The sequence below is a fragment of the Cyanistes caeruleus genome, chromosome 2 (assembly GCF_971803275.1).
Source record: "Cyanistes caeruleus chromosome 2, bCyaCae1.hap1.1, whole genome shotgun sequence".
Taxonomy (NCBI): Eukaryota; Metazoa; Chordata; class Aves; order Passeriformes; family Paridae; genus Cyanistes; species Cyanistes caeruleus.
This window is the reverse complement of record NC_141702.1, coordinates 31888144-31960232: the sequence shown is the minus strand read 5'-3', so window position 1 is coordinate 31960232 and position 72089 is coordinate 31888144. Positions and strand designations below refer to the sequence as shown.

Here is a 72089-nt window from a genome sequence, read left to right as displayed (position 1 = left end):
CCTATTGAACAGAGCAATCTAAAGAAGGAATCCTTTTAATCCCTTGATCCTTGCTTTTCTTATATATATGTATATTAACCATCGTACTGCACCCAGCAATACAAATACAATTGATATGGTAGAAGAAAATCCATGCAACCTAAAACGTGAAGCTGGATCTTTGTTACTCAAATTGTTTCCTACTTTTATTCATTTGGAATAAGACTAATAGATCTAAAAATGAATAGTATCTATAAATATTTCCTCCATTCATAAGCTTATATATGTGTTTTAAAATAGCTATTAAACATACAGACTGAATGTGCTAATTGAGACAGTGATACAGTGAAAATCTTCACAAAAACTTTGGGAGAAGAGATCTGGAAAAAGTAAAGTAATTCCTTGTTCCTCAGTGTAGTGGCATCACTCATGAGCAAAGAAGAGGAAAACTTTCTTCCAGAGATGAGATGAGTCAAAAAGGGGTTCTCAGCCTTTGTCCTGTGCTCTTCGTGTGCAAGTGGATGTGAGCGTGGAAAGAAGGTCTGTGGCATATGCAAGAGCCATCATGACAAAATTATCCCATCATAACTCAATAGCATTGGGTAAGTTTTCAATTAAACTAAGAGAAAATGGGGTACAACATAGCTGCTGCTGAATTCAGTTAGGGAGAACATCTTGTTAAATGTAATCTTAATGATGCCGTTGTAATTTTATCCTTTGTAACTTTATTTCATGAATGAAACCCTATGTTTCTTAATTATGTTTTAATCAGTAATTCTGTCAAGAAATAAACCTGGCTAGTTCTCTGACATATAGCAAAGCATTCCTTATGCTGGCTGGTTACAAATCTGAAAACTGTGGCATTGAGCACCTTTAAAAATTGCTGAGTTACACAGTACATTATGTTTCTCTTATCTAAAGAGCAGTAGGATAAATCCCTCTAGAGGTTCTTTCGCAATTTGTCACAAGATTTAGGAGAGGAAAAAAATTTTTCTTGTGACCAGTGATGTCTAGTGAAATTCTCTGTCCAGCAGTAAAAAGCTGGAAATATGATTGGTGGGCTCCTTAATGGCTTTTAAGTGAGACCAGACTTGACAGTAATCTGTAACTTCGGGGCAGTGGTGCATTTGGGGTTAACTGTGTACCCAAATCTCTCTGTCTCTCACCTCTGAGAATGCTCTAAATCATCATGCTGGTCGCTGTATGTCTTCTTTCTCTTCTACACTTTACTTATTATGACAGCAAAAACTTTTGACATGTCCAGTCCTCTCTTGTACAACATCACAGAGATTACCCTAGCTGAGGACCAAATTTCAAATTGAGATTTTAAGGGCCAAAATAGTATGAGCTCAAGGGGCCATCGACTGAGATGTTGATCTGGTGTGCCAGTTTTCCAGTGAGTAGTGATGTCACACTGTTAAGTCAGAATCACACTTAGATCCTCCTGCCTGTACAACCTGCATGGCCACATGTCTGCTGTCACCTTGGGTGCATTCTTGGAAAGAGCAGAACTTATGAACCTGGAGCCACAGAAAGAAGTCAAGAGGAACTCACATTTTCATTGATAGAAGAGCAGTGCTAGTAACAATTTGTGCAGATCGTGAGGGTTAAAAGAAATAAAAGAGAAGATACAGTCTATCTTTTGGTGAACAGGAAAGAATAAGTGACAGCTGAAAAATCATTCAGGTTGTCATCTGAAAATAATTACTTGGACGGCAACATATTGCAGCCAGACTGTATACACACACAAACCAAAAAGGAAATATTTGTTAGTGAATAAAACATCTTATTTTGGTGATACCAACTGAAAGCACTCAATTTTTTCTAGCTGCTACACTTCCCTCAAAAACTGCTATAGAAGATCTTTGGAAGAAAAAAAATCTGTAGTGAAGAATACGTGTTTTAGAAGAGCATTATACAGAGGGGAAAGAGTAACATTCGCCTGAATGTACCTCTGCCCATGAGTCAAATCCTGAGTAGGTGCAAGCAACAGGTGGCTTATACAATTTTGTTGGGTTTTTTTAATTGTCAATACCTACCATTTACTTTTTATTTTTATCGTTATTTGATTAGTCCTAGCAAGTCCTTTCTTTCTATCTTTATACAGTCCTTAAACTAAATATTTCCTTCAAATTTGTTCTAAACCATACCTTTTAATAAATAATTCTGTTTCAGCTGAACTCCTGCTTTTCTTATATTTTTTTCCCACCTAATAGTAAGACTATTTTAACTTTTGTGTCATGTTTGCTTTCACCATTTGATTTTGGGATTGTCACCTAGAGAAACAGCTGTTCCTGCTGAGTCAGTGGGAGGCTTGATTTGTGTCACTGGAAAGATACCTTTGTGCTTAAACCATGGGAAGTACTGAAAACTGATGGCTAGTGGAGAGGAATGGAATTCTAATGACTGAAATGAATTTGTGCTAATGAACACAGCTTGAAATTATAAGAATATATGTGGTTTGGGTTTTTGGGGTTTTTTGAGGTCAGAAGATTGTACTGTGACTGCTCTACTGAAGCATTCCCGTAATCCATTAATCATCCGCATTACAGCCCTTGGCTTGACCAGTCTCATATCAAGTGGCTTGTAGTTCAAGGGGAAAAGGTGGTTCCACACTTCAGCCTGCCAAAAAGACCAAGGAAGCAAGCTGGGCCTTGAAGTTTGTCTGCCAGCAAGCTGGCTGCATTTACCAGTGGATAACTTAAATTGATCTATTTAGGTGTAGGGGAGGGGCGAGAATCTGTGGGAAGGTTGATTGCATGAATGTGGCCTTTAAATGTGGTAATGCAGTAAATGGGAGAGGATAGATCAGTCACAAAGCCTTGAAAGCACTCTGAGCAGCTTATGTTTGTTGATACAGAATACAAGGAGAAGAATGGTACAGTCAAAACAATGAGCTAAGAAAACTAACTTTGCTGCTGACAGGCTAGAAGCAAGGCAAGATGGTATTTGTCAAAGCCAGGGAAATGAATATTGTGGGAAGAAAGTAATGAGAGTGTGAGTGATGTGGTTGTAAGTTTTTTCCCGTGGAGAAGTGTTATGCAGTGGGAATTGAAAAGTAGACATGGATAAGGAGGTCACATCTAAGATTATTCACAATCATAAGTCTTTGTGGTATTTTCCAGTGGTAAGGCTAAAGGTAATGGGAAGAAAGACAGGATTTGGCTTTGAACATTTTGCACTTAATCTTAAAGTCTTAAGTCAGAGCACTAAGAGGAAATGTCAGTGCAGCAGACTATTAGTTTAGCTTAAGTTAAGTGAGACATGTCTATGGATGGGTAATAAATATGTTGGTCACTGACCTAAAAATGATAGATGATTTTTTTATTTACCAGTATGGCTTATTTATGGGCAAAAGGCATAGAGGGAATAAGGCTGCAAAGTTTCTGCTGAGTGCTGGGTCATGGAGAAGATGAATAAGCACCTTCAGAGCTCTGCTACGGGAGCAATTGCAGAGGGAGAAGGTTAACTGTGTGAAGATTAAGTTACAGACATCAAGTGAGAATATTCTGCTGCTAAGAAGAAGACAGTAATAGGGTGGGTTAAACACCAGGTTTGCCATTTGATCAAGAAAATGATTAGAGGTTGTCTCAAAAGGATTTTGAAAGGAGTACAAAAGGCACAAATTAATTTGTATGGAAGAGGAGTCTCATCTAGGTATTGTAGACAGCACTGAAAGATAATGGTGCACTAGTGATGAAAATGTTGGAGTAAAGAGTGAGTTTCCCTAAAATGAAAGAGATCAAAGCATCAGAGGCAACAGCACATTTTTTAATCTGTCCTATCTCTGTTGCACATATTCTTGTTTGGCAAAGGTCTCTTTCTTTATGCACCTATGTCTCTTAAATGGAGATCTTAGATACTGCTCTAATATACCTGATAGTGAGGATACCAAAAATCTTTTTCATACCTCAAGAAACTGTCTAAGGTAGACAGTACCTGTCTAAGGTATAGCCATATGTGCTGTCATCTGCACAGAGTAGCTTCAAAATTAAACATTTTTAAAATAAATGTTTAATGTCTCAATTATTATACTGTATCATTTCATCAGTGACATCTTCTAGGTGTGGCCTCAGTGATGGGTGATGGATGTAGCACCACAGCGTCAAAAGGCATGGAACTTCAAACAACAGCAGAGCTGTGCCGCAATACTGCTGTGGTTTGGGTCTCTGCAATGACAGCCTTGTGCCCTGTTCTGCATGGACAGAACTTTTTGCAATCGCTGCCACTCTCCTACACTGACAGAGATGGGTCAGCAGTATCTGCAAGGCTTCTTTGCTCCATGAGGCTGCAAGCAAAGGCTGCAAACTGGCCATGCTTCCCTTTGCTCCCTGATAGCTTGCTCACCTCTCCCCTGCAGAGAGCCAGAGGGATTGCAGAGGAGCAGGGCACAAAAAGGGACCATCTCCTGCTGGGGCAGAGAGGCCTCTGGGAATGGGAAAAGCAGACTCAGCCCTTGCGCTCCTGAACATCAGTGTAGGGTCAAAGGTCACTTGGAACAGCAGTTCTTCCTCCGTCCCCAGGGGCATCAGATTGGCAGGGAAGCTGTCTGAAATCCTATTGATCGCTTGTTCAGAAAGTTCAATAGTGTCAGGAATGTTGCAAGACCTTTTCTTCTTTTTGAATAGAAGTCATGAAAGAATGAAATGCTTTTCTGCTCTGTGAGGATTCCTAGTGCAGTGATTCTCAGTGATGGTTTTTTTGTTGGCTTTTTTTTTTTTTTGAGTGGAGACGCTACCATTTCTCTTGTTTGTGTTTACTGAGTTTAAATGTATTGTCAACAAGTTTGCCCTTCTTAAATATTGTTTTGTGAAACCCGTAGAAATTATCACTGCAGCTACAGAGATCTACAGTTTTGTGGCTCATCAGCATTGCCTATGCAAAGAGGTAGTGTTCCTCCTGCAGCCTCTGCCTACCAAGGAGGTGAACATATTGTTACACTTTCTCTTTGGGGATGACTTGCATTGCCTGCCAGCTGCGCCTGCTGGGGGTGGCATCACAGATCTGCAGCATGATCATCTGAGCCACAGCATCTGGGGACTCAAGAAGGATGAAAAGGGCATCACATGGTGCCTATTCCTGTCCAGTCCCTGTGGAGGACTGCAGCCTGGGATGCTGCTTTGTTTGACTGTTAATGGGAGTGAGAGCAGGAATCCTCACACACCTTCTTCACCACTATTTCTAAACAAAATCTGGGCCTGTCTGACATCCAAATGTTTTGCAAGTGCATAAGGAGGAGCAGTCAAGTGAATTGGAAACTGGATGTCAACTCTATATGATCCATGACCCAACCACAAAGAACAATTGGCATCCTAAATCAATGTTACCCATTTAATAACCATTTTCCTGCATAGAATCATGTCTATAGAGATATAAATGGCCAAATACTGTTTCTGATTTAAAGGAGCAAGAGCATGTCTGTTTCCACTATAACAAACCAAGTTTATAGCATAGGTGGTAATATTTAAAATATCCCTAACAAAGACAGTAGAGCTATAAACCAAATTTCAGGGGATTAAAATACTGTTTTTGAGGAACCTGCCTTTTAGCCCAAATATTTTACAAATGCAGATTTTGAATTACTGGGTTATCCAATCCTATGTATGCTTATGGTCCTCAGGTCCTGTGTTTCAGGATCTAGACACAGGACTTTTAAGAGTTCTTTATTTACTTGATTTTTTTTTTTGAAAGTGATTTTCACTTAAGCAGTGGCTGATTGTGAAAAGGCTACGTCTTGTGTCAGAGCACTTGGTGAGGCATCTCTCCTGGGCATCTTTTTGAAGCACTGTAGGAAGTACTGCCCTCAGGAGAAGTTGACTTCCCTAAAGTCAAGATGCCAGGACAGACAATGTGAGTGCCTATTTCAGCAGAAAGTCATCTGGGTCAGCTTAAATCACCAAGGTAGGTTATTCTTAAACCATTTCTGTAGGAGGACACCTGCTCAGGTCCCAAGGGTACATGTTTAGGTTCACTTTTAATTTAAATTATTTGGAAGGAGAGCTAATCAAAATATGAAAATATTTGATGGTGATTAAATTTAGAATTCAGGGATAATTAGCTGGAGGGGATAAAAAAAGCTATCTGCAGATGCTGAATTCAGCATGTGTCAGTAGAGCTCCAAAAGCACATCTTTCCTGTAGTCTTCAGCGCTGCTTTTCTGGGGTTGTCATGCAGTGTTTTGGGAAGACACTTCCTGAGCACAAAGTACGGCAAGTAAAGATAAGACAGAACATCAAGGCCCTCCTTAGAGATATCTCTTATTCCTCTGACCTTGTGCAGCCAGCTTTACAGAGCTATTCAACTTTTCAGAAATCCATTCCCAGCTAGAAAAGAGCAGTTCCTACTGGGAGTTTTGCTGTGCTCCAAGAAACTTTTGTCAAGTTACTGAATAGTGGGGAAGTTCCTAATTGCTTTTAACCATCTCTGTCCTCCCCCCTGCTTTGTTACCTTTTCTCTGCTTTTGACTCCCGAGATATTCTGAAGTATCTCTCAGCTCTCAGAGGAAGCATTGAAGCTGATACAAAGATATCCACAGACAGCACTATTTGCCGTGTACATGCTTTATTGATCTTAACCCTAAGATCCATATTCTCAAGCTCTGCCTCCTGGTATGTTATCTCTTAGCTATTGATATGACTACAAATAAGGAGGATTCCTGACACAGTTTATATTCTTGCCTCCACTATAAATGGTTGCATTTTTATTTAGATGGGACGCAGTTCTGGACCATAGTGTAGTTAGCAAGCAGTGCTGCAGCGGCTGAGCTGTTCTTCTCACGGACTCTGCAACAATCTCTGTGATAGGTGTATATGTTGTGGAGCCAGCCAGACACACTTTGAAATTGCTGAGCCTTTGCAGTGCTTTGGTCTTCCCTCTGCAAGCTGCTTCTTTGTCTCTCTGGTAGAAGGGATTGGCAGCATTAGCCTCATCAGAACAAAACAAATTGAAAGATCAAATTCAAAAGACTTTTTATATAGGACACATCCGCACACAGACTGAGGTGGCAGACTTAAGAAGCACACAGACTTAAGAAAGTGATATATCAATAAATTATCAAAATAAGCATGATTGCCCTGCCTGAACCCAAACAAAAAGGGGTTAATACTCTTTTAAGGTGAAGGCAAAGTCTTCTTGCTTATATGGGCAGAGGGATAGAGGGGCAGTAAGGACCCTGTCTACAGAATTAGTAACGCAGATATTGGAAGGCTGGCTGCAGTTTGAAAGCACAATGCAGAACTGAAAGAAATTCAGACAAGAGCAGCATAAAGGGTTTAATATCTGCAAAAGCAGCCTTTTTAATGAGAATCTCCTTTTTAATGAGAATCTAGGGGTGCTGATACATTTTCAATCACCAGCTCAAGGCTCATTAGTGGAGTAGGCAGATGTTAATTTTGACATCCTAAGGCTGAGTTGAGCCTGGTTTCTTCCACTGTGGAAGTCAGATGGAGCCTGAGCAGTGGTAGCAAGACAGCTCCAGGGTTTGGGCATGCTGCTGCTCCTGGCAGATGGGAAGAATGGGGCTGGTGACTGCTGCTCAGGAAGTAGGCTTTTACTCATACAAACAGTATTTTCTTTGCCACAAACTATCTTTGCTCAGGAGAAGCATAAATCTGGTGGTTTTACATGGCCCTAGACCTGCAAATGCTAATGTCTGTGATGCTACTGTTTTTTTGGTGACCTCATCTGTATTACCCTAAGAAACATCCTAGTCTCTCTAAGGGACATCCCCACAAATTCCAAGGGGACCACAGTGATGCTTAGGTCTCCCAAAACAGAGCTGGAATATGGTCAGGGCATATCAAGCAGAGCAGGCCTTCAGCAAACCCTGAGGAGTGAGCTAGTCCTGTGGTATATGCTTATATTTTCACTCCCTTTAGACAAAGTTTTGTTTCTTATAATAAATTTCTCCTTTGAAGCATTCTAGGGAGCCCAGATAAATCTAATCTTCCGGAAACTTATTCTTTTGCTTCATTATCTAAGAAACCATCTGATCATTCTTCTCAATTAAAATAAGTATTTTTACTTCAGCTCCTTGGAGATGCAAATGTCTCTTGCTAGAACAAAGTCCTTGACTAGCTAATTAATAACTTCTATGAGCTGGGAATGTGCTCTCTATTCCTCCTCTCTTTTTGACTCTGACATGGTGAAATTATCATAAACTTACTTTATATTCTCTAACATTAAGTATATGTCAAAAATGTCCAATACAAACCATGATAAATGGGTCCTGACTGAATGCAGACACAATTGTGATTAATCATTTTGGGGTGTTGTGATCCCAACAAGCTTCTTACTAAGCATGAGTGCCCATCTCCCACTGCAGTTACTTCCAAGAAGGATGGAGAATGGTGAATAAGCTTATATCACTATGTAAGACATAACCAGTTTCAGCAATCAACATTATAGCATCTTGCTGAGCTTCGTTAGCTGAGACAGTTCCAGGCAAGCACAGAAGCAGCTAGTCCTCTCTTTTTGGTATAAACTTTATGTCATGTCTTATTCTCGTCTCATATGGAGATGTTTTTCAAAATTAGCAGGCATGCAATTCAGTAAGTGTGTTACTGGAACGACTGCGGTGAGTAGTGCTAATTGTTAATAGAGTTGCTTGGGGGTTTTTTGTGCTGGTAGTTTCGTGACATTGTTAAAAGCTTTGTACCATCATCTATATGCTGTTCTATTGTCATACCAAAGTTCAGGTTATTAAAGGAGTATTAAGATTCTGGGTTTTTTCCTCCAGATTTTTTCTCCTAATGTCAATGGAAAAAATAGATCTTTTCTGAACAAACTGCCCCTTAGCACATCACTCTTCACACATGCTGTTTTTGGATAAGAGCCTACCATCACCTCAGTTTTCTCTGGATCTTTCCTGGGCTGAAGTTTCTGAGATTGTTTTTTTATAGTCTTCCCAACTACTTCAGTGCAAGTAGCACAACAAGAGATTATTTGCCTTTGTTCTTCACGAAGTACTGAAGCAATTTCTGCAGGAGCCAGCAGAACTGTGTAGCAAGGTACCTGAGTCCCCATGTGCTAGCAGGGACCACTCCAACTACGGGCAAAGCAAGCGGTGCCTGATTAGTTAAACAGCCACAGCCCTTCTTCCCCTTTCATCTGTCCTGAAGCTTTGCAAATCCAGCTGCTTGCTGGACCAGGGAAAGGCTGGTGGAGGTTTCATGGGACCTCCTTCCTGCAGCAGTGGGAAATCTGGCTCCTCTCTCTCTCTGCTTCCAGCAGACCTGTGTCCCAGCTTCAGAGGGACCAAGTTCTGCGTGCTGAAAATGTAGAGAAGTCACACAGAAAAATCACGCACACACACACAGATTAACTTTAAACCCAGTTGTGCATCTCAACATGCAAACAACATATAAAAGTATGATATAGCTGTCTAATTATTAAACAAGGTGCATATTTTTAAAGGCTGAATCTTGGGAAGACACAAAAGACCCATTGACATTTTTTTGTCTTTTTTTTTTTTTAAAGAGCAGCTAAATTCTGTTGACCTTTTTATGTGATTGAATTAAAAAGTTCTTAAGGCCTAGAATAAGTTTTTTAAAGTCAATCAAAATTTTGGCATTTCAGAATATCTGGCATTTCAGTATCCTAATTTTCATCACCATAAAGATCAATACTGCCATCCTTCTCTGTTTATGGTATTTTATTTCCTTCAGAAGTTGACTTGAGTGTCAAAGAGGATCTCTAGATCTCTACCAAGCAAGATTTCAATAAGAAATGGTGAGAAATATTCGTTGTGACAGATTATTAAATATCTCCCATTTTTGTGTGACATCCTGACTTCATTTCCCTCAAACCTTTCACAGCAATAGGTACAGGATCTCATGGGCCTAATAGCAAACATAAATTCTGTAGCAGACACATAACTGAGTTATTGAGTTTTTAGATGACATGATTCTGTGAGATGGTTTTCTGACATAAAATGCCATCTGCTTTTACTTAATTTTCCTTGTTTCCTTCTCTAAGTAAACAACGAGAGAACATGTTTGTTCTGAAAGGTAGTTCCTTTGAGGCCCGTTATTTTCCTGCATCTCTCTAAAAAGACAAGATATGAATTTGTTAGTGAGTTGCCAGACATTTCAATATACAGCGCATCCAAGGAGCCAAATAAATGCACTTCATTTGATACATCTTGACATAGCTGAAAGTTTGAATTTTAAAGTCAGATTTACCAGAAAGCTTCTGGGGCCACAGTCAGGAGCAGCTAACAGCTTTATTCTCAAATTGTCTTCTCTGTTTTCTCCAAGGAAGATGTGTTCATGTTTTGCAACCCTACAGTTTGTATTGTGTCCCCTTATTAATGTTATAGGAGGTAAGACACATCAAAAAAATGAGAATAAAAGAAAGCTTTCAAACTTTTTCATCTTCCCACCAGAACAGCTTTTCAACAATACTGGCTGGCAGCCAAAAGATACTTACACCAAATGAGTGTCAGAGCTTTAATAGCTCATAACATTTTAATGTCTTTTAATATATTACATTATTATAAGGGTACTATAATATACCAACATTGTTCTCAATTAACACTTAAGAAATATATTCCTTGTAATACTCTCTCCTTGCATTTACACTTTCTGTACTTAGTGGTATTTTCCAGACTCTCCCTTACACTGAGGGGAAGATTTGATTTTCAAATGGCCTTGGCAATGTTTGCTTTTGGTTGAAAGGGAGCTGTAGTGTCTGCTGAGACATCATTAGCTGTGGGGCATTATTACCACACAAATACAAAGGAGCTTGATTAGACAAGAGTTGCCTGATCTATAGTGTAGTTCAAACAGGTAGTTTCAATTAAAAGGACCTTAGTTCTGTGTAAGGTTTGGAAAGTTAGTAAATTAAGACTGGTTATTCATCTTGACTTACCTCTTGATTTTTGAAGTCTATTTAATATAGCAGCAGTAGTAGTAATAATAATAGTAGTAGCAATAATAGTAGTATAGTAATTTAAATTTCAAGTTATTCCCAAGGACTGCAGGGTTTGCCTTTTAAAAAGCTGAAATGAAGTCCATTTTTTTTCAGAATTCAGAGCACAATGACCGCAAATTTCTATATTCCATAAAGCTGTTAAGGTCCTTTGATAACAATCTTACAGCTAATATGCATGAGATACAGGCTTCAAATTATAGGAGAATGTTCCTGGGGAAAAAAGATAGCTTAAGATACTCTGCACTTACTTCGATAAACCAATTTTAGAGAAGGATTAAAGTCAGTGGGACATCATGGGGCAACAGACTTCCTTCTTTAGCTTCCAAGAGTTTGCCCCATACTGAGTGACCCTTTGGCTTGCAGCCCTCTCACAGTGATAGGGAGCTGAAACCAGAGACTGCTCTGGGCATGGTGGGTGAGAAACCATTTCAAGAAGCCTCATGGCTGCAGAAATAGTCTGGGGTTTGGGAAGTTGAGGCTCAGGCCTGTTTCAGGGTTGTGAGCACATGCCCCCCACCCCTGCCGTATACAGACACCCAGGGCTGGTGGTGACTGGACCGTGGGGGTCTCCAGAGCTTTGGTGGAGTCACTCTGTTACTTATGAACAACCAGCACCTCTTTGTTGGGTCAAAGGACACTCTGCAGTTTAGGGACTCAGGTGGCATGTGGGAACTCAACATCCAAGCCCACAACGCTAAATGTTTAATACCCACTGTCATATTTTGACACTAATTCAAGCCCTTGTTGCCAAGCTCAGCAGAATGGACATGGGAAAGGCAGTGTCCTCTCACATCTACAGATGGTCTGATCAGTTCAAGGGCAAACAGATTTGATGGGCTTGGAAAGTTTATGCTGTCAGTGTGTGCACTCTGGATCTTCTGCAGTTAAATGAAAAGTTCAGAATTCATCAGCTGTAAACAGATTTTTCTCAATACTAAATCTATGGTGCTATACTTGAAGAAGTGCATTTATCATAGACAAAACTGAGTTTCTGAAAAACATTTATTTAAAAAGACTAACTACAGCTTTCAGTAGGCTTGACAAGATTTCATATTTCACTTTTCATCTTTACCAAGTGCATTAATAGCTTTTAAGGTTAAATGACATGAGTGCTAGATAATTCAGCAGTGCATTAGAGATGGAGAAAACAGAATTTTGTGGCTTTGTGTACATGCCTGGTGATCAAAAGAAAAAGCACAGTGGCTAGGGCTGTTTGAAAATATGGGGGTTTACCCCCTAGTCCAAACAAATTCATGAAGAAATTTTTGATTAGAGAACTGAAATTAAATTAAATTTCCATTGCTTAACTGATATTTCTCACAATATCCTGAATATTGAATGAATCAGTATTCCTGAACCTATCTTTAAAGCCTCTAAAAATTCAGAGGTTGTTTCAACTGGTATGCATTTGTCACTTCCACTTTCACCAATTCACCATTTTTGCTGAAGAGACACCAGAAGCCTACCATGTGGTCAAATGTTCAGAACTGCAAAAGTGAACCATTTTTGAATAACTCAAGTCCTGAAATTATCACTTATTCTCTCCAGTTTATGGACATTTACAAGCAGAGCAACTGACCTTGAATAACTAGATCCAAACCCCTGGAAAAGCCCAAGACACTTACAACACGTAAAAACAGTAAAGCAAGTGACAAAAATGACAGCATTTCCTAAAATCTTTTCCAAACGCAATCACTGTTCAAAATGGGTTAATGTCTTTTTTAAGTGAATTTACCTAGTTCTAAACATCCACTCGTGTCTCTCTGTCTTAACTGTGCGGTACAATTTGATTGGTTGTCTAACACAGCTAAAAGAAATAAAAATAGCTTCAAGTAAGATAATTTTTCGCAGCTGAGTCCCACATGAGCTCTGGCTAATCTTTCTTTCACTCAAGTTAAGATAGCAACTTTCATGCGCGTTACATTTTTCATTCAGACGCAAGAGACTTGTTTAATGAGTTGCCTGAGGTGCGACATCTTTACTTTGAAGCAAATTAAGCCACTTTCTACAGCAAGATGAGGGGTTGGTTTTGTGTGTGTGTGTGTGTGTGTGTGTGTGTGTGTATGTGTGTGTGTTTACTTTATTGCCATCACCACACTTACTACAGGCTACTATTCCAGGCTCTGCAGCAACGTAAGGATTGGTGCAGGCCAGCAAGGGTGACTCACTCACTGTGGAGGCTGAGAACATGGGAATGTGCCTGTCTTTCCATACCATCCAGTTTGGGGAATTAGCAGAAATTCTAGGCTGAACATTGTGTCTTTATGCAGAGGATGACTGGCATCTAGGATTAGAGTGGCAGGACTGATCTTCCAAGCTGTGTTCAAGCAGGTTGTTTCTGGGAGGGTGAGCAAGATATATGGACTTCCAGGGAAGGGAGTAGCTGCTTTCTGGTGTGGTTTGCACCAGGTGTGAGTTATAGTAAATTATTTTAGCAGTTTGGCTGAACCAGAACAGAATGTCCTGCATGTTCTTTAAGTGCTAACTAACGCCTATTCGGTTTCATGTTCTGCTTTTGTGCACTGTCTATGGGAAGAAGGAAAATTGCATGTGATTTTGACATTGAGCCCTGACTAAAGGATGTGCATAAAGATTACTGTGTTTTCATGAAGGTGCTCAAAGCAGATAAATGAGTGTGTTCTCCACTGTGACAGATCTGGTCTCAAACAAGGATAAAAGGAATTTGGTGGACATTCCCCTCAGGGAAGAGATTCAGCTTTACAGTGACATAATCATCAATCTCAGCTCACCAGTCACACCTGGCGAGTTGTTCAGGGAGACAACACAAAGGCATTTGCTGAACAGGACTAAAAGTTGTTTACGCTGTGAGAGTCTGAAGTGTCCAGTAATGTTTTATTTGCATATTCCAAACACCACCTCACCAGCAGCCAGGTACAGTGTGTTGTGTCCTTCCTTTGTTCACAACATTTCTGAGCCACAGCTTTGGTTCCTAAACCATACTTTAGGAAAAGCTTTGCAGATGTTTTCCCTTCCTTAATCTTGCTGAAATAGGTTAGTAATATTTCATATATGAGCAACCCCATAATACACAGGCTGAGCCATCAGAAAGTATTATTAAATTAACCTCATTCCTCTCTGTGGAGCGCTTCACTCCGAACAGTTGAGTGCGTTTTATTTCTATTATATTAGTATCTGCTCTAAAGAGTTATGTTAGAGTGATTTCATTTTTTCAACAAACCTACTCACCATCTGCATTTGGCAAAACTCGTTGACATCAGTCTTTGTTGCTTAGCAATAAACACTTGTGCTGACTCCAGTCACAAAGAGTGTTCATTACTTTGTCATTCAGACGTTTTACACAGCCTCCATGGCCTCAGAAATCATTTGTTTACCCTGGCCTTGGGAGAGAGGTGGAAGAGCTGAAAACCAAATGTGTAGAATGAGAGGAAAGGCACACAGATCTTGAAAGGTGTTGGACACAATAGTAAAGAAGCTGTAATAGATCCACAAGCTTGATAATTAAGAGAAAAATACCAAAAAGAAATCAATGCAATACTATTACTATAAAACATTAAAACAATTACAGAGCTTGCCAAACATCAACAGTCTTGAACACTATTAAAGTGGTTTTTAATAGCATCAATGATCACATTCCATCAATATGTGCTATTCAAGATGTACTAACCAGCAAGAATATATGATATAAAATGTTCTTTGTACTTATATTCTGTGTCTGTATGTGTAGAATACCTGGATCAGGTATTCAAACTTGAACAAAATATCTAAAAAATTTGCATTTCTATAGAATTCCATGGTAATTGTTGTTATTCGTAAGTCCAGAATTAGTTGAATTTGACAATAACTTTTATAGTTAGTATTAGCTCAGAATTGATCTGTGCTGAAACCTTTGAGGAAAGTTTTATTTATAGAAAGTTAGTAGAAGAAATGCTTAAACTGCACAATTATAATTGCTTTACTCATTTAGCAGTGCCTATGTCCCACTTCTGTTTAGATATCTAATTTTAAGACATTAACCTTTGGCACTAAGACTAGGAAAATTGAACTAGGAGGGTCCAAAAAGGCATAATTGGAATTGAAATTTAAATGGGTCACTTGTCATAGAGTGTGTTACATTTAATAGATGAACAAGCTAACAAATGAATATGACAATGAGTCATCCAAAGTCAGAAAACAGCACGCTGTTGGAATATCAGATGATTTATAAAATTCATAGGTTTTTCTTTTATTTGTGGATAAATTGTTCAAAATAAATTGATAATTTAACATGGATAGCAGCAGAAATGCAGAAAAATGCAGAGCATGTGGTAACAACTCTGTCGTGGACAGGGCGTCCCACTGCAAAACATACAAGATACTTGACATATTTTTCAGGAAATGGCAAAGAAAACTTCTCAGAAGAGAACTTCATTCCATAATTTGGGACTCAAAATCTGTGTTTACTTTGCAAGTAATGAGTTAAATTCTGGTATGCCAGTACAAATTTTTGCTTTCAGTCTTGACCAAAATAATAATAAAAGTATCCAAGAACTATGAACTGGGGACTTCGAGTTAGGATGCTGCTGAAGGACATTGACCTTAACAGATACCCCAGTTGTATCTAAGAAAGATTGTGCCTAAAATGCTGATCAAGCATCTTTAAAGACCACAGCTGCCATGCAACCTTCAAGACCAGAATGAGAAATTAGAATGTGAGCTTTGTTACAGAAGTCACACCCTTTCAAAATGTGTAGGAAGCTCAAAGGAAAAGTGCCCCTTCCACGCCAGCCTTAAGTCAGGACATTTGCTCCCCAGCTGAAAGGGACAATGCCATGGTGCCAGTGCAATGCTGACCTGAATTGCTGTGGCAGGAGTGTGATCATATTGCCCAGACATTGGCACAGAAATCCTGAATTTAAGTTCCAAATGGCTGTCACTAGGATTTTCTTTGGGAATTTGCAGCATTGTCTTGCGTGGCCATGCCCAGTGTGCTGATAGGGACCTTTTTGGCTGTCTGAGTGGATGTTCAGCTCCAACATGCCCCCGTTAAGTGCAAACTTGAAAGTCTGACCCTCTGCCTTTTTGGAATTGTCTCCTTTTAAATACAACATGCTGCTGAAATAGAAAGCAAAACATAAAGGCACCTGTGCTGATCCAAGATAAAACTTTTTTCCTTCAATATGAAGGATAGAAATGTAAAAGCAACTGGACAGAAGGGGAAAAAACCCTGCTCAAAAAGTCACATTCTGACAAGAAAATTATTTGAAAGATGAAAGATGGTACTCTGAGGAGTTAGAACCTAGGAATAACAAGAAACCCAAGGCTTTTCTTTTGGCAAGGCTGGTATTCTTCAATACCCTAGAGCATCAGTAAAAGTTTTCTTATGGAAAATGCTGACTTTTCTAAAAATGCAGTCAATGGAGAAGGAACAGTGTATTCTCAGTGTATGATGGGTTAGGCTCTGTGCTCCTGACAAATCCAAGTTCAAGCTGAATGACCGATTGCCCTGATATAGGCTTGGAACAGCTCCATCTCTGCAAAGCTGATTATATTGATAATTCCCTTTCTTTCTCTGCTCCTTCTCTCTCTCTGTCTCTGGGATGTCTTTTTCTCTTTATTTCTAGCTACTTTTTCACTATTGTTATGTGGTAAAGAAAGGCTTCAGCATCACTAGTAAACATTTTTTGAGGAAAAAATAACCCCAAGTCATATTCTGAGTCCTGAATTGCTTAGACAGCTCTGAAATTATGTAGAAAAATACCACCCAATTAAGCCTGAGGTGGGGCAGAAGCCAATTTTTTTTTTTGTCTCTTGGTTCAAACCCCTGAGCAGGTTGAGTGGATAATCTAATGGTGTGTTCTGGATTTCAAGAGTGCAAATAAGGTTGATGAAATGCTAGTGGGAGCCCAGGCTGTGGTGACAGAGCTAGCACAGCCACATTTCAGCCACATAGGAGAAAGGATAGACACAGGTTCCAAGAGGAGGTCGGTCACCAGTGCAATTTGATACTCTCCCTGGTTCTCTGGCAGACACCAGCTGCTGTCAGTGCCTCTCCCTTACCAGGGCTCCTTGGTATAAACTCATGGCAGATTACAAGGAGAAGATTGCATCCTGATGTTTCATCTTTTGCCTGTAAAATTGTTAATCAGCAGGTCTGCAGCTGAGCTTCCTGGGTAGGAAGCACTACATTAGGGTTGTAAGGAGCTGTAGGGGATTCAAGTAATGGCATGAAAAAACACATAAGAGGCATCTTTACATGCAAGCTGTGCCACTGGGGAACTGTGCCTATAGCTTTTATATATTTTTATAAAAGATAACTTATTCGGCAAATATTTTCAGGACTCAGTAGAATGAATCTGTGGAACTGGGATATTGTGTACTGCCATTAGTAACAGCACTAAATCTAAAGATAAAACCAAAGATAAAACTAAAAGGGCTATAGGGGAAATAGAGCTGATCAGCTGTCATTCCTTGATTATGTCTTTTCCATTATGTATTTAAATTCATATTTTTTACAGTGTTTCACATGGACAGGTGCAACAGTAGAGCTGCAGAAAAAGAATTTTGCCCCTGCTGCCAGTAAAGCTCCAAATGCAACAGTTTATTTCTTCCTTGAGGGATACTTTTTCCATACTTTTATCAACAAAGTGAATCAATGACTCACTGCTTGCCAATACAACTCACACTGCGTTTTCTCATTTCCCTAGAACCGAGACAGTCAGTATAAAAATAAATGTCTGTTCTCACCACTTCCTGTCCTGCTCTCCAAAAGAAGTGTTTCAGGGATTTAATTTATCATCTTTGGCTTTCCCAATCTCTCTCTCATTATTGATGGGAGTGTCCTGCAACAGGAAATGGCCCTATCATGTAAGCTTCAATGTGTTAAGGACTACTTCCAGCTAAAAATAGGTACCAGAACTATCTTCTAGTTTGTTCCTCTTCTTTTGTGTTAAATTCCAAATGTCACACATAGTATAGAGCTTAGAATAAACTCAACCTTTTATGCCATTTAAATGCAACAAACTACTTTTAGCAGCCTGCTTTGCAAATGTACTTGAAATCCTATTAAGTATTTGCCATGTGGCTCATGATGTGTCCATGCTTCAGGAAGAATTGGTCCGTGATGCATCTGCAGACTTCTTTCAGAGATTAATATCTGCATTAGAAAAGCACTTGGGTGACAATCAAGAATGAGGCCACACTAGGATCTGTGTATGGCCTTAGGTCCTCAGAAGGGAGATACCTTTGAGCTAATGGCTCACTGTCCCAAAATCTCAGTGGGTTAATGGAAAACCTTGTGCATTATTAGTGTTGTCACCAATGGCATTCAAATCCAAAATATCTAATTGTGCATTGAACCACTGTTAATCACCCTAACATTCAACACCATGTGTCTGGGTACAAATAGTGAATACTCATCCTGCACATGAAAAATGCGGTCTAATTAGCTTCTTCTAATAGAGATATAAAAGATGCCAAAAAAGCACAATGCTTGCATTTATTGTGTAAAATATTACATAATTAGATAATCTCTGATAGTGAATGCCTTGGGGAAAAGGACTCAGGGCTAAGAAAGTCATAGATTCTGATTTCAGCAGAATCTAATCTTATCTGGAAATAGTTGTTACTTGACCTCTCTCCTCTATACATTAGTCAATATAACTGGAAAACCCATTAAAAGCAAGGCTCTTTGGAACTGTTTGTTCAACTTGAATATAAAAAATTCTGCTTAAACACATGCAAATGCTTTCCACTGTGAAAAGAGTCTCTCTTCTTTCTGGCAGTTCCTTAGTCATGAGATTAAAGCTGTGAAAAAAAATAAAAGTGTGACACCAATGCCTTTTAAAAAAATACCTATTAATAATTACAGTTTTAATGAATGGCATGCTGAACATTTAAAATCCAAATTCAGTGGAGCAGCACTAACAGTTTATTCCTCCCACCAGCACAATTATCAGGTCAAGGCTGCAGAGAGGGAGAAGGGTTTAATTTTTGGAAGTGAGTGGGAGCAAAGGTTCTCACTGTGTGGTCCTGCAATGCATGACACTCCTGAGTTTTCCCGGAGAGTGCAGCTGAGGAAGAGGACCTGTTCTGGAGCATGGCTGTGACAAGGATGAAAAGCAAAAGGAACCCTTAATGGGGGAAGGGAAGGTGAATTTGACAGCCACAGGAGGATGCCTTTGCCAGTTTCCACATGGCCTGCCACAGCCAAAGAGCATCATTTGGCCAACACGACAGAAACTTCCACGGCAGTATCTCACTTCAAGACATTCATTACCAGTACAGCAGCTGGGCTTGGCTTTGTAAGGTGTAGAATGTTGAGCATGTCAGTTTTGACAGGATTTCACTGGAAGATTTCCTTCTAACTTTGGATTGACTATGGTTGAGCTCTCTGCATGCTGACGGGATTGCCAGTGCTCCCTGCAAGCCATCTCTTTGTGTCCTGCCTGCATTTTTGTCCTTCTTTCATCTGCCCATACCTTATTTTCAGAACTGTTTATTCACCTTTGCGTGTCAAATGTCCAAATCTTTCATTCAACTTTTTCTTACAATTCCCTTCCGCCAGAAGCCTCTAGCTAAAGGATACTATAGGTGACTATTATCCCTTTTTTACTTCTTTTTGCTTCCAAATTTTGCTGCAGTGTGATTTTACTAATACTACATGAAAACTGTAAAAATCAAAATGGAAACAAGCAAAAAATAGGATTTGTTAAATCATGAGTACATTTTGATTTACAGGGTCAGGCAAGTGATCTGAAGCTATATTACACTTTCCAGCCAGTGTCAAACAAATTGCTTAATGACTTGCTTCTAGGAATATACAATTTTTATTGCATTAATGGAGGATTTTCACCTTCTTGACTTCATGAATAAGCAGATATAGACACAAGTACATCTCAGTCTGAAGATAATCAAGTGTGTGGTGGGGTGAAATTTGCTTCCCTCCTGCTATGCTATACCTAGTGATGTTAAATCCTGAATTAAGATGCATGACTGCGCAGTTCCTTTGCAGATAAGAATGGTTTCTTTCCTTGAATGCTAAAATGGTTCTGTGGCATCAGGTAGAAAATTTGTGGTACAAAATATCTCAAGAAAATAATTGACTCAGTGAATAATTTATTGAATTTACTGAAAATATTGACCTAGATTTAATGTTTCCACATTCAGAACATGGAAAATGAGTTAAATTGGTGTGTGGAGTTAGCCTAGAGTGAGACTGTTGCAGCATTATTAATTTACAAGTGTGAGTTGTTGCTCAAGAAAAGCCACTTAGCTATTAAATGCTCTGCTTGGGTTAAGCTGACATTTTCTTCAAACTAAGACCGGTGGTCCGATATTGTCAACCATTAGTGAAGACAAGCTATGGAAGAAGAAATTGGGAGTGATTAGCAGGCTTGGGGATAAGTAAGGACTGCAATTCTGGGCTTCACTTTTATTTTTTAAATCACCTTTGAACCTAATTTGATACCAGGCCTCCATCAGCCTGGTGGCTTAACCACATTTTATCTACTTCTGTATTCAAATTGCAGAAGCTATTAGGAAGTCTGGTGCACTGAAATTTAAAGTACCTTAAATAAGTATTAGTCTGCTTCTCAGAAAAGTGTCTGCTAGACCTGCCTAGGCTTTTTGTCAAAAAAACCCCAACCATCAAATAGCAGAGAAAATTCAAAATAGAAAATTTTATTTCATGTCCAGAAGAAAAGGAAGAGCTAGATATGGACAGCAGCACAGTTAGATAATACAAAAGGAAAATGAAATAAAACTGATAGATAAATATATTTTTCTGTTCATTGTGTAGACTGATGTAGTTTCTTTTGACAGAGACTCTTTGTTTTAGTGGACATCAGATATCCAAGCTCATATGATCTCAGGCCTTTCTAAGACGCAGAATGTATCAGACAAAGCTTTCAGACTGGCCATGTATACTGCACCTGCAGCCATCTGCTTCTGTAGACATACCCTTTTTCACCAGAAGGCATTTTGTCTTGCCTGATTTACATGAACTGTGCAGTTTTTGGTTAGGTACAGCAACCAGCCCTGCCCAGCACCAGGCATGACTGTTGGCAAAAGTATCCAAGACAAAAAGCTACTTGCTAAAATCTGTCAGCAGGCTGAAGCTATTAACAAATCTTATTTCGCAGAAATGTTATTTGCAGGAAGAAGTTCACAAAAAGGGTGTTCCCTTCACAGGGGAAGGGCTCTAAGGGGTGTTGGTAACCAGCACAGGGGTTTGGGGTTCAAAGTGTTATTATGGTACTTACCAAAGGAATGGTGGAGGTAGTTAAGTTGAAAGAGAAAGTTAAAGGGATATAGATAGCACAAAAGATGTGGGGGAAGTAGTAGGGACCTCCAAGATTGTAGAGGGATGGGAGGCCAAGCTTGGATGCTTGTCAAAAAGGGGTCTGGTTGGGGTTCAGGCTGCAATATCACTGTGTTTACACTCATCCTTTAAACTGCTATTTGCAACACAGAAGTCACTAAGCAAACAAGCAAACTCCCAGTGTGCCAGCAGCTTCAAAGTGATGGTGATTTAAAGAGAAAGAGAGGATGGTAGAAAGGGTTATGTTTTGTAACAGGATCATGGGAAAGAGAAAGGAAAAAGCATTTTAATCTTTGCTTCATAAATAAGTGACCAGTAGTGGGAAGAATGATTAAGAAATCTCACAATGTCCCCTACTTTTGACAAGAGTACCCCAAGCACTGATGTGCAGCACCATTAACTCCTAGGAAAGCATATCTCTTTCTGTGCAATGACAACAGGATATTCAGGGAGTCCTTCAGTTTTCAAATGAAGACAACCCATCCCATCTACTTATGAGTGTTATGATTTGAGATACAGAAGTGTGAGCTCTCTTCAGAGTCAGCAGGGAGAGCCCAGGGAGTGAGACTCTACCTCAGGCTGAGTGGAGTCACTTACTAGACCAGTTGGTTTTCTTGGTAACTGGTTTTGTGTGGGACACTGGACACCTAACTTGCTTGTATTCACAAATTAAGAATCTTAATATTTCTCAATGTGAAAAATGCATTATCAAGTTAGACTTAAGATATCTATTTCTTAGGGATGTTGAAAGCTGTTAGAATCAATCAATCAAATGCAGGAAAGCAAGAGCTACACTAGTCTCCAAGTTCCTTTAATGATGCTTTCTTTGCACAATGCTGTCCTGCACCAGCAACTCATATATTTCGTATTTGAACTGAACAGGAACTACAGTGTATAGGCAAAAGAAGTATTCTACAGAGACAGGCATACCAACATCTGCTGAAGATTTTCAGACTGTCTTCCACTCTTTACCACTTTTACTAAACCTGTCACGAGCTGAACACACTCATTGAGACAGTCCCTGTAGTTGGGCTCTTGGCCCTTGTAACCAGCAAGAGCTGAAAAAAGAAGTACCAGAGATAATAAACCTGCTGGGTCCTTGCAATGTGTAAGAATCTCTTTTTCTTGGATAGTATGTAGGGCAGTCAGCCTGAGAAGATCCTCACAAACTGAGGGAACAGCATGCCCACACTGATAGTTTCCAGCACTCAGCATCTTCTGTACCACAGAACTGCTGATGGTGTATCAGCCAAGATACAAGACTTAAAAAATTTCAGGAATGGCCAAGGAACCAACAACTGAGCATCAGGGACTGAATATCTTTTGGAAAGCACATCCTTTTTAGTTCACAGGTGGTGTGAGGAGGAACAATTGACTTGAAAATTACAGCAGTTCTGCAATTTCTTCAAATTGACATAAATCAAGGAATAACTACTTAGAATAACCAACTCCTTACTGCAGGACATGATCAGAACTAGAAAATTATATTGAAGCTGGGAAGATGAAGAGATGTTTGGATATGCTGAGATCACAGTTTTCAGCTGTAAGCACAGGAGTGCACATTTTAACAATGGAGCAGATGCTTCCAATTATCTGCAATAAGGAGAAGGGACACTTGAAAATCTAGCTGGTATTAGGTGGCTGTCAGAAGGATCTTGGATAAGAGGAAAATGATGCAAAGTGCAGCAAAATAATTTTACTTTCATAACACATTAATTTTAAGACTGCTCTACAAGTTGAAAAACTCATGTGTATTCTGATGACTGAAAGCAAAACAGTCAAACTGGAAATCTTAATGTAGAGTGCTTTTCCTATTTTAAACCATGAAAAACTTTACTCATTAAATATTTCCTTTGATGTTCTACAATGTTATTCAAATTTAGGTGGGTTTACATGTTTAACTGTGCCTACTGCTTGCTCATGTAGTGTTTATATATGAACTGAAAATAAGATTCCTATAGAAAGGGACAGCTTGTAAAATACAAAACTGTACAACATAAAAGAGAAGAAACTGTACAACATAGAAGAAATACAAATGTAGCCCTTTTATTCACTCTTTGCAATTACTGCATGCCACATCCTGGGGCATGCTTTTGATTTGCTATGTGCTTAGCAGGGTGATGTTCAGGAAAGCTGAACTGCCTGCCCAAACCATGCATGTGCTGACAGACAAATTCATGTCTTGTCATTTGTTCCTTGTCTCAGCTAACTCTGGCTGCCTGCACTCTCTGCTGAAGGCATGCCTGGCTTTTTCACCTGAGCCTCATGAAGAAGACAAGAAACACAGACAATCCTTCTCTCCAGTGTGTCAAGCCTGTATTGCAGACTTCCCACAACACTTCCCCACCACTCTGATAGCTGGGCTATCGCAGTCTTGTCAATATGGCACTAAGATGAGTGAAAAAGTCAACAAAACATAAACAAGCTTTTGGTGAAAGATTTGTGCTTTTAGCCTTGTTTCTCTTTAAAATGCATCCATCTTGGTTGTATAGAAAAAATCTTATTTCAACTTGTTTCCACAAAAAGTATGAGAAAATACATCATAGATAAATTTTATAGTAAAAATTAGTAACTTACTGACAATTGAGATAATATTTTGCTGAATAAAATAAATATACCTTTTTAAAAGGTCCTTTCTCATTCCACTTCTTTTAGATGTGATTGCTAATTTATATTCAGGACTTGCACACAGCAGAGCTTATCCACAATTCAGATGCACCTAAAAAATCCTGCAGGAAACTGCTCTTTTCTTGGCAGTTTGTGCAAAACCTCAAAAACAAATAACTGAAATTAATTTGAAAATCATTATTTTGGAACTATATGCACTCAATACTACTACCTAAATTTGTGTCTACAAAAAGAAATGTTGAAATTGATTTAAGGTAACACATTCTTCTTTCAGTAAACTTCTTAATTATTACTTTGAGTCAGAGAATTGTTCTTACTCTTGGTATTCTGCTAAGTTACCCAGATGATTTGACATTGTCCTTTCCTGGCTAGTTTGTGGTGCTCTGAAGAAAGAGTGGATAATGAATTCTACATTGCAATTAGATGCCTCATTTCATTCTTCCTCAAGAACCACAGGAAGCTGCTCAACAGTGATAGCAAGTTAAAGAAATTCTGAGCAGCTGGATACCACCTCTTCCTCCAAACACTGATGCACTCTGGGCAAGCCAAGGAGAGGTAACTTCTTGCTTATTTGGATGTGTGGACAGAAGTCTTGGAGGTTATTATTATGAATTCTTGGTATCTGGTAATCTGATACTGCTTGGTATCAATGTCATTTTGTAAAGAAAGTGAGTCCAAGTCGGTAGGCTGGGTACATCATGAACAAGTATGGTCTTATGCCCTCATTTACCTGCTTGGGAAAAAGGAGTTCAAGGAAGGAAATCCAAAAGGATATGATTAAAAGGGTTTAAGACTTCCTAAAAAACTTTGAAATAGGTTTTTCAAACATATCCTGGTGTCTGAAGTTTGTTGGACAAAACAAAGTTCAAGAATGACTACAGCAGAAGGCTAGACATGCATGGTCTGCTGAATGTGTTGCCATTATTCTGCTCTGGCTTTGTGGGCTTTGTACACCAGACTCTTCCGCCTCAGCATATATATCAATTTTTTTTTCCCTAAAATACTGTATTTCAAGGAGTTAAAAATAACAAAATATGTGAAAATGAAGACAAAAATGAAAATATAATCAATTATATTATTTTAACTTGGATTTCTATTAAAATTTAATTGTGTTGCAGTATAATACCAAGTGCTCTTGGAGTTGAATTCATCGGCCTTTAATGGCTTTTTAGACACCCTGGAGTATCTGAGACACCTGCACATAATTTAACAGATAATATAGGACCTATGTGAGACTTCCATCTTTCTGGAACAAGAAAGCAGGAAGGATGTCTTAAAATGATGTTAAATATAATTTTTACTAGTAAATTTCACCCTTGTTTTCTAGGATTACATTTGAAAGGCAGCTACAGATAAAGCTCTTCTGTGCATCTGCTCTTGTCTGATTTCTACCATACAAAGCTGCTAAGTAGCTTTACTGATAAAGATTAATAAAACAGTGGAAACAGAAGTATTGTATTTTCTTTTCATTTTCTAAACTGGCAGGAGGTACATTATCTTCTGAAATCCTGCACAGATGTATTGTATAGTTAATATTCTTTAATGACAGCTCTCTACATATAGTGATTAGTTCCCTATATAAGTAAAGGTAATTTTAATCAGCTGGATACCAACCATATCTACTGTCATGTGATGGAAAAAATGAAAAGGCTAGGGAGGATCCAGCTGGGACTCCTCAATCGAAATGCTGCTTTTGTGGAGATTGTAACCATCTTATGTTCCCAGGACAAGGCCACAATAAATCAGGAGAAAAAAAAAAAGTAACCTTTGTGATACAATATGATATGCAAGTTCAGGAAGCGCTCCATATTTTTTTAGCCTGAAAAGGAGCAGACTGAGAGGGGATCTTATCAATGCATACAAGTACTTGAAGGGAGGGTGCCTAGAGGATGTAGCCAGGCTCATCTCAATGGTTCCAGCAATAAGAGTGAGAGACTGTGGGCAGAAACTGGAACACAAGGAGCTCCACCCAAACATGAGAAAGAGCTTTACTCTATAGCTGACTGAGAACTGGAACAGGTTGCTCAGAGAGAAGTTGTGGGGTCTCCTTCTCTGGAGACATTCAAAAGCCATCTGGACATAATTCTGAATAAGGTGCTCTGGGAGACCCTGCTTGGGCAGGGATGTTGGACCAGGGGACCTCCAGTGGTCTTTCCAACCTCACCCATCCTGTACTTCAGTGTGTGATATACATTTGGCATCCAGATTTCACAGTTAATTATGCTGATGTGCTTTCTTTAAAATGACATGCTGAGTATATCCCACGTAGAGGGATATGGGAAAGAGCACAGAAAAGTATATTTGCATCTTTTGAAGAACTTCAGCATTTCAAAAGCCATTTCAATCTACTGCAGGTGTTTCACTGTGGATTGTCAAAATGCTTGCATCAAATATGTATCAACCAAATTGGGAAGAGAAACATTATTCTCCTACAAATTTTGCCACAAGAAAAAAAGTCATAAATCCATATAGAAGCCAAGAAGTAAATATCTGAATTTAAATAGGTTTGAGAAACCAGAAGTAACAGAAAATGAAAATTTAGTGACTGACCAGATTCCTTCTGACTCGAGTGCAAGTGAAACAGTGCAATTTGAAAGGCAGCCAATTTTTGGACAAGATAACCTTGTTGGTCTATTAAGTAGATCAAAGAAAGGAAGTGCTGAGATCCATTTTCCAACTTTCTGGTTTGACTTCTAAATACTACTAAAACTAAAATACTTTGTGAACCAAATGTTCATATTCAACTGGGTAGAACACTTCCATCACACAGGAGTCAGGGTAAAGAGCAGTAAGTACTGTTAAACAGAGGCCTGGACTTTATTGTCATGGATGGATCATAGCACAGCTTCCTATATAAAATTGTCCAAAAAAAATAAAATTCTTTCAAAAAGAAATTAAAGACATGTACACAGTACTATCCAAATTGTGATTTAAAAACTTATTTTTAAGAAAAACTGTTTTCCTAAAGCCATATGAAAAAAAACCCCTGACTTCTTGCAGTGCCTTCAGGACCAAGATGTATTTTGGGTAATATATGATGAAACTAACACTAACACTAGCATGAGAACATCAAGAGACAAACTGAAAGCTAATTTCTGAGATGTAGTAGCCATATGTATTAATCATTTTCTTAGTCTGCACACATCTTCAGTGTGCAGATGAATATCCTGTGTGAAGAATGGGCCATCCCAAAGACCCTCTGGGTGGTTCTTGCTGCAGAATTGATCAAACTATACAAGATAACATACTTGAAAATAGTCAGTAGAAAGTAGAAAGCTGTTGAAATTATTGTGTAGGGCAATCTTATGCAGATAGAATATCTAGGATATGCTTCTTACTTGGTTTAAGGTACTCAGTGATGGATCATGCCCATGCTGGAGCAGTCACCCAGGACCATGGTTCAGCTGACTATAACAACTGAACAGAACAGCACTTTGGGGAGCATCTTCTGATCCAATTGAAGGTGCTGCTGGAAGGACCCTTGCAACAGAGACTCTCTCTGTTTTATTATCACCCAGACTGCAACCAGCCTGCTTGTTTATGAAATTTGGTTTTCCTACCCTCTGCCAAAATCCATCAGTGTCTGTGCTTCTCTGCCCTTCTCCAACAGCAAGTCAAAGTCAGTCTAAGCCTAGATTGTGTAAAATATCAGCTAAATGTGAACAGGCTGGCTCAGCCTGAAAGAAGTGCAGTTGTGTTAATAAGGTGTTTTACCTTGCTCAGACAGGAGAACAGACCTGGGGGAGTACTATGCTAACACAATTAAAGCACTTCCAACACCTATGCTGGCTGCTTAGAGGTAGCTTGAGAATTTTTTTCAATATAGTTATTCTCTCTGGGACATTAGAAAAGTAGGGTTACATTTTCTTGCTTTTCTTGCTTGCAGGAATTTTTCCTTTCTTTTTGCACATAGATTTTTACAACTTCAGCTTCAAAGAAGCAGGACTACAAGGGAAAAAGATGAGAGCAGATTTAGTCTACCTAAATTAACTTTATTCCTGTTCTTCCCTAAAAAGGCAATTATTATCTTCCTAACACCATCTCAATAACATAAAATGATTTATCTTGATAAACCCTTCTTCATATGAAAGTATAAAGATAGAAAGGTTTATCAGTTTTGGTACTCTTATATTTCAATTACTTTTATTGATATATTTCTTCTAATTCTGTATCTTTAACTCCATATTACTCATGGCAGTATCTTGCCGAAGAAAACAGGCCAAGACCTCTGTGCTTAAAGACAAGAATCTTGGTTAATTTAGTGCAGTGATAGGCTTGGATAAAGACTGTTTATTCTTTGGAGCTAACTTCTTCCCCTAAATTTAAGACTGCAGAGTGTTATGATAGGGGTTGGTTACAAGGACTACTGTGAGCCTCTTTCTGTGATATTATCATTAACGTCAGTGCTGTGTTTAACTCCCATGTAAATTTGCAATCAGTGAAAAGGGACAATCTTATTTTATACGTTTTGTATATAAAAACGTTTTGAAACCCTAACCTTGGTTGGAACCCCCATATAAAATTAGAATAGCATAAAAACTAGTAAGTATGATAAAAGTACAGCCTCAATTAGGGCAAATCACTGTGCCATACCTTAGATCTCCAAGAAAGTGTCATATCCCTGTGTCTGTTACAGCATTGTTTTTAAGTTATTCTACCTACCTTATGCTATTTATTGAATACCCTTCTTTAACAAGGGGGAGAAATGTTCCACATGTTATGACTATATTCCAAGTGATCTTCAGTTTCACTACAGTGCTTTCTCATATAAGAAAGTAATTTCTGCTCTGGATTAATAAAAAAAGAACAAAATAGTCTGCCTATTTTCTATCTTCAGCAAATTTTCCAGAAACAGCCTTGAGTTACTCAGGTCAGAGTCCCTAACCTTCCCTTTCTCACTAAATAAAGATCATGAAGCAAAAGGGAATGGCAAGGAACTCTCACCTTTGGGGTAAATAAAGCAACTTTGCTGTCAGGTGGCAAGTTGCTCCATCCAGCTGGAAAGATATGACTAAAAAGGAAAATAGAAATCGGTGTGAAAGATATTGGAAGGTGAGTCCTTACCCTTGAGGACCTGGTCTTTATGGAAAAGCCTGGCAGTGGGGGATCTCTTCTTTAAAAAATTACGCTTATGCAATTGCTATGCAAAAGAAAAAGCTCAAAAGTTTTCAAAACAAAAAAAAGCACAAACCAAAAGCAGCCAAGGGGTCCATGAATCAATAACTTTACAGCAAGTTTCACTCAGAGAAGGTGGGTGCTGAGGAGCTTCATTTATCCATGGCTCTGGGGAGCTTCCAGCTCCTTGTAAGACCAGGATGCATACAGAGAGGGAGAATAGGGTGGAGCTCCCTTTATCCAGGATTGTAAAGATTTTCCAGGTGCCTGTAGAACTCTGATAATGTACAGACTGGGACTGTGTGTGTTTTCTTATCCTTAGGTCAATATCCTTTCAGAAACTTGCAACATTCTCCAGTGGGGTGTCAGAGGAGGTAGAGGGTAGGTGAGTGCCATGGTCTGGTTTTACCCCTGCCCAGGCACCCAGATGTATGAGACAGGAGAAGCAACAAAGGAGAAGCAGCCACTCCCCATTGCCATGGGCATCAGCTCCTGCCAGCCCAGGCAGCTATCCTGGGCCTCCCCTGTCACCCATGCCCCTGTGACACAGCCACCACCAGCATTCTACCTGCTGTGACAGCCAGGCATCAAAAGGTTTGGTGTCTGCAGTTAGTGCTGCATCACTGTGACATGGCTATTATTTTTCACTGTTCAGGGGAGAAAAAAAGTGATGAATAATAATTATAGTAAAATCTGAGCAACTAGTAGTGCTAGGGGAGGAAAATAAAGTAGCTGTAACAAAAAAGTAAAGGACAACAGCTCAGCAAAGGAAGAAAGAGAATTAAAAGAAGTAGGTCCTACCTACTGTTCACTTTTGAAAATTTATTGGGTATTTGTTGTTGAGACTTGTAGATTTGAACACTAAATGTTGGAAGAATGATGCTTGTCAAGTTGACTGAAAGTCAATAGTTTACAGTTTTCAAATTAAAGACATGTCCAACACCAAACCTGTGTCTAGGAGAGGATGACACTGCTGAGGAGGTTTCATCATACAATTTTATTTCTTTCCCAGAAACAAACCAATGATTTTGACAGAGACTTTCATCTTAAGGCATCACTACATACTTCAGATAGACACCTAAATTAAATACATGAATTAGCTTCCACCTACTTGATTCAATGCAGGACATTACACTATCTTTAATTGACAGGACAAGAGGCAATGGGTGAAAACTGCAATGGGAGGTTTCATCTAAAAAAAAATAAACCTTTTTGCACTGTGAGAGTGACTGATCACTGGCACAAGTTGCCAGAGAGGTTTTAGAGCTTTCATCCTTGGAGATATTAAAATAAAATCTGGTCATGGTACTGGGCAACCTGCTCTAAGTGAACCTGCTTGAGAAGGGGGTTAGACCTGATGAACTCCAGAGGTTCCTTCCAACTTCAACTGTTTAATAATTCTGTGGTCTTTGGTTCATTATAACAATTTCTTTCCCCATATGTAATTCCTCCTTAATCATTTTAGTTTGACAATTGTTTAAGTAAAATTGGGAGCAAGGAAAACTGCTTATGTACAGAAGTGAGATGACCTCTAAGTAATCAAGTTCAACTGCAAATTATAATAAACTTCCATATAAATATGACACATTCTTTAAAAGCTTCAACTTCCATGTTTGCCAGCAGTACCTACTGTTGACATTCAATGACAGGCAAGCAGGGAAGTGGGTGGAAATTACAGGATCCTGTTGGTTAGAGATAGGGTAGAGGAATATTTAAAACATACTCTCAGACACCCTTAAGGACACAGCATCCAGCTCACTCAGCTGGTGTATAGAATATTTCTAGCTGGTCTTTATGCCTTTCCCTGCTGTGTTTAACATTGACCTGAGAGCAGACACTGTTGGAAAGGTTATCTCAGCTTCTCCTTTCATCATTATTTTGTATCCTTTGCTTCCAGGATGCCTTGTCTAACCATGCCCAAACAAATGCTGGTTTTCAAGATGCTCCAGGTATTTTGGCTGATATTGACTGGACTGTACTTTATACATTCTACACTAGACAAGGCCAAAAAATGCATTAAAAAAATCACTTGTTGCTGTTAGCTACCATGTAATGGTTTCACAGTAGATCCTGAGAACTCATGAGATCAGGTGAGGAAGCGTGGTGCTTCCCTTCCAATGGCTGTGATGAATTTGTGATGATCACTTGTCACATTGTCAGCGGCAGCATAAAATAATCAGATGTTTCATCTCCCAGCAAGAATCACACACTTTCATTTTCTGTTTTAGTCAGGTTTTGTTTGTTTGTTTTTGTCAGGATGGGGTAGGACAACTTTTAAAAACAATAACCAAAAGTAAAAATGAGAAAGCAAGCGCCATCCAGTGCATTACTGCCATTCCTTAGCTGCTTCAGTTGTGTTAACTTTATCTGTTGCTGGCATATGCAAACAGTCCCTGGGAATGTGGTTGCTGCTCAGGAAGGAAGGGTTTTGTAAAAAGGCACAGCAGTAATAAAATATGGTAGATGCCTTCAAAGGTGCAGAGAAGTTTATTTCTGCTATCCCGAGAAACTTATGGTCCCATAGAGTCGATCACTGCAGAGTTGTACGGGTGGGACAGAATTTTAAAGCTTGCTTATCAGGGTACCAAAAAAGACAATAGTTTCCAGAAGGGCGAGGCTGGGACAGGATATAAACAAAAATAAAACACAACAGAAATCACAGAAAACTACTGTACAAAGTATTGATCTGTTTATTTTGGCTTTAATTGGATTCTCATTTTCCTTCCAGTCTATGGATGATCTGCCTGTTGGGATAGTTTGAAAGGACTGGCATAGTTATGTCACCAAAGGCTGTGACCTACTTCAATCTTCCCTCCTTCCACTCTCCAGAAACTGGTGTTCTTTCAAAGGGAAATGGAAGAGAAATGGGCCTGTCAAGATTTAATGATGCAGAAAACAATAAGAAAAACATGTTTTAATGTGATAGTCTTTGTATTTTACACGGGAAATACAAAAAGGCAAAAGGGATTTAAAAGATCACCTTTAGGGCATCCAGTTCTAAGGTTTCACTAAACACACTGAAAAACAAGCTCTTTGATTATTTTTCTAGCTCCCAGAGAAGCAGCAGTAAAATCATGAGTACCATTATAAGATGTGAGTAAGAAGCAGCACCCAAGGAAATGAAAAAAATATTAGAATTGTTATTATCTAAGCTTACAATAGAAGTATTGCATAGTAGATAAGAACACTGGAAGGATGCTTTTTTCGTATCTTGCATTATATCTTTCTGAACAAAACCCCTCTGTAGACAACAGAAGCTTCTTCTAATAACAAAAATGTTGGCTGAAATGAAATTCTTGACATACCAATCATTCTCAGTAGCAAAGTCATTTTTCATATAAAACATGCTTTGGAGTAGCCTTTAATGAAGGTCTCAAACCAACTCATGTAGCTTATTTTCTCAGGGATGGGAGTATTTAAATTTAATAGAAAATCTACCACAGAGACACCACAAATGTGCCCTGCCAAATCAGATTATGTATTTTTAAAGGACGAAAGTTTTCAGTCTTGCTTCAAACCTATTTGACCACAAAATTATTTTTTTTTAGCTAAAATGGATGATGGTTTTGACTAAAATTAATTGCCTACTGGGAAAACTCCTCCCACTGCACCACAATCAAGGAGAAGGTTTCCAAAATAAACAGGCTTCAGACCAAATGCTGTGAAAGGAGAAACTTTTTCTGCTATAGCTAAAGCTTCTCTCTCATTCTTAAGGGACACTAATAAGCTAACATAGCATAGTTGAGTAACTCCTTACATAATATGTTTCTCATTCTCTGAATTCATTTGCTATTATAACTTAATGGGAAATTTAAAGTGATAATTTAGGAATTAATTTTCTAAGGTCTTCATTTTAGCAGTGGTAAAAGTGAATTTGGTGCATGTTCTTTGGAATGCCCTCAAGGTACTGCTTTTCAAGAGTGCAGTCTGCTCATCTGTGTTTTGTTAAATCATAACTTATAAACCAGAAGTTGACAGAAAGTGTAAAGGGCCATATTAAAGATCATGTCTTTAGGTAAAAAAAAAATCATCAATGGATGAGTTCCCACTTCTTTATAGGCAGGCAGGCAGGCAGGCAGGCAGGTAGGAAGGCAGGCAGGAAGGCAGGAAGGAAGGAAGGCAGAAAGGCAGGCAGGAAGGCAGGCAGGCAGGCAGGCAGGCAGGAAGGCAGGCAGGCAGGCAGGCAGGCAGGAAGGCAGGAAGGCAGGAAGGCAGGCAGGAAGGCAGGCAGGCAGGAAGGCAGGCAGGAAGGCAGGAAGGCAGGAAGGCAGGCAGGCAGGAAGGAAGGCGGGAAGGCAGGCGGGCAGGAAGGAAGGCGGGAAGGCGGGAAGGCAGGAAGGAAGGCAGGAAGGAAGGCAGGAAGGAAGGAAGGCAGGCAGGAAGGCAGGAAGGCAGGCAGGAAGGCAGGAAGGCAGGCAGGCAGGCAGGAAGGCAGGAAGGCAGGCAGGCAGGAAGGCAGGAAGGCAGGAAGGCAGGAAGGCAGGCAGGAAGGCAGGCAGGAAGGAAGGCAGGAAGGCAGGCAGGAAGGAAGGCAGGAAGGCAGGAAGGCAGGAAGGCAGGAAGGAAGGAAGGAAGGAAGGAAGGAAGGAAGGAAGGAAGGAAGGAAGGAAGGAAGGAAGGAAGGAAGGAAGGAAGGAAGGAAGGAAGGAAGGAAGGAAGGAAGGAAGGAAGGAAGGAAGGAAGGAAGGAAGGAAGGAAGGAAGGAAGGAAGGAAGGAAGGAAAATATTAACCTCAACAAACAAAAAACCTGGTTTGATTTCTACGTGGATAAATAGAATGCCAGATTACACCTCAGATAGCTCCTAAAAATTCACAAAAGTTTACCTATATGTTCACCAGCCACCCTGGAATGAACAAGCCACGCAGAGTGATCTTTGGGTTCAGCTTAATTTTCTCTCAGTGGGTGCTTCAGGAAACATTTGAAAACAGAAAAAGGAAAGTAGAAAATAGAAGTGGAAGACTCTTAGACTTTCCAGCTAGCTCAGTGGTTTTTCAAAGAGACAGAAATTAATTCAATTTGCCTCTTATTAAAAAGTAAATCAAATTTTCTATATTTCTTGAAAAGGAAAGATTTTAGCTTGTAAGCTATAGCTTTGTTGTACTGTGTGTCTCTCAGAGAAAGAATACCTCTGTGCTGTCTTTCTGGATACTTCAGCATTTCTCTGGAGGGAGAGAAATCAGCAAAGACATAAAGAAAATTGCCCTATAGCTCGAGGCTGTAAGGGGCACCAGGAGACAGCACTGACAGGCAGTGCAGAGCTTGCAAGAGTAGCTACAGCCTCTTGACTCCACAGCATTCAGGAAGCTGTATTTGTCTCATAAAGCAAAATTTAACATGATCTTTTCCTGGCCTGTGTTAAATAATAAAAATACCATTAAGACAAAGTACTTGGCCTTTTAAAGACAAGGAGCTTATGACAATTGTACTGATTATGCCTGACTGGTAGATTGGGGTATATAGGAAGGGCAGCAGGAAAGGGTGGCAAAAGAAGCAGAGGTTTATGCAGTAAAAATCCACACAAAAGGAACCTAAAAATTCTAAGCAATTTAAAAGGGAAAATTGCTTTTTGTCACATTGCACTTACATTTTATGCTGGAAAATAAAACAGGTCTCTGAAACACAACAGTTGGCTGTAGCAGCAAGTTCTGCCTGAGCTGAGGAAAAGAGCCAGATGTCTTATAGATAGGCAAGCAGCTGCTCTCCAGACATTTGATTGCTATTTTATATCCAATATCTAGCTCAAATGTGCCACACAGCTATCATTTATTTATATCACATGGCTCATACTTACAGGTTAGAATCTGACTTTTAAGGTACTGTTACAAATTTGTATTCGAGCCTTCTTCACCTGCCCTGTTTTACATTCCATCTGTCCTCCTAAACCAGAGAACAAAACAATTATGTTTGCCTATTTAATAAAATGTGTAACTCAAGTTCTTATTCATCTTTATCTAACATATTACTTCTTACTGGGTTTGGCTATTTGCAACCTGTCTCAAAATGCAAAAATATCTCAGTGTAGCTTTTTTCCTTCAGCAAGTTAGTTCAGTCCCATACACCATATCCATTTATTAACTATTCTTCTAATTTTAAAAATGCACAGAAACACATTGGGGAAAAAAATAAAAGTGGAAGATTCAAGCTTGTTGCACAAATTGCTATGTTGGCCCTAAGTGGCAGGTTCATTATATGGACTTCATCTCAGAGGACCTGCCTAGCAAGTTGTAGACTTTTGGAGGTCATGAAGGTTTTGGTGGATATGCTGCTTCTGAGCACTTGCCAAAGCAATAAATAGATTTTCACAGTTGTGGAAAATGTATAGATTTCCTCAAAGTCTTTCATAAAGTTACTGAATGTTTCTGATTCTTCTTCTAAAATAAAACCTCAAAATAAGGAAGAAAATGGTATTAAAACATCTGCTTCCTTTGGAAATTCTGGTTTATAAATGTCTTTCATATATACTAACAGCACAATTTGACAGTACCTTAAATTTCAGGGTCACATGACACCAATTCATGATAGCACTTGTTCTCATCTGCCCACCAATCTGTCATCTCTGATTAATTTAACATCCCAACCTCTTAAGCAGCTCCCAAATGCTTCCAGATTTAAAATTATAATAATAAGACAAATTTAGAGGAGTAGTCTGCTAGAAAATACATTTCTCCATTTTCTTATAAAACATATGTTTCTTCCAAAAGGCATCACATTGTCTTGACTTGAAATGGAGGATTTAATGTTATTTATTAGTGTTAAATCCATTTTTAAGGTCCTATTTCTTTAAAACTTAGAAGCTAAATCCATTTCTGATTTTTAAGTTTGGGGGTGGATAAGGTAATGCATTATACATTTGACTTGGTCACATAGCAGAAGTGCTGTCTCCCATTATAGCACTTTAATATTTCCACTTTAGAGATAGACTTGTTTAGCTGTGCTGCAACTCAACCATCTCTTTTGAGAGAAAGAAAGGAAATACAAAATTATTCCAACGTAAGTCAATAAATACCTTCAAAACTTTCCTGAAAACATTTGTTGTACATTATAGTTCACAAACAGAACATGCTCCTGCCCAGTGTGGAACAGCAACACTTCAGCAATACTCTGAAAGTTGATCTCACTTCTGTTGCAATGACATAGATGGGGAATGGCAGTGACAGCATCATTCAAAACTTCTCATATTTTTAGAGAATATCTGTCTGGTGAAAGGCTGTGCTGGAGATTGGAGCAGTCTGCCCCAGTGGTAGCTCAGCTATCTGTTCCTGAATTGCACCGTGACACTATTTTTAATTGTCCCACCCTCTCCCTGAAAATAACATTCAGCCATGGTAGCATTTTGGGGATTGGAATGCCTGGAAATGGACTTTGAACCAAAATCTGCTTCCAGAAACTACTTAAAGGGCAGGCGTGGATGTCGAGTATAGCTGTGGAAGGTGATGGTAAACACTACTCAAGGACAAACCTTAAACAGAAAATAAAAAGAGTAAACTTATAGCAGAAGTTTTAAGTAGTACTAAAATTATACACTTTTAAAAAAAGGCCATTTGCTTATCAGCAAATCTGAATCCAGTTCTAAGGCTCTCTTTGCAATACACATTAGTGACATTGTTACTCAGCAGGACAATTACAGGATGCTACCACCCTTAGGCAGAACCAAGCTACTGCATAAATATTGGAATAGCATGTTTTCCAATGAATTGACAGTTCTAAATGTAAAAAGTTCAGAACTTATTGGATCAGAAACAAATGGAGATAGTGCACAAGTTGCTCACGATGATATCTGCAGTCTGAGGCATCACATGATCTTACCACTGCCCAGCACCAAACTGCAAGGGAGGTGGGGTCAAACTAGGGCCGACACAGGGCCAAGGGAAACTGATTTATTTTCCTTCAAGATTGCCACCACAATGCAGATGGCAAGTGGATTTTTAAAGATGCTTGTTTTACCAACTCATGCTCATTTCATAATTTTCTATGACCTCCTCACTCCTTCTCTGGAAAAACACACAACAACCATATAAGGACTCTTGTCCTTGGATAGATTGCTATTGTTTTCCAAGTACAGATCCACAGTCTTTTTTAAATTATTGAATTACCTTCTGGTTTGCCTCACACCTCTTTCTGAATTGTCATAGGTGTTTTGAGTTTTAATCTGCTACCTGCATTTCCTCCTAACTAGATATCAATAGCAAATATATAAGGCACCCCCACTTTTCCATCAGTCAAGCCATTGAAGAAAATATCAACTAATTCTGGAACAAGCACAGATTATTCCTGAAAACCCCCACTCAATAAATTGCCGTCGTTTGATTTCTTTCCTTTGCAGCCTTTTCATCCAGACCATATGTTCCCAGCTTACTTACAAGAGTGTTCTAGGATACAGTGTCCAGAGACTCACTAAAATCAAGATGTGGTATCCACTGTTTTTGTGAAGCCACATGAAGCATTATCCTATGACAGATTGAGTTTATTTTGGCTTGACGTGGATTTTATTGGCCAGTCCTTTCTCTTTATATACTATCTTCTAAATGTTCATAATCAGTATGTTATTTTTCCACTATTTCTACAGGAATTGAAATTAACCCTATATGTTGTTATTTTAACCTCACTCTTCCATTACTTTTTAAAGTTAGGCACCTTTTCTCTTCTGGAGTAACTGCTCACAAAATAGATCATTTGCTTGCATAACTCCAAGTGCCTTCTTTACCCTTTTAAGTTCTTGTCCTTTTTGTCATGATACCATTTGCTTACAGCTGACCTTTTGAGTGAAACAAAAGAGCTGAAACTATCAGCTTTCTGGGCATTGTTTGCATTTCTGGGCACTTCACACTGCAGAGAAGTGGGCTAGGTCTTGCTTTAGCTTCCTCTGCCTGTTGGTGCACCAACATGCTGAGAAGCATGCATCACCTATGCACCACATGGTTTCACTCTCTGTTTTGGTCTCACATGTTCATCCATTCATCTTTCTTTAAATTCTTTTCCTTGGTGAGCGTTCCACAGCTCCTTCCCTTCCTCCGCACTGTCATAACTTGCAATTTTGCATAGTTTTCTTTTGCATAGTTTTGCATAAACTTGCATTTAACATAGTTCCTTTAAAGATCTGCCTACTGCACTTAACTCTCTCTCAGAGTTGTCTCCCACAGGATCTCACTTACTAGTTCTCTGAATTCCTATAATCTGCTCTGCTGAAGCACATTGCATCTCTTCCTGTTTGTCGTGAATTCTGCTGCTTCATCGTTGTTCAAGGAGTGCCCGAGTTGCTTTTAACTATTGCTTTTTCCTTTAGGTTCTACCAAATTAGGAGGATCATATCTGGAAAATGTCATCTCTCTTTGCATTTTCCAACTTCTACATAGAAAATTTCCAATAAAACTTTTCAAAAATTAGCCAGCGTCCTGAGGGCAGCTGTATTCCTTCCCCAGTGTGCAGATTTTTGAAATCAAAGTATACTGATGGCACTGAGTCCTGGAGTTTGGATAATTCTGCTTACAAAAGGGTCATCATGTGATTTCCTTGATAGCTGTCCAGCTATTGACTCCCATCTGCATATAAACACTTTTTGTCCTTTAAATTGTACTCAGATATTATGAGACAACTTTTGAGCCTCTTTTATTACTAACCTCAGAGCAAAAGATATCTGCATGTACATTAACATATAAGGTAACACCTACATCCTTTTCTCTGTCTTCATGCCCTGAAGAAATTCCACTGTTTATATTAATGTTCCTTCTATATGAATCATCCCATCAGGTCTTTATTAGGTCTATTAAGTCATAACTTTGAAATGTATTTATACTGCTACTTCCTCTTGCTTCTTCTCTGTGCAAATGCTGTTCAGACATTCCAGGGACAGAAAAATGAACCTGACTACAGAAAACAGACTGAGACTCCTAGAAAACAGCAGACATCTGGCTCTAAGAGACATGCAAAAGAGAAAGAATGTCTGGTGGCACTCTCTTGTGTTGAACACTTGCAGAAGAAAGCACCACTCAGGCTCCTGTACAGTATCCACCCATTCAGTCCAAGAAGCTGATGGAAGCCAATCTGCTGCAACCAAAGCAGAATCTGCTACAATCAGATCCACAGACAGGTTCAATCCTTATGACTACTTTTGATGCCTGTTGTTCATATTTTTATTAAATTCTTTTAATATTTTTAATTAAATTTTTATTAAATTCTTCTCCATCTGAGAATGATAGAGTATTTTCTGTCAAGATCGGTGAGAAACTTCTTCTGAAAATGGACATTAAAGAACTAGCCTCAAATTCCTGAAAGTGTTGGACCATCCAGTAATCTGAAAAGATCTCTGATGTTAATTTATAATGAATCCTAGAACATCAGATAAATCTCAATGATTCAAGTAGTATTAATATTGTACAAGAAAGATTAAAGAGATGATAACAATATTTACAGTTTAGCAGTTTGCAAGTAGTATAGGAATAATAATGGAAAAGAAGCAGGATTAAGAAATTGATAGAAAAATTAACTACAGCACTGACTGTTAGATGTCTCACATATGTTCATGTATGAAAAAGACACATTAATAAGAAGGCCATTCTTGTAAATGAAAAGAGCTTTATTCTGGATTAACTAGGTTCACAGCATGTTCACTCTGAGAATAAGCCAATTAAATTTTTTGGTTTTTTTTTTTTACTGGCATAATCTGCTGTGATTTGGGAGTCATTCCTGTGACATGAAGAATGTGAGGAGATTCAACAGGGTAAAACCACATCAAGACTGAAATTAAATAGAGACTGAGCAAAGCAAACTAGCAGATTAACACTTAGAGCGTTTCTGTGTCACATGATCATCCTTAGCACAGGAAAATGGACATTACTGGCCTGACAAACAAGTGACACAGAGTGACTGAGGGATTTCGTGGCACTTCAACAGTTTTTGGAGAGGAAACCATCTGTAAAGCTCTGTCTATAACAGATGAGAAAGGTATCACTTTCCAATCTGGAATACTGGAATGTCACCAGTCCTTGTAACACATGAAATGCATGTTGTACATGTTTCCAAATAATGAGCTTGCTTACATGTTAGGAATATTTTGAATAATGTAGATGAGAAACTGTTACCAATAACTTTCTCTTAAAAGTAAATTTGGGAATTGCTTTCATTCATAAGGAAATAAAGATATGTATGAAGCAAAGCTTGCATTCTGCCTTCCAGTGACAGTTTTTCAAATTCTTTAGTGCTTTGGAAAACAAATAAATGTTCTGCATTCTTTGATAGTATTGATCTTAAAATAATAAATTTTTAAAAAGTCTGTAATTGTGTCATATTGATAACAATTCAATAGTTATACCTGGCAAAATGTAAGGGTAGCATTTTATAAATTAGTAATTTTTCATAGCTGGAAATTTCTACTTACAAATCTTACTGTATCTTCCCAAACTATCTATTGGAAATAAGCCAAATTTAGCATACCAGATTGAATTATTTATTTTGGAGATAAATTTGAAAAAAAAATTGCTGAAACAGTCTCATTTCATTCACTAGGTACTACCAATTATATTAAAAGTACAGTAAGCAGAAAGAAATCAAATACTCTAGAAAGAAAGTGTTTCTTTCCACACTGAAGACATTTGAAGTACATCTGTTAGTTATAAAAGGTTTGTGGTGAAGTCAAATTTCAGAGTGTGCTGTAGCTGCTCAGTCCAATTTATAAGTTAAAATGCGTCGCTTACCTTGCACTCTTTTATGTGCTGGACAGCTGGTGAGCAGGCCAAACATAATAACATACCAAACAGGTATGTGCTGCTAAAATATCTCCCAGGAATTTGCCCTCTACTTGCAGAGGTGACCTCACTCTCACTCTTCGGATGATTCTGCAGTGTTGCTGGAAGGTTCTGCAGAAAAGGTACCAAAAATGTGCCAGCTTCCAATTAGGCAAAACAGAACAGAGTGTTTTATCCTAGAAGACCTGACCACAGCCTTTATGTTTTTTTGTGATATGTGTATACATATATGTATATATATAGAATAAGTATTTTTTAATTTAGATGTCTTCAGTAATCTGTTCACAGTCACACAGTTCACACAAGCAGAAGGATACAAATCAACACTAAAAACATGACCACTTCCTGAAACCACACTTGTCAGGTTTTTCTATGCAAATAAAATCAACATTTTGCTGGCAGCTCTCTGATAAAAATAAAAGTATGTAGGGTTTTGCACAACCCAACAGATGCTATGCCAATTTGAGTAGTGTTGTCCTTCTCAATAGCTGAAGTGCAGCAATACAAAGAAGCTTGTTCGATAAACAACTCATAGCACATGATCATGAGGAGGTGAATATACTGGGATATTTATTTCTACCCATCAATCCCATTTAGAATTGACCCAGATAACAAAACAGGATCTTTTTTGGAAGCTATATGAAATTCATTGATGATCATGATTTTTAGTAGATTTATGCTAGAACCATTAAGGTATTCAGCACTAGAAGACATCTGAACTTTTCTTATAAGTCAGTAATTCAGTGAAAGCAATACAATTTATCTCTGGGGCAGTGCAAAGAAGTCTGAATGACCATCTTTCAGACATGACTTTTCTTTGGGTAGCCAAACACAGCAGTCTGGATTTCACTCTGACATAAGGCACAAGCACCCACTTCACCATCACGACAAGTTTGACATTTGGTCTGTTACAGACATTCTTGCTACTTTCAGATTTAGTTTTGACCAGCAAAGTTTTAAACATATAAAATTGTAGGTAAATACACAAAATCTTTAAGTGTTCTGATCTCTCTCTATTTTTTTAATAAAAGACACCAGAGATTTATTTCTTATTCTGAGACCACACAGTGCATTTGCCTTTCCCAAAATGTCTGCCTTTGAACTCTGCCCTTGTAACAACTTTGTAATGCAGTTCAGTAGGATCTGTAGAACTGTAAATACAAACTAATATTGGCTACTGTAAAAATAAGTTGTTTAACATTTCTTAGATTTGTTCTTAAGTATTCCATACAGAATATTCATAACCTGGTCCAAAGTCCAATCAGATTCTTTAGGAATATCATATGAAACCATCAAGCCTCTAACTCACTTCCACTAAACTACATAAATATTTGTTGGAGAATAGATTTCAAGTTTCCATTTATAGAAAGGTCTTTCCACAGACTAAAATAATTTACATTAATACACAGTAATATTATAATAAGGATGTAAAATGAAAATTGAAAAGATAACCTTTGAAGGAAAAGACACATTTGAAATTGGCCACAGCCTTGGCTAAATCTCTTTTTACCCTTAAGCTGTCATGATCATTTGATGCCTGTAAAATACAGTAGGACTTGAAAAATGATCCAGCACATCACTATCCTGTTGATAGATTGCTTGTGGGTTGGTGATTCACATATATTTGTTTATCACCTTGCTTTTAGAAGTTATTTGCCAGTTATGTACCATATATCTCAGCAGATATACAGTAGGAGCCAAGACAGAAAATGCAGCAGTCATCTCTCACTTTAAATGTCATTAACAATTGACAAAATCAATCTTTCCCATTAAAAAGGAAAATATGTCCTTGGACACTTGGAGCTTACTTATTTTTCTAAGGTTTCTTGAAAACCATTTTAGATTTGACCCTTGGTTTTTTTTTTCATATCTTAGACCTATACCTAACTCTATGAAGCTCAGTGAGGAAATGGCTGATCCAAACGAAACCTAAATATATCTACTGCCTCAGATGCCCTCTTTGCTGTCTAATTCTACAGTTTCTAGGCATCTGCTGCGCTGTAGTCTTTGGTTAAGTCTGTACTAATACAGCATCAGGGCCAGGGGATCTGTCAGTGTGTTGACATGTTGTTTTTCACACCATTACTTTGCTATAATGCTCCATGACTTTGCCTTAACCAAGTGGAATTTCTCCTGTGTGGTATCTTAGGTTTACAATGAGCAGATGACCACATTCTGGAGGTGGTATGGATATTGCCTCTTTGTTTGGGGATGTAAGAGAACCCACTCCAGTGGATATGCTGTGCCAGGTGGCCCCTGGACAGAGACCAGCCCTTGGCCTGCTTTATTTACTACTGGAGATGTTGCCACATTTTCAGGTAGTTCTTGCACTTCTACAAAGCTGTCAAACTTCATCCCTACCAGGATTTAGTGGCAGGGTATGTAAACTGTGTTCCATTCTTGGTACAGCATATCCCTCACGCTATTACATCTTTATTAAGAGCTCTTAACTCTGCAGCATCTGCTGTGGTACAGCTCCAAACCAGCTTCTCTCTGGGAAGATTGGTTAAGAAGGACTTGCAAATTAATTTAACACTTTAAAAGTGTAAAGTCTTTTAAACTCCTAACTTGTGTTTTCTTTAACTTAGGCTTAGTTAGTTTTCTCTAACTTAGGCTTTCTTTATTATCCCTAGGCTAAAATTCACTCCCAAAAATGTAACCCCACAAGCCTAAGACTATTTCTAAATGGGCTACCCTTTGGGATCTGGCTACCTAGCTTATTGTGTTTTGTTTGAAGTGATGATTACCTTAACATTTAAAGCATTCTCCACAGTTCAAAGCCAAAATGTGTGGTATGAGTTAAAATCCAGTGCACCAACTGGTTAATGCCTCTAAATACTCTAAACAGCTAGGTGCTTAGATTGGGTGCTGCTTCATGCTGATAGGATGCTGCTTCATGCTGCTTCTTTGTTTTTAAGAATGTACCAGATTTGATTTGAACAGATATTCTAGTCCTGAGGAGTCCTTGCACAGTTAGAGAGACCTATTTCACTACTATCTTTGTTATAAAAAGCCATTTTTTAAAATAACCAAGATAAAAAAAAAAAGCCTAATGTACTACTGGAGTACTCATAAAAGCCTCCAGCCTTAGTTTAAGCAGGGAAAACTAGCAAACTCCAACCTACTCAGGGTGATAAAATGTGCCAAAACTACTGAGCCCAGAAGAGGATGTAATTTACATAAAACAGAGGCGTAGAAATAATTTTCCAAGTTTTAACCTGGACTGTCAAACTCCTGTAATGTACAGATGAGAGGGTCATTATTTGAGAAAGTGATTTTAAGACACTGTAGTTACACTTCATTTCTGATATAATTCTATTTCTTTTTTCATTTCCTGCATGACATTTACCACACATGAAGTCATTGTGGGATGTGTAGTTATAATTATGTATCTATGGGTGAATTACATGCAGTTAATCTCACAGAACTGTTTACCCAAAAGAAGTGACTGTTTTATAAAGGATGACTTTGATTACTATTCACAGAAATGTTATTTTTAAGGGACAGTGAATCTGATAACTGTTCCCTGGCTCCTTGAATAAGTGTTTTAAAGAAATGTTGTATCTTGCTCATGCCAAGCCTGGTACTGAAAACTCCTGTCATCTTCAGTTTCTGCATGAAATACCAGCCTGTACTTTGTAAATAATTCTCAGGCAGATGAAGATATAGATAAAATTGAATGCCAGAGACATTCGTTATATGATTAACAGTAAATGTACTTCTCCGTGAAATGCATTGAGGCCAATTATCCAAGAGATACTACCCAATTTCTACTCACAGTAGCTGTATCTGAAATCCTCAAAGCATCTCTCAGTTGCTACTTTTTCATTCTATTTTCCAGATGGATAATAATTTACCTGGGTCATAAATATTGTGTGTGCTGATATATCCTGTTTTCTGGCAATAATTTAATCTTTCATTAGCATCTTCTTTACTCACCCTTTACAGTACTCTTTTGCTTCATTTGCTGCCAACTTAACTAGCCTCTATCACACCCTTTCCCCCATAAATAAGGGTATTTCTGTGGACTGTCTTCTGTTCTCTCTCAGCCCCAAGAAAATTTTCACACCAAACAGTTCAGTTACACCTCAAGCTGTATTCATGCTTCCTTGTTTAAGCACCTATTATTCCTTCCTTCACTTGTTCCTACACCAGTTTTGTGCAGCCACACAGTGAAACAGTTCAGCAAATGCATCCACATTTTTCCACATTCTGTCTAACCCTGCTCAGACCCCAGCTTGGCTCACTGTGCAGCTGCCCAACAGGCAGGTCAGTATAAACTGACAGCATGTGACCAAGAGCTAATGACCAAGGAGAAAGTTTTTCTAACAAAAGAAGCACTCTTCACTACTTTTTATTCTATTACTACTACACTCTTTACTATTCTACTCACATTTCAAATATTACCATATTACAGAATCACAGCATGTTGGATAGGACAATATTCTGTGTTGGACAGGACCCACACAGATCATTGAGTCCAGCTCCTGGCCCTGCACAGCACCATCCCCAAGAGTCATAGCCTGTGCCTGAGAGCATTGTCCAAACACTTGAACTCTGTCAGGCTGGTGCTGAGATCACTTCCCTGAGGAGCCTGTTCCAGTGCCAAATCACCCTCTGGGTGAGGAAACTTTTCTTGGTATCCAACCTAAAACCCCCCTGACACAACTTCAGGCCATTCCCTCGGTCCTGTCACTGTCACCAGAGAGAAGAGCTCAGTGCCTGCCCCTCCTCTTCCCCTCATGAGGAAGCTGTAACTGCAGTGAGGTCTCCCCTCAGCCTCCTCCAGGCTGAACAGACCAAGTGACCTCACTCAGCTTCTCCTCAGGGCCCTTCATATTGAAATACTTCATTATTATTAGGGAATTTGCTTAAAAAATAAAATAATACAAAATAGGTTTAAATTCATTCTACAGAAGAAAAGAATTTCACAGGGAAGTATTTTTTTTCCAAACTATTTAAAAATCAATTACTTGAAAAAGATCCTGTGCTATCAAGACACGATAGTGGCACACTCCTTGAGATGATGCCTGAGTTACTACCTAGCATAAGACTGGATTGAAGTCGTGGAAAATAAACATGATCTGGAATGGGGACAGGAATATCTTCAATCTTTGGCAGCACTCTAATTTGCCTTATTAATATGATCTTGTTCCACAAGGAGACTGTCACTTGTGGGCGTGCACACTGGCAGCTACAGCTCAAGTTGGCCCTCTCTGGATCCCATGATTGTGTCACTCAGGCTGATAATTCTGTTTTTCTGGAGAAGTGAAGAGTTGTCACTCATCAGCACAGAGACAACACAGAGGGAGGCTGAAGGAGAGATGCATGCACACATGCACACAGCTACTTTTAGGCAGACTTAGGTGGCCATTGATCTCAAAAGACCCCTCCGAGTTCCGCAGGGGCAAGACTGTGCATTCATTTTTGAGTTGTGTGCTGAAATCACAGGGGTGAGGGAAGAGAAGCCTGGGGTGTATGTTGGAGATGCTGTGATGTGATACTGGCCCACCCTGGAAGCCTTGCCAGACACCTCTGAGAGCAAAACTAGTGATAGGTATTTAAGGCACTTGCTTGTTGCTTCAGCTTGTCAGGAAGCTTGTAGTATTTAAGGGTATAAAAAGCCAAACGCCAAGACAGTGTGCATTAAGGGCTTAGGTCTGGAGCCAAATATTTCTTCTCTCTAACCCCTGTAAATAAATCTGATAAGCTAAGTAACTGCCTACTGCTGCCAGTGCCTAAAGATGGATTTGCAGGCAACTACATTGCATAATCCCTTTCATAAACTGATCAAACTCCACTCTAAAATGCTTTATTTTTTTCCCAGCTTCTCAGAGTGAAAGGGGTTTTTTTTGTATTACAATACTCTGTTAATTAGGAATGTCAATTGAACTTCCCACTTAAATCTATTCATGGCTCATTTAAACATATATATGTACTTGTGGCAAAAGTGTCCTTAAGTAGCTCTTTTCCTTTCCTGGTGTTTATCTGCCCTCCTCAGTATGTCGACAGATGATAAGCATATCTGTTCAGTTTTTCTTTTCTTTGGTTGAATAATTCAAGCTCTTCTACTATTTTTTCTTAGACTTCCTATTTACACGAGTATCATAATAGCCTGCCTCTATACCTACCTTGGTTTGAATTCACCTTTCCTAAACACTGCAACTAGAACTGCATAGATCTTGAAGAGCCAGACAGTCAGGATTTTGACAAGTTAGGCATTCTCTGCCAGTCTGACTATAACCCAGCAACTTAAACACAGTCACAAAGCTGGTCTCTGGGGGAGAGCGGTAACCAACAGAGTCTGAAATGTCTCCCTGACTTTCTCCCTATCTCTTTCTAAAATAAATACCCTCCTGAATATTTTGAAAGAATTCTAGAAGTCTGGCATCCATTTTTTTTTCACAAGAGCTTCACAAGGGCTGGACCTGTATTCTTGATTCTTCCCCTGACAATATAAATTATGCTTCTTTATTAGAGTGCTTGTTCCAGATCAGTTTTTGAAGACCCAAGCAATACAATGTAAGCAGACCTATGAGTCCCTTGCTCTAGGTTGGATTTTAATGAATTTTAAATTTAGCAACAGTTTGGACAAGAAAAAAAAAGTTGAAAGGAAATTAAAGCCTGTAGAATTCTTATCACCTTTTCTTGTCTGTTATTCCCTTACTCTTATCTGAACTCAAGCCCAGAACAACAACAGAAGTCTGGGATGTGATTTTGCTGTAGGTGTTTTGACTGCTTGACAGAGCTCTAAGCAGAAGAGAAACATCTTCAAGTCCAGTATTTGGACAGCCATGCTGAGACTCAGCAGTCTGAGCTTTCTGCTCCAGTCTTACTGAAACTACAGAGGGAGAAAGCCTCTTTGCAAGAAAAGAAGTTAATACTTCTTTTCACGGGGTAATTACACGGGGTAATGAGGTGATCACAGTTACACCTCCCTGGTGTCCAGTTCAAGGATCTATTTATTGGTAGGCAGGCACAGGCTGAACTACTGTTCCAAGAGCAGAGTTTCAAGCCCAGGAATACAAAAATGTAAGAATGTGATCAAATCAAAATACGGAACAAGTGATAAACTCATTTTGAAGGCATGACTAAGACTGCAAATTTGGTCCTTTATGTTTCAAAATAAAGCTGTCATTGTAAATATAAACCATGAGATTTCTTAATTTCTTTCATCTGAATTCCAAAGCTGCTAATCAACATGATAAAACAATTTAGTTTAGTTAGGTGTACTAGACAAGTGCTTCTTTTTCTTTCCCTTTTTGTTTAAATCACTATTGTCTGATACCTAATTTCTTTTTTTAACAATGTCTGTCTCATGATATTTCAAAATATTAAAAAATAAATTAAAAACAAAGAAACAAAAGCACCAGAAGCAAAACTTGTCCATCAGACACTCAACAACTAAATCTGCCCAGAAACAACAATTTGAAAGGAAAATCTATTAAGTAAGATGTGTGGACACGGGTTTCAGGTTTTGGTAGAAAGTCAATCTATAAACTCAGTGGAGCAATTTTAGAGGAAAATCAAATTCAGCTGGAATGAATATTGGCAGTACCCTTCAAATTACAAATAGCTCCAGTCACTAATTTTGAGCTAAGATTTGTTTGTTTGGTTTTTTTTTAATTTTGAAACTTTTAGTCAGCTTTAACTAATTTTCTATGAATGATATCTCTACATTCTTATGTATACTCCATTATGGAACACATCTTGATAAATGACGAAAACCCAATTTTAATTGCAACAACAGTCAACATCCATGTTCTACCTGCACCACTGGAGTGCAGCTAAAAAGCAGCCTGAGACTGTTTCTGTTTACAGCTTGAATATGAAATTAATCTGAAGCTCACAAGAGCTACAACTCATTCCCAAACTTGCAGTGCCTTTAGGATGCAGTGGGAAAAGTCTGTAGTCCCTTTTAATGCAGAAGAATGTTGAAATATTTGCTTTAAAAAAATCTCTTTCCTGATACTTATTAGTTGAGATAACATCTATGCTGACAATAAAAACAAGACTGATTTCCAGAGGGTTTGATCTACATTATATCAGTTTTTGTCCAAGCCAGCTAGCAATCTCTGGGCAGCGCTAGGCAAAGTTTGGGGGACACAAAGGATCAGGAGCTATTTCCAGTTGGCATCAGGAGCTGCAGTGGGTTTCACCAGATGCCACGGGTAAGGTTATGTGGTCCAATCTTTCTGCTTAATTAAGGGTTCCCCAGAGAACCTTACTCAGGATTGTATCAAGATAGCTTTTGAATAGCTCCAGAGAAGGAAACTCCACTTCTCTGGGCAGCCTGTTCCAGTGCTCGGTCACCTTCACACTATAGAAGTTCTTCCTCATGTTTAGGTGGAAGTTCCTCTGTATAAGTTTGTGCCCATTGCCTCTTGTCTTACTGTCTACCCTACACAATCCTGCAGCACAGCTGCAGAAAGTTTATCACCACCAAACATCCATGCAGTCTTCAGCCATGACCTGGACATATGACATTAACCAAATCTCCTCCTAAGGCCTGCTGCAAAATCCCAGCATCACCTCAGTGATGAATAAAATAAAATAAAATAAAATAAAATGAAATAATAAAAACTCCCTTCCCAAGTCAGAAAGTCACATTATACATTGTAGTTCTGGAAGGGCCCAAGAAGTGGTCCAGACAAAAATGTGACACATCTAGCCTACATAATTGGGCATCAGGACCAGCACTGATGATGTTAAACTGAAGTCAAAAGGAGTTTATATGTGGTAAGTATACAAAAAATTTTCTGAAATCTACAAAGAATATCTGGAAATTTATGAGGGTAGAGATACAATGTATAGTATATTCTATGTGAAGAAAAAGCTTTTCCTTGCTGGAAAGAAGTGAATCAGAGATCATCTGTTCTTCAGATGCAATACCCAAGAAAGAACATGGAGCATCCCTGTAAAAAATACTTTTCTCCACACTCAATTAGTCTCTATATCTTCAGTGAATATGATCTTATTTGTGGAAATATCAGAAGTGTTGCACTGTATTAGGAATGGCGAGGCAGTATGACATGACTCTCTTAGTTGCATTGTCCAAGAGAGCAAAGTTTACTATCCTTAATCTTCTTTTATGCACATGTTTGAGAAGGTCCCAGAGGTAAAACTCTCATTTGTCATTAAAGCAACACATCACCATAAGTGGAACACCACCCCTCGACTAAACAACACCTGCACACTGTTGTCCTTTATCAAGGGCTGTTTGGATTCTTTCTCTTGCTTTCTCAGGCCAGAGTGAGAAGCCTGTGTGACTTAGTTTCACACAGGCTCTGTTCCCTGATTCCTTTTTGCATTTAGTATCCACATCAGAAGGGTGGAAATAAAGGACACAAGAGGTGTAGACAAAAGCGTCAATGTGAGGGCATGTCCCAGTGTTGTGCCCAAACAGATTGATCCTCTCTTAACTGAGAGCCACCGTGTCAAACAGCTCCACTGGTCCCAGCCTCCTCCTGCTCCAAACCCTCCATGATTTTACCAGCCCTTCACTGACTTGCTCCACTATCTCCATGTCTCTCTCTTACTGGAGAGCCCAGAACTGGACTCAGCATCTGTTTCAGCAGCGCAGAGTCGAGGGGAAAGGTCCCCTTCCTCCACCTGATGGCAAGGCTTCCCTCCTCATGCAGCCCACGGTGCTCTTGGCTTTTGCTGCAAGGACACTTTGCTGACTCATGACCAGCTTGCTGTCAAGTCCCCCTGGTTTTTTTCTGCACAGCTCTGCCAGATTTTAAACAAGATGGGAAAAGGATAGTTTGGCAAGTAAATTAAGAGTAGTGAATATTTGCATGTATCTTTCTAGCTTAGCCTTAAAACGATAAGCCTGCTAATGAATCAAATGCTAGAGCAAGTAAGACACTGCCTTCTGGTTATTTTCAGCAAGTCTCTAATGTGGCCACGTAGTGCACCATTATGCAAATATGTGACATAGTTTGGGATCGAATCAGAAAGGCACTTTTCCTTGAATGAACAAAAACAATTGCACACCAGTTGTTCCTATTCTATGAATAATATTTCCAAAAATATTACTCCATGAATTATACCTTTATTCCATGAATAGTAATAATGATAATAGTTAGAAGTCTATGAACCACATAGAAAGGATTTGGTGTATTTTAAAAGAAATCACATTTTTCCATTTCAAATAGATATTAAATTTACATCATTCTCCAGTTAAAAATGGAGACCTTGAAAAATATTCTTCCATTCCAATTAAAAAAAAACAAACACCCAGCCACCTAACATTGAAATTCTTACACATCTAAGAGCAACTTTTCTCTTTATTTTTCTCCAACTCTTTTATAAAAAAATAAATCATAGAATTATAAAATGGTTTACATTTTATAATTAAGGAAGGTACCTTAAGGATTATCTTGTTCCAGTTCCTCTGCCATTGTTAGGGACATCCTTCTGCTCCAAGCCCCATCCAACCTGGTCTTGAACACTTCCAGGAATGGGGTGCCCACAGCTTCTCAGGGCAACCTGTTCCAGTGCCTCACCACCCCCACAAATTTTTTTTAAAATAATTTCTTCCTAGTATCTAATCTAAGTTTACTTTCTCTGGTTTTCTGTTTAAAACTATTACCCCTTGTTCAGATATGATAATTTTTTGCAAACCACTAGACCTTTGCTGCATTGCAAAAAATTTCAAAAAGTCACTTTGTGAGCCTTCAGCAAGTCAGTATCTAACACTGAGTGGCTGATGGGGAAGCTGTAGTTATGGGGTTGTAATTTTCATGATTATAATATGAACATTTGGAGAAGAATATATAGGGAAATAAACCTAGTTGTTAAGGACAAAACCATCAACATAGTACTATGTTGCCTGGAATATGCAAGTGCTTGTCCATATATTAATTATAAAATTAAAGGAAAACCCACATGAAGCTCAGGATGCTAACTTGAACAAACTACAGAAGATTTTGATTTTAAAAAGGAGTATCAGCAGCACCCATATTCCAGCAGACTGGAGGCTGATAAGGCTGCTGGTTAGATATGCCTATAAACCTGAGGTTATGCCAAGCCCAAGTTTACTTTGCAGAAGTAGTGGGACACAGCTATGCTTACAGCACGTGAATACTGACAGCCACCTAAGCTGGCAAACCTGACCAGAGACCTATAAAAGAAGACACAACAAGGGACATTTTAAAAGAGGTATGTTAAGTCCTACAGGTATGTGAAAAAGAATATGATAAAGCATTCATTTGTACAGCAAATTGCTCTCAAGTCATACCAAATGGTTCTGGCAAATAGAATTGCTGAGGTGAAATCTGTGTTTAAGACATGGAATATTGGTCTAATTCCTAAGAAAATTAACATTATTCCAGAATTCCATTTGCTATATGTCATCTGCATTTATAAGACAACTGATTATTTTTCCCTTACTTGTTTCAAATTTTTTTGCAGTGTTGTTCTGCCCTGTGTTAGCAGAATAGCTCTGCAGACTAAGCACTGCCACAGACTAAATATTGAATCCTAGTAATAGTAAATGAAATGTAACAAGCTGGTGTGGTAATTGTACTGTACATGCAAAAGCACCACTTCAGAGTAGCTTATATATATTTATACCGTCTTCAGAGATCTGATGGTTTGCAGATGAAATTTTTTTCTTTGTAGGAACAGGACTGGGTTGTTTTTTGTTTACCCCATTCCATTGATGTTGCAGGTCTCACTGGTAACTGAGTAACATCATAGAGTGGAAGAACAGAGTGGTAAAACGAGCATTGGAATAAAAATGAAAAGAAAATAAATATGTAGTAGGGAGCATATAGAAAGATTTTTGTTTACATTTTTTACATTTTAAATCCTCATCTTCCCCAGTTAGGAAGGTTCTAGAAGGCACTTATTGAGAGGAAAAAAAAAAAAAAAAAAAAAAAAAAAAGGCAATGAAATGAAAACCCCCAGCTAGTTGTTCATAATTCATTATGTGATGAAGGCAACAATCAAGACTAATATTTCACTCATACAGCCCATTCCAGAAAATAAAAAGTAGCCAATGGTTATGTTTTGTTTAGGTTTTTTCAAACAATTTAGCAAATCCACAAAGACTAGAACTACAATTTGAATTAACATTGTGTTTTCATATAAAAAACATCTCTTACCAAGAATCTAGTAATTTTTGAGGCCTTTATATCAAATATAAAGAGGAATGAGATAAATGACTCTTTTAGGTCTCATAGCTGCCAGTGACTGCCAGAAACAGGAAAGGGAGGGTTCACACAGATTTGTTTCTGTTCTCAGGCATTTTGTCCAAAATAAAGCTTTCACCTTTTGCCTTTACATGTCTTCTCCCAGTGCTATGACAAGAAATATGATCCCTTTTGCTCATTTTTTTCTTCTAGTGCATTTTCCATAACATCCATTCTGGAGAGGTACTTTAAACAGGAAAAATTTACATAATAAATAAACATGCTTTGTTCCATAATGTAGATGCTATAGGTAATATCTTGGCTTTGCTTTAAAGAATGAAAAACTAATGTCTGAGTACAATGTCCACATGTTTCTTGGCTGACATACCATCACATTTTTAAAAGTATACTTTTTTCCACAGCTAAGTTCATGATGACTAAAAGTAGATTGGACTCGATTGGACTGTATGACAAGTAATAAAAAGTTTCCTAGATATCTAGTAACAACACAAACGTATATTAATGCTTATCAAAGTAAGACAGTTGAAACTTCATTAGCAAAGTAGATTAATCATCCTCAGAATAGCTATTTATTACATATAGGAAGATAGGTAAAATATCTTTTCTTCTGAGGTCCTTAAAAACATAGGAAAAAATTCCAAGGACTCTAACAGACCTTATAAGAAGCTGGATTTTCCCCAAGGGATTTCTACAAAGCAATGTTCTGGTAAAATATGAAATTACATGGGATGAGGTTTCAGAACCCAGATAAAGCAGAGGGTTAATCATGTAAAGTTTTATGGTACGTTTATGTATTTGGAAGGATCCGAGTTTTTCAAATGGGTACAACTTTTACAAATTCTTTTAAGTGGCATTTCTGTTCAACTAAATCTACCCCACATAACTGTTAGGATTTGAAGCTAAGAGTGACCGAGCTTAGCTCTGCCTTCTGCTATCTGCCTTGTTTCAGCTTGCACACTCAAACAGAAGACAACAAGCCCCAGCAACTGGATTTCAAGAGAGCAATTTAAAGTTCCTAGGAGAAGCTGTACTGACAGTCACTGAGCATGCAGCATCCCTCAATTGAGGCATGGCACAGCACAGCCAGGGAGATTGCCTGGCTGCCTACCTGCATACATTTCTCCACCCTGAAGGAACACGAGGTTTTAATTTCTACTATGGGGAAAAAAATCTTTGCAGGGTTTACTCAAAGGCGACAGCTAGAGTATTGCCAGAAGATTAGAAGAAGAGAGAGCTTCAAAAGATAGACTAAACAGAAAGAATTGCCTTCGTCCCTGGGATGTGCCCATCCATACTTAGTGAACCTGCTGTCAAGTCTTTACTTGGTTTCATTGCCTTAAAACAGTCCCCAAAGAGAGCTCCTGTTAAAACACATTTTGAAGAACAAAAGCCTTACTTTGAGAGTAATACCACCTACACAGACTTCAAATTCAGGGGCTAATGTCTGTCTCTTGGGGGCTTGGGAATTTTTTAAACCCTTTCCTTTATGTAAGAGGAGTCAGAATTCTTTTTTAGCACCCTTCTTAAACATTTACTGGGAAAAGGAAATAACAATTAATGACGTCAGTGATGTTATTGGTGAATTTTTCAAGAGACAAGTGAGTGGGTTGTTGTGATGTTAAGTGCCTGATGCAAAGAGCTTATTCATTTATTTACTATGATGCAGGTCCACAGTACATCTTCCAGTGTTTTGGAGAAAGATGTAAACCCTAAGAAAAACACACACCAAAAAAATCTCAGGAGTGAGGAAAAAAAAGTTTTCCAAATGTTTTATTATATTGATCAAAAATATATTAAAAAAAATTGAAAATAACTGCATGCAAAATAAAAGAAAATGGGTTGACATTAGTGAGAATATTTTCATCTTAGATGAAATAGCAAAAAAAAAAGCTGCCATATCAATAAAGGAAACAAAATAAATATTTGCAAACCCAGAAACATGAATATTTTGAACACAAAATTAAGCTCATAAATTGTGGTCCTTGCTAATCCAGTTCCCAACTGCTAGCAAAAGTATATTTCAATGTATTCCAACTTTAAAAAGGAAAAAGATTTACTAAAATGTTTTGTGATATTCTGAACCATATAAGGGACTCAGTATTACCATATGCAGTAAAAACCACACTGAAACATGAATCTAAACCATATCATATTTCAACTTTTTTTTAACCCTATTTTAAGTTTTTATTCTAAACTACCTTTTTCCTGCTTCCTGAAAATTCCCAGTGCTGCTCCTAAGAGTGCTGGGAAGGAAATACCTTGGGGTAAGCTGCCCTTGGGGTGATGTATTTCAAGATTTGTGGCCAGATAACGGTGATAGCACATCAGTGGTTTAGCTGTTGTAGGCTGAGGATGCACAAGTGTCGTAGGGTGACTTTACCTTTAAGATAGCTTTGGGAGCTAAGGAAGTTGAAGCTGCTGGTGGCTGATGGGAGTCTTTTCTTGTGACCAATTATTGGTAATTTCTGAGAATTGGCGGCGGTTTTAACCATTCAGAAGTGAGATCAACTTGTGAACACCACCTTAAGATGTAAAGCCCGAGGTCTCTTGTTCTCTTTGGTTTCCGTCTTCTGAAGAGGTAACAGGCTCTCTCGGCCTCCTCCCCCGCTCCAGGCCGGACAAGGCCGCAGAGGGCGGGGGGCAGAAATGGAGCCGGCCTGATTTAGTTTGCAGTTTCTGCTGCTGGACTGAAACCTGACACCATGAACATCTGCAGCTTTCCAAGACTTCAATTCTTTTACTACCTGGATAAAACGTACAGATTACTCTTTTTTCCCAGAGAGAGAGAGAGAGAGAGAGACAATCAACATGAAAAAGACATCATAAAACCATCAAAGACAGTGAAGAAAAGAGTTAAGTTTTAGATGGACAAGAGAGAATAAGGAGATGCTTTATAAGCTGAAATATTTTTCTGTTAAAGCTATGGAGATGGACAGTAGTGTTCTGAAAAAACTCCTTTAATTCATGACAGAGTATATTGGGAAGAATGGAGTGTTCAAAGTGTAGATTTTGAGCAAAAAGTGGAGTAATTGTGTTACAGTGAGGTGCTGGAACAGAGGGGGGAGAAGTAATAGTTGAAGATTTGGGGCTGTTGTAGAGGCAAAGAGAAAACTTGTTTCCTGAGAAGCTCACAGAGACAGATGAAGAGAACTTCTGCCTTTGAATAACTCATCCTTAAAAATGACATCCCTAGACTCATGGCCCATAACACACCTCAGAGTGATGTGAAATGGGAGGAGTGAACTCTGATGACAGGGTTTCCAGGCAGCTGGCATCAGAAAAATAGAAAGCTATAACAGAAATAGTTTTCTTGTGAGAAACTCCATAGATTAGCAGAAGAAGACTTCAGTTTCTCTACAAAGACTGATGAAAATACTCTAGCAGGAATTGGGACTATTTTAAACACCAAAGTTTTTTGTCTCTATGTTGTCATGTGAACAAGGGAATGGTTGGGTAGTGGGGGATAAAGGGGTTTTCTGGAAGTTTATTCTGGTGTTCTTATAATTTTGTTAATAAACTTTCTTTATTCCTTTTAAGTTTTAAGCCTGTTTTGCTCTTGTTCTAATCCATATCTCACAATTTTGGAGGAGATTCAGGCAGGACACATGACCTGAACTGGCCAAAGAGATGCCCCACCTGCTGTAGCACTGTGCTAAGGATTACAGCCCAGGGAAGTAACCTTTGCTCTGAGACTGGCTGGGCACCAGTTGGCTGGTGAGAGCTGGCAAGAGATTGCCTTTGCATCACTTGATTTTGTTTTTGTTCTTTTTCTTCACTTATCCAGCTCTTTTTATCTCAGCCTGTGAGATTTCCACACTTTCGGCCTGTTATTCTCTCCCCCTTTCTGCTGTGGGCATGAGCAAACAACTGGGTGGAGCCTTAGCTGCTAGCAGAGGTCATCCCACCACACTATTTTTGTCCCTAATGATGATCTTAGGTCTTTATCAGAGCTGGAGCTCAGGAAATGGCTTCTCAGGAAAGCACAGAAGGTTGAATTTTGTTGACCTGAAACAAAGCCATGATGCTCCTGGCACAGGAAAAGCTGGGGGAACCAGGGAGAATGTGAGATACCTGAGAAATCCAGCTTACTGGTGCTGCTCTTTCCTGACACTTGCAGGGAAGAGTGTGCTCCCATCCTGTGTCCCCAGCCTCCTCCAAGGGTGCCTATTTTGCACAGGCCTGGCATTTTCAGGGGCAGCAGCAGCAGCCAGCCTGGCATCCCAGGGGTCGGAAATGGGAGCAATCGGAAGCAGTGCCTGTGCTGATGCCCCAACAATCCGCTTTCCTGAGGAGCAGTGGGGGTTGCCCTGGCTCGTAGCCAGCCTTGAATTTCAGGATGGTTTTAGTAGATTGGGTAATCTCCCACTGCCTTCAAAGAGACATTGTCTTGAGAACAAGGACGATGCATCAGCCATTTTCTGTAAACACTGTGACAGAGATGACACCACTGCTTCTTGCCATTCAGGGATTCCCCTCTTCAGAGAGAACATTCTGTTAGGAAAAAATGATTAAAAAACCATCTAATCTTCATAACCACGAGTCCCTCTTGACATGTAACTCATTAGCAATTAACAGTCTGGCAATTTTATGAGCTCTTAAGGTTTGAAAATGGGTTTGTGTTTTGCATTGGAACAATATGCTATCTTTTTGATTTCAAAAATGGCACCCTACTGAAGACAGCTTTTTCAGCTCAATACCACATTTTCATTTCATATCTCTATTCCAATCTGCCATCAGAAGTGACCAGACTGCCTTGGATCTCATAAACATTTCTATTGCAAAAACTTCCTCAAAATCAATACTGCATTGCAAAAATATCTTTCCAGACAGTCCTATTTTCTCTTGGATAATCCTAAAGTGACAGAAAAAGCTTTCTTTTATATGAACTGATAGATGAATATTTCAGCACTGGTAGCATGTTTTAGTAATTTTTTTCAGATACTTACCTGATGAAATGCTGTTTGAAGGGTTGAGTTCTTACTTCTGGCTAAATTATTTCTGAAAATAGAATGTCACCAAAACGGAGAGAAAAAAAAAAAAAAAAAAAAAAGTACAAAAGTTCCCCAAAATGAGAAACAGGATGAGGACATTTGAAATTTTACAGTGGTCTGAAAATCCAGGGTAAAGAATAAGACCAGAACCATCCACGTGGCTGCATTTAAAGCAAACACCAGATCAAAATTCAGATTGACATCCACCTGACTCCAAGACTGAGGAGTTAAAGTACAGATAAAGTAACTCAGACAACAACTTTCTAGTGCAATTTTAACTGGAACGAGCATGTGATTGCAAAAGCCAGTGATTGATAAATTAATTCTTGAGGCAGCCAAAAACACTCAGAAAGACTTAAGGAATTCAACGTCAGACTTACCAATGAAGCTACCGGAGAAAGCAGGATAATGACGTTCAGCAACGTGGTTATTTCCTGGTGTTTGTAGTGGCAGACTTTGACCAGGCATATCTATATACAGTAACAGAGAGGAACATTTTTTGTAATTTTTTATATCACCACCTACAGATGATGTTCTGTATCTTTATAACAAGATTCTCGAGCCCTTGCTGTTCTCTTTTTCATCCTCCCACTTCTTTTATTCAAGTAATAAGAGAGAGATTGGCTAAAAGATACGTGAAAAAGATCACAAATGTTTCAAGAATGCAAGAATTTAAAAGTACCTCCTGTGCATTTTGTAAATGTGATTGGCAGGTTATTCACCAATTAAACCTCGATTTCTAACGCCAAACTGCTGATGTAGAAGTTGCTGACAGAAGTGAAAATAAATTCCAAATGCACATTCTCTCCCCACCTTGTCTCAGAGCTCAGGGTCTGATTGATACAGACACCTTCAGAGTGAGAGGTGCTTGTAGGATCAAAGAATAGTTTGGGTTGGAAAGCGTCTTAAAGTTCACCTTGCTCCAAACTCCGTGCCATGGCCAGGGGCACCTTCCTCTGGACCAAGTTGCTCAAAGCCCCATCCAAACCTGGCTTGTTCATTTTCAGACAGGTGCTGTCAGTGGATGTGTCTGCTTGGCCAAGAAGTCCTGTATGTCCAACCTTCCTGGCCCCCATGATTGCACCCTCAGCCATCACCCAACTCCAAACCAACACGAGAGATAGGTCATTGTCTGAGCTGTCTAAGGCAGCAATGCAGAGCTGGGGAGGTGAGCTGGGATGCTGTGGACAGCACCTGGGGCTCTGGTGTGTGGGGAGCACAGAGGAGTGTATTTATTTACTCTGTGGCACAGCTGCTCCTCTCTGCACACTTTCTATGCACGTCACTGATGACTCACCTCCTCCTTCCCGTCCCTCAACCACGCCAGCAGAGTGGAATACAGCAAACTGGTGGAGTGGATTGAAGAAACACAAGACAGTTCATGCTGGAAGGCAGAGCTTCAGCTACTCATCCTTTCCAGGCCCTCAGCCTTTCACCAGTCAGAGCAGATGGTCAAATGAATGGTTGTTGCCCTCTCCAGATTTGACGCATTGCTTTTAGTTTTTTGTTTCTTTGCTCTTCTTATTTGTTTAGGTTTTTGCTTCTTTGTTTCATTTTGCTCCTTTTTTTTTTTTGCTCCTTTTTTTTTTTAACCTGTCCATTCTCTTTCCTCTTTTAGTTTTAGCATGGCAGATTGTATTGGGTTTAGATGCCTCAGGCCATGATGCTCTAGTAATAGTTTCTTTCTTTGCCAGTTGAGGAAGGGGGGTGATAGAACAGATAGATGGGTACCTGCTGGCCACCCAGAGACTATGCAACACATAAAAGTAGTTTTTTTTATTGCTGAAGATCATCTGTTTGAAATTGTTTCATGTTACATAAAGTCTAACTCAGGAAGTCTAATCTTCTTGTATCCTCATGGAGGTGGAATTGGTTAATAAAAAAAAAAAAAGAGGGAAAAATAGGTGAGAAACTTCACCCTGTGTACTAAAGAATTGCATGCCTTCCCAGCAGCTTTAGTGGTTTACTCCCACCTCCTCAGCATCCCCAGCTCCCTGTGCTCACTACATTCAGTACAAGGAAAGCTTAGGTACCTGAGCCAGTGGTGCAAATGCCACTCCTGAAGCTGCTCCACACCTGGGACTGGCACCAGGCTACCAACAGCTGGCCACCAACACTGCAGCATACCAATTTCCCATTAGAACTTGACCCTTATCTCTTGGGGTGATAATTCATCTCCTCTGAAAATTTATTTCCTTCCTGTGAAACCTGGGGGGACCTCTGGCTCTTGACTGGTATATTTCCAAAAAGTATTTTAGGCTCGAAGATGCTATGCTTTATGAGGTAAAACAGTTTTTCTGAAAAAATTACAGTCCATGCAGAACAATACTGTATTCTTTCCTCCCACTTGCCTCATTCCCTAGAAAAAAAAAAAAAATAGAAACCAGTTGGGAAGAGTTGAATGTCTTTTTGTGGAAAAAACACTTAGGATCTTCCTACAAGCAGGAAGAGAAAGCGTGAGATTAAAGAAACTGTGCTGCCTTTCTCACCTCCTCTGTAATACGCAAGACTGGATTCATGTTGCCACCTACCAGTTCAATTTGGCACTGATGTAGTTTGCAGATTTCCATTTTGTTAATTCTCTTAAAAGCCCTGTGCTCTTGTATGCTTATGGGAGTTGAGCCTGAACAAGTCTCAAGCACAGTATAAGTAGTAAAATATCATTAAAATAACAGTAAAATATTATTAAAATTATCATCAAAATAAAAGACCTGCTCTGTTTGCAGGTCAGGAGCCACATTACTTTTACATTTTTTCAAAGACCCATTTGTACTAGTTTCTTCTCCCTGAGCTATGGAATCTGTGTAGCCGTCCATTTGGGACTTCTCGACTGAGGATATTTGAGAAGGTCTTCCTTTGTGCCTGGGACATCTGCTTAAGCTCTTTAAATTTAGAAACAGAGTACTCTACTAGCAAGAACTTTAGGTTAATTAAATAGTATTTATTAACAGCAAAACATCAGGAAAGTTCTTCTCTGTCACCAAGATGAATAGCACTAGAGAATTATGCTAAAATTTCAAGATGCATATGAAGTCTTGTTCATTTCCATCAATTAACTCAGGTCCCTCTTAACACTTCTTCCACCTGACAAATTACTGCAGCTTTGACACTACAGCAAAAGCTGTACCTATCTTCTATTTTTAAAATATTTTACTTAATAAGTCTTCTGTGGTTGTTATACAACCACACTCCAAAGAATTCTCCAGTTGGTCAGTTGGATGATGCATGGGGCTTCCAGAACCCTAAAATTTTTCAGATTAGTTATATCAGTATTTAGCTAGTCATCATAGCCAACTGAGATGTAAAAACTCAAACCAATGGCATGTCCCATACACAAAGAGGAGAGAGAGAGAGAGAATAAAGAAAGTAGCTGAAAATATTAGATGTCTATTGTTCATATGCTAATGCATGATAGATATGAAGATTATTTGAATAGTACTATTCATTCTTATTATCCCCACTAAGTACAGCATCATTATTTCCTTAACTTTCTTTAGAATAAATGTAAGGAAAAACTTTAATGAATTCTCCTTAGAAGTCAGTTTTGGTGGAAGCTACTGGTAAAAAAAAAATCTAGTAGGCATTTTTTTTCTCCAACACAACGACAACAAATTAAGTGATTCATAGGAAAATGACATGAATTTGCCTGTATTTCAGTTAGTTCTTTAAATACATATAGTTTAGAACATTTACTCCTGCAGTTTATGAAACAAATGCATACAGCCCTCTCTCTAGATCTTTAAAAATTTACAAAACTCGATTAGATGGGCTTTGATCCCAAACTTGGATGCCTGACTACTTTACAGACAAATTTTCTAACTGAAATGGAAACTAGTTTGCCAAAACATTTTTAATATATTTTCTGAGATACAGAAAATAAAAATCCATATTTGATTTTGAAATCAGAACATACTTAAAATGTTTTCAAGATGTATGACTGGGTCATGAAGGCAAAAACAAAGCAGTGGTAGCACACTGAAATAATTTATATCCCTGCTGAAGTATTTTTAACTTTATTGCAGTCTTTTTTCTGGCAGTTCTTACTTATGCTTTGTCAATAATTAAAATAAGAGGCAAGACAAAAAAGGGATCATGGAGGTACCTGCACAATTTTTATGCTCTAACCATAGCCTCCAGTAAGAGGAAACATTCCTCTCTATCTTAAGTTTGGTGTTATATCTCTACATAAATCTTGTAGATAATCACATATGGCACTATTCTGCAAGATGGCAGGTGCTCCATGTGAGATGCTCTGTTTTCTGAATGTTGAGTGGGAGTTGAGAAGTGGTTTAGACTGTGTTACACTATGATGAGAAGCTGAGCAAGAATTGTTTATTTTCATGTTTACAGTTCTGACTTATTTGAATAGGAAAAAAAAAAAAGAAAACAGAAAACAGACAGGGGTAATTAAACTCAAATTCCTGCAATTATTTGACCCCTGTGAAGGGGACAATCAGTATATCCCTCATAACTGATTCAGAGCACTTAAAGCCAGAGACAATAGATATTCTTAGGCTTCTTTAGAAATCCCCTTCTGGATGGGTTATACAGAAGGTCCAAAAACTTTAATGCAAAAAGTTTAGAACATTTTGTCCTACTGAAAAGATGAAGTACTTTGGGGAAATTAGCTCCAGCAAGTGACAGAAGAAGAAAAAAACCCAAACTGCTGGCTACGAAACATTTCCTCTTCTGTACTTTCCTAGTCTGTGATATCAAAACAAGAATTGCAAATTGAGTAAGATGAAAACATGTTCTTGATGTTCTGGTAACCCTGGCAAGAACGGGCCCCATCTCAGAGACAGCAGTACAGGAGCCTGACTGACTAAACTTCATGATGCTGCAGCAGGGAGCAGGTGCCAGCAGGCTGGGAAGCTTCATGGGAGAATAATGCTTTCTTGTTCTGTCACCAAAAGGGAAATTATTGCTAACAAGATAACAGTTGTTGTTCTATTTAAATTATCCTGGTAAAATCATTTTTTCTGACACCTATTCCCTACACTACGTCTAAACAACACATGAGCAGGCACTGTGCCATCCAATAAGCAAAGCAAGACAGTTGTAAGTGCAGGCAGCTTGCAGATGATTCATTTTTGTGATTAGTGGTAATGAACAGTGCTCTTTCTAGAAATGCAATGATTTCTGTTGACCTTGTTTCATGGGCATTAGTAGAAGTTTTGAAAATAAAAATCCTTACTCAAAGCTTGTTCTATCAGCTGTGGCACTCTGGCCTGGGATTTTATGGTGACTTTAACACACAGCCTGCAGCAAGTCAGACTCTGACCGTCAGTGGGGGATGTCAGATAAGCTCTGACTCACTGGGAGAGTTGATGCGAATGTGGCAGCTTCGACATATTTTGGATGACAAGACTGTCTGACAGTTTGAATCCCACAGCTACAATGGAGTTGTAGCCCACCTTTCCTCTGTTAGGGCAAGCAGAATTGCTGGCTATGATCTCTTTCCCACTTCTGCTCTAGGGGTGCTGGGACAGTGATCATCTTTCATACAGGACAGGGAAAAGGCATGGGACCAAACAGGCATGGCTCAAACACTCATACGAGTCTAATTATAATTTGCCTAATAAAGTCTGCCTCTTACTCAAGATCCCTAAAAAGCATTTTCCTGGCTTTACCAATTCTCAGATCTCTTTGCTGACTTCATGTTGCCTCTACTATGAAAATGATGATAAGCAATATGCCCACTAAGAATGAAAACTAATTTATTTACTTGAATCTCTTGTTTACTGAAAATAAACCTCCTAGCAGGCTGCCTTCAACCTTTTAAATGTGCATGTTTTATTAACTTATTCTTTAAGAAAATGACAACACTTATTAATTTCTTAACCCCTTTGCCTAATTATGGCAGTTATCAAGTGTAATACAACAGACTTCTTTTAGAAGCTCATCTGGAGAAACAAATCATCCCCTTCCCTCACCACTAACACCAGAATCTCCACCAAAAGATCCTGCAGTAGCTAGAAAGAACATAGCAAATATATAATACACCATGAAAAATTCACAATAAATAATACTTTTAGTAGTCAATACATGAATTGAAGAGCTCCCTGAGCCTGAAATACAGAATAATAGAAGGTCACTGTTCAAGAGAAACACTGCTAAAATATTTCTAAATTATCTGAAATTCTAAAGCATTTTATCACATTCTTTTTGGTCTTGATTTTGCACAAATCAGGATTTAATGGGAAATCTATTTTTTACCCTAAACCAGCAATTTGCAAAGGAGTTCTGAATCAATGAAAATTAAATTCTAATATTCTTGTAAATCATATGTGATGAAGAGTTTGCCTTTTCAGCTTTGATGATAGGGTTGCATGAGCTCCATATAAAAGGTTTTAACTGAAATTTGGAACATAGGAGCAAGATTGGGGTATAATTTTTGCACTGCATGGGGCCATTCAAAGTTTTAATGTCTGTGCAAGGTACAGTGATTACGAAAAAGGTCAAGCCTCTGCTATTATTTGGAAAATTGCATGTACTCAGAGGGGAATTCCCTCTGTTTTCTCTCTTTTGTTCCCAAGCTCTTAAAAAATTGAGAGCCAGGGACAAAAATCTCCATATCTATTGGAAAACAAAAATGTGAAAGCAGAAGCTGGCAAACATAGTTTATTGGGTGTCATGCTAATTTAGGCAAGAATTCTAGGGGTGCAGATAATTTTTTTGTTTGTTTGTTTGTTTGAGCAATGCAAATTTCACAAGAACTCCCACAGAAAGATACTGTACAAGAAAACTTGTCAGCAGAACTTTAGTATAGAGTACCCAGCAAACCTCATGGAAGCAAGAGACCAAATCAAAATACAGCAAATATTTGAATCAGGATGAAAAAGGAACTTGCCATGTTTCATCATAAAATGTTGCAAATATTTTCATTGAATTTGAAAAGGCAACAAGGATTCATATGGTCTTCAGATTAATTGATGTATAGTTCAAACATATGTTAATCTTAGAGTAAATTTGTGTTCATAGGAAGTAGAATTGTTGGTATGAAATACAAAATTGGAGGCATGCAGACAATGAAGAAGAGCAGGAAGAGGAAACTCCTTACAGGAAGATAAAATGAAGGTAAATAGAACTCTTAAGATATCTGCTGGAGAGCACAGGAGCTGACTCAAGCTAAGGGTACTCTCGTGGGTATGTAGGTTTTGTAGCAGCCTGGTGCATTACTATAGAAAACTATTTAAAGATAGAAATAAAACTGAATTGAAACAAACAGTAAGGTCATTTTTATGCATTAAGCAAATGTTTGAATCTGCCTCACTAGGATGACCCTACTCTGGAGAAACGGGCTATTTGAGAAGAAGGAAATGATGCCAAATATATCTTACTTCTGTGAAGTGTGGTTTGTGTGGACTGCTTGTTATCACCAAACTGGCAAAAAATTCAGAACCACCTAAAGCAGCTGGAGACCATCAGCAAGCCAGTGGCAAACAGAGAAGTACACAGTGTCAGCAGGAGCTGTGCACCACAGCCATTAGCAGCTGAGCACAGGAATCCCAGTGTGACCTCTGCAGAAAAAACTAATATTAGTGATCCCAAGATAGGTTTGTGTAGATCTGGAAACAGACCATGCTAAGGGAGCAATAGCTCAGCAGCTGGAATCCTCTGATTGTACAGCTAAATAAAATAGAGTGTAGGAGAAGCATCTTTATCCCTACTGCTGGACTGAGTGCACACTGTTGCCTTAGTGTTGGGTGTCACTCAGAGGAATAGCTTAGACTAAAACTAGCATGCTCTGAAGCAATCCCTGGGTCCAGTTTAAGGGTCAGTGTGTGCCACAGACCATTGCAAATGCAGTGTTGACAAGACAGATTTGTATCCCTCCACAGTCCTCCAGCACAACACAAATACCTCCAGTTTCCTGCTAAGAAAACAATCACCATAAACCAGTTAGACAGGCTGGGCTAGCTTCAGCATTATTTCAGAGACTCCAAATTAAAACAAACAAACTGACTAAGATAGGTACACAGACAACAAGCAGAGCATCATAGGATCATAGTGCCACAGGAGTATTATACAGGAGCAATGAGGAGGGAGGCTCAGAACCACTGCAGTGGAGCGTGGGTGCAGTCAGTCTATGCCACTTCATCGAAGGTCACCTCTTGCACTGCTTTACTTAGCTTTGTAAGCACAGTCTTTCAGACACAGTAGTGAGCTCTTTTTGGTAGCCACTCACAGCACAGGACCATCCTGTTCCTGCTACTGAGCTGCTCTGGGACGTGGATGCTCTGCTCTCTGCTCTCTGACAGCTCCACAGAAGGATGGGTTACTCTCCTCCACAACTCAGCCAAAGCTCTGTTAATTTAAAGCCATTTATTTAACCTATTGCTTGAGACTAAAAAAGACTCCTTCACTGCTGAGAGTCACTCAGTTTTCTGTGGGGATCCTTAAGCCAAAGAACCCTGAAGACTGACTGCAGGTTTTGTTGTTGTCACATTCTTGGCAGATATCACACAGAGGCTATCAGCTGACCCTTGGAGAAGTAGGAAACTTGAGGTGAGTTTGGAAAAGACTCATTTTGAGGGACACACTAGTTTGGGATCTATAGGATATAGTGGGTAAAATATGAATATAAAGAGATACAGAGAACATATGGTACTAGGTACCAGACAAGAGCTCCAGTTAATCAGCAGGAAGGAAACAGTACTTCAGTGCAATTGCCTGTCACTTCTGAGTTGATCTAAGGAAATTGGCTTGTTGGCCAGTTATACACAACAAAAATGTATCAAGCCTTCTGCATGGTCAATGTTTTTAAAAGCCTCTGCTCAGTAGACACCCAAGACTGAAGTAATAGAGAATATATTAGCAGTTGTGCAATCAAATTTACTGAGCTGGGGTCAGCTCACTTTGCCAGTAAAATCCCTTCCATATTTTATAGGAAATAAAAATGGTATAGTATGCCAAGTATTTCACAACTTCCTAGCTGGAAAAGACCAAAACCTAAAACCATAAATATGAAGTGGATATTTACAGAAGGTGCTTTTTTCATAATGCAGCTCTCTCTTCTGGCAGCAGTAATGTACACTCAGTGGACAAACAGGATAATATACATCAGGGAAATCCTATCTTGCCATAGCTGTACATATTCGTAATTCATTAAACCTTATATATTCATAATTCAGTAAATTAAACTAATTCTGACTACAAGCACAGTAAACCAAATCACATGGCTATGACAGAAACATAAAGGATTAAATATGGGACAAAAAGCATATCTTAAACAGTACATTTAACATATATATTAGACCAGCACACCTTAAAATGATCTGAAAAACACTGTATCCATTTACACTTTAAATACTGATAAGACAGTAAAGGAAATCTTTAAACTTGTGATTTGTTAGGAATAGTCTCCATAGGCTTTTCATTTCAGATGTAGTGTTTTAACATGGGATCAAAAAAGCATAGATTGATCAATGCCCCTTCTCCACTTCCACCTAGCCAAAGAGTTTTTGGAGAGCTATTTTTCTTATGCTACAAAATTGTGATCCTAAATTTATAATATCCTCCAGCTACACCAGGACATCCCAGAAAGAGAGGAGAATCATGAGGAGGCATATCTTTTTCCTGGTTCCATCATCTGATGACCTCAAAGTTTATCACTATGGAATATTTTATAGGCAAGAAAGAAGGACACTTGCCAGAGTCTACTTGTTAACCTTGCCCACTGTAGCACCTCAGGGTCCAACCATGCATCTGTGCAAGCACAAAGGAATGGGTGATCCCTGCTCTACACACCTTAGCATTGTGAAATGAGGCTGGAGCACATGGGGCCTCAGGCACTGCACTGCAGCTTTAGAGTGTACCTTTGAGATAAGTGTATCCCATCTGATCCGGCAGCCCTGGTGGCCTGTAAACTGACCCACAGACAAAAAAACCTCCCTAAATTCTGCCAGTGACACCAGGCTGAAAGTCAGGTATTGATCTGCTGTCTCTTCCTGTTTCTTCTCTCATCATTCCCTGCAACAGGAAGAATAGAGGAGAGAATTTCTTGTGCTCCTGATCCCTTAAGCATGCCCTGCAGCTGACACCTGAGTGTCAGCAAGTTGTCCCTGGAGCTCTCCCTGGGCAGCTGTGTCATTCAGGGAGCATGCAGAGCTTAGAGAGGCCATGGCTTTCTGTGGGGTGGATGCCACTGCTCTCTGGCTGAGCTGGCAGGGCTTCAGCATCCTTCCTGCACACCCTTCCACGTGAACTGCTGCCCAAGCTGCCACAGCATGCCCTTGTTGGCAGCATCACTTGTCACCAGCACTCCCTAAGGCCTTCTTTTATACGTTGTGGGGGTTTGGCTCGATTGCTCCTGACCCCAGAAATGTCTCATCAGCATGAGCTGCAGGGTCCTGGCAGTAGCACACTTATATAAGTTTAGGCAGTTTAGGTATATTCAAGTTTAGAATGTTATTTGACTAATGTGTGTGTTTTCTTGCAGCAATAGTTGGAACCAATTACACTGAAGATGTTTTAAACTGTAGTCAAAATAATACCTAAAGCTTTAGTTTCTACTTCTTCCCCTCCTGAGGGAGGCAGGGAAGAAGTATCAGAGAGAGCTGCAGTTACATTTCTTTATTTTGAAGAAAAATTGTGTATCCTTTGAAATACAAGAAAGCAGGAAGAGATTATTTCAAGACTGCCTTGTTCTCCTTCCATGATCTCTTTCATGGTTTACGAAGGGGTGACAATGTGCCATAGCATGAGAGTAGCAAAGAACAAGATGAAGGACTTCCTTTGGGTTTGTTGCTGTACAGTCAGTGGGTGGAGCATCACAATCAGGGCTCACATCGCACATCGCCTGCAGCAACATTCAACTCTGTGAGTATGTACAAGTGAAGAAATGACTCCCAGGTAAAGAAGAGTAAGTGGTGGTGATTGATGTCTTTCTTACTTCATGTGCTTCCACTGAGAAAATATTTCTTCTCATCACACAATTTTTTCTCTTCTGCTGAGAGCTATTAAAAAGCTAGAGCTGGAGATGAGCTGGAAGAATCAGTCTGAATAATGCTTTGGTGTAGAGAGATCAAGGATAAGGTACAAACAGAATTAAAGATTTCTGGGTTGCAGTGGCGATATTTGTGGATTATTTGTGTCCATCAGCTGAATCCATGACTGTGTTCATTTAGCATGCCCTAGCCCCAGGTAAAAATGGGCCTTCCTAAAGCTGGGCATGTGCTACCATAGTTTAGCTGTTAGTGAATCAGTTGAAGACCACTCACACTAATTGATTGCAGCAAGTTAGCTCTCATCTTAATAAGGTACCATCAAAATTCAAATGTACTTTTATGTGTGACAACACTCACACACTCTAGACAGATATTAGTGCATTGACCTACTCAGTTTAAGACTGGTTATGGTTTAATTAAGATACTGAAGCTAGCTGAGTCTCAGGAATCCATGAGATCCTTCCTATCAGAAAATGCCTTCCTCACCTCATTGATGTTGGAAATGGCATTATTTATTGAGCCAGTAAGGCTCAACTCCTTCACTGGCAGACAACATTAAAATTAAGAAAATTTCCTTAAAGCTCTGTAGCTCTTAAAATAGTGTGGCAACAACATCTTCTACACAGGCTGCTTTGGGGACCTCAATTATAGATCAGCAGGGAAGAGCAAGTATAACTCTCCTCTTACTACAGACAGGGAGCAGCCCAGTCAGGTTCCCCATCTCAGTCTCTCAGACTGTTTAGTATCATTTAAGGGCAGAATTAAGGAAGATTCTTTGTTTGTAGTTACTTTAACACATGAAAAACACAGTAAGACCTTTAAGGCTGTGCAGTGCAGTTACTGTTACAAACCATCATATATTTTTGCACTCTTTTTGTTTATTCTTATATAAGAAATATTTCAGATAATTGTTAAATGTTTACCAAACCTTTCTCAGACTATTCAATGTAGAAAACGTGCATACTAAAGTAGCAATAACCACATGCTTTAACCTTAATGTCATTGGGATGAGATGTCAAAAGGCAGAATCAAAAGCAGAAATGTTATTAAGTGTCTCTCAAGAGTACAGTGGCTCATCAAGCTATAGAAAGTAAGTTTTTTTGCATTACTTGTGTTACAATTCAAATGGCCTGGGATGGAAATAGTCCTGTAGGTGTAATAAAGACCTCTATGTACCCTGTAAAAATTATTATAGCTGCAAATAGATGGTGAAGAAAATGAAGAAGAATTATTCCTTTAATAGTATGTCCATGGTCCCCTATGATTTAGGAAACATAATTGTTCTACATGGTCTGGAGGAGAAACATAGAAGTATTAATGTATTATTCTCATTTAATTATCCTACTCTTCTCATATTACAGTAATTCAACACTTAATTTATCTTGAAAGCTAATAGCTTAGTACAGGAATTTAATATCTGTTCTTTTTGCCCTGGAAACTATATTTTAACAAAAAGAACAAAGCAACTTAAGACTGAATATATCTGCAGAAATACAAAAGACAAAAAAAAGTAAGAAAGAATAGGTGAATGTTTTAAAAGAGTCTCAAAATTCAATTTTGTAGTCTTTCTATGTTAAATACCATTTGAGAAAGAGAAAAATTAATTCACTGATGATCCTGATCCTGTTGAAAGACAAATATAGGATTTGGAGAGAAAAAAATATAGATGAAGGATACGATGCAAGTAATACAGAAGTAATACACTGAAGGCAATTCTTAACAGTATATTGTTTTGTGGTCAAGAAATCACACATTATTAATTATAGACAGTAATACTAGTAGAGAAACATTATCCTGACTGAGTGGCACAGTCAAGCAGTCAGAGAGCTAATTGATATTATTTATATCTGCAATTATATGTAACAAAGTGGTGCTGCCATTATTAGTAAGGACAAAAGGAAAGTTTAGATTCCAATAACCAAATTTCCTTTTTAAATCAGTGGAAGTGTGGCCTAAGTGCCAGTGTCACATCTTGGCTCCAAATCAAGCTGAGTTTGTTGAGCTTTACTGGGCAATGTGTCTAAAGAAACTCAGTCACTCTGAAGATATAATGTTTACAAACTGGGAGAACTTTGCACATGCAATGCCTTCATCACCTGGAGCCTTGCATAGATATTTTTAATAGCAGTTTTAGAATCCATCATGTGTACGAATTGCCAGAAGCACCAGGGATTAACTTCTCATATCCACAAGGGAGGCAGTTTGCATTCACTACAAACCCAAAGTGTGAAGTAGGAGATTGAAGGTGAGAACATAAACATCCTAATCCTTGCTCTCAAGGATATTGCTACACAATATCACTAATGTTCTGAAACGTGCATCTAAACTTAAATAGCCAAAGCTACATATATATATATATTTAGATATACTGTGAACATCATGGTGTACCTTTATTTAGGAGTAGGAGAAAAACATCCGTGTAAATATTTAGATAGTAATATGATAATATTTTCCCCCAGTGACCAAAAATTCAGGTTTTAGGATTTGAAATTTGGGCAAATGTATTTTCTTTCTCTTTGCAATTGAAACTCATAATGAAACAAAGCAGTTTTCTTGTTTTATTTTGGTTTGGTTTTTTATTTTAGTCAGAGCTGTATAATTAATCAAACACTCACACAGAATTGTGAAGGTTTTATCCTGTAATTATTTCGGGACTTGCTAAAACTTCCCATCTGTTAAAAAGATCACTACTATTGATAACTCAGGAATAAGCCGCACACATCTTTTTTCAAACACAAAGCCATTACATGATTTAAAGGAATTAAGATATACAGAGAGGAGATTAGAGTCCTTCATAGGCCTTTTCTGCTAAAGGAAGTTGACTAAGACACTTTGTACAAGCTCACAGAACTCTACACTTAACAGTGGAGTTCAGCAGTACTGTAAGTGAAATAAATCTAAATTGTCTCTTCACACTTTTTCTCCCTCCCTATTTAAATACATGTATCCCTTTCTGCTTTGCAGGAAAATACATTTTGCACTGGAAGGGTTTGTATGCTCCAGATATAAAATTTGCTTTATGCAAGAACACAATTACAGCTGGTACTCTTCACCTGTGTGCTGCTGCCCTTGTCCGCACTGAGCAGGGCCTGAGTATTCCAGGAAGAGGGATGTTTTATTTGCTGGGGATGTAAGTCACAACCCAGCATGAACAGGGTCTCTTCAGTGAGCAATTAGTTTTACTTCCAGCTCTTTAGTTTTAAGAGGCCTTTGGGATTGTCAGAGCCATTGAGCAAAATAAACAGTAAGTATTTTAAAGAAGGAATCTGTGGCTCCACAATCTGAATCAGACACAGACCCTTGCAGCTCTGG

At 38.8% G+C, this 72089-nt stretch overlaps 1 long non-coding RNA gene across 1 annotated transcript; it reads right to left on the bottom strand.

Moving 5' to 3' along the window:
• Positions 1-31605: 31605 nt before the first annotated feature.
• On the bottom strand, positions 31606-57885 carry LOC111925795 (uncharacterized). The gene is made up of 4 exons (XR_002862458.2): positions 55036-57885; positions 40626-40787; positions 34727-34812; positions 31606-31803 (listed from the first exon to the last, which is right to left on the bottom strand). It is a non-coding gene; the product is annotated as an uncharacterized LOC111925795 (long non-coding RNA).
• Between the last annotated feature and the right edge of the window lie 14204 nt (positions 57886-72089).